At 47.8% G+C, this 60,830-nt stretch overlaps 3 protein-coding genes and 1 long non-coding RNA gene across 9 annotated transcripts; 2 read left to right on the forward strand and 2 right to left on the reverse strand.

The window, feature by feature from the left end:
• Positions 1–36,396: 36,396 nt before the first annotated feature.
• KIFC1 (kinesin family member C1) lies at positions 36,397–51,086 on the forward strand. 3 transcript variants are annotated; one of them, XM_004479791.2, is made up of 11 exons: positions 36,795–36,945; positions 42,775–42,915; positions 43,015–43,114; positions 43,648–43,701; positions 43,817–43,867; positions 44,082–44,482; positions 45,189–45,968; positions 46,598–46,888; positions 46,989–47,062; positions 47,205–47,280; positions 50,901–51,086. In XM_004479791.2, the coding sequence occupies exons 1-11, from the start codon at positions 36,934–36,936 to the stop codon at positions 50,943–50,945; spliced, it is 2,025 nt and encodes a 674-aa protein (XP_004479848.1). In that variant the 5' UTR covers positions 36,795–36,933; the 3' UTR covers positions 50,946–51,086. The 3 variants fall into 3 exon arrangements, with proteins under 3 accessions (XP_071074519.1, XP_004479848.1, XP_071074518.1); XM_071218417.1 differs by having other exon boundaries at positions 36,837–36,945; positions 42,778–42,915; XM_071218418.1 differs by lacking the exons at positions 36,795–36,945; positions 43,817–43,867 and adding an exon at positions 36,397–36,750.
• LOC131280361 (uncharacterized) lies at positions 43,359–45,249 on the reverse strand. Of its 2 annotated transcripts, none has more exons than XR_009187852.1 (2): positions 45,162–45,249; positions 43,359–43,501 (listed from the first exon to the last, which is right to left on the reverse strand). It is a non-coding gene; the product is annotated as an uncharacterized lncRNA (long non-coding RNA). The 2 variants fall into 2 exon arrangements; XR_009187853.2 differs by lacking the exon at positions 45,162–45,249 and adding an exon at positions 43,777–44,087.
• Positions 51,087–51,981: 895 nt separating the features above from the next.
• On the forward strand, positions 51,982–57,205 carry PHF1 (PHD finger protein 1). Its single transcript, XM_058306574.2, has 15 exons — positions 51,982–52,339; positions 53,026–53,199; positions 53,292–53,373; positions 53,481–53,576; positions 53,978–54,081; positions 54,190–54,338; positions 54,477–54,572; positions 54,781–54,849; positions 54,973–55,096; positions 55,197–55,264; positions 55,430–55,534; positions 55,664–55,850; positions 55,934–56,028; positions 56,312–56,392; positions 56,558–57,205. The coding sequence occupies exons 2-15, from the start codon at positions 53,041–53,043 to the stop codon at positions 56,844–56,846; spliced, it is 1,704 nt and encodes a 567-aa protein (XP_058162557.1). The 5' UTR covers positions 51,982–52,339; positions 53,026–53,040; the 3' UTR covers positions 56,847–57,205.
• Positions 57,206–57,316: 111 nt separating this feature from the next.
• Positions 57,317–58,953, reverse strand: CUTA (cutA divalent cation tolerance homolog). Of its 3 annotated transcripts, XM_004479786.5 has the most exons (7): positions 58,840–58,899; positions 58,706–58,757; positions 58,218–58,426; positions 57,987–58,046; positions 57,841–57,886; positions 57,688–57,737; positions 57,317–57,537 (listed from the first exon to the last, which is right to left on the reverse strand). In XM_004479786.5, the coding sequence occupies exons 2-7, from the start codon at positions 58,745–58,747 to the stop codon at positions 57,411–57,413; spliced, it is 534 nt and encodes a 177-aa protein (XP_004479843.1). In that variant the 5' UTR covers positions 58,748–58,757; positions 58,840–58,899; the 3' UTR covers positions 57,317–57,410. The 3 variants fall into 3 exon arrangements, with proteins under 3 accessions (XP_004479843.1, XP_004479845.1, XP_004479846.1); XM_004479788.5 differs by lacking the exon at positions 58,706–58,757 and having other exon boundaries at positions 58,840–58,953; XM_004479789.4 differs by lacking the exons at positions 57,688–57,737; positions 57,841–57,886 and having other exon boundaries at positions 58,706–58,845.
• Between the last annotated feature and the right edge of the window lie 1,877 nt (positions 58,954–60,830).

The raw sequence follows: 60,830 nt of genomic DNA on the forward strand, positions 1-60,830 counted from the left end.
CTTGTTACAAGGAATAAATCTCACTTGGCCATGGTGTATAATTCATTTGATATGCTGTTGGATTCTATTTGCAGGTATTTTATTGAGAATTTTTGCATCTATGTTCAGTAGAGAATTTGATCTGTAATTTTCTTTTCTTGTAGTATCTTTACCTGGCTTTGGTATTAGGGTTCTGTTGCCTTCATAAAATGTGTTGTGTGATTTCCTCTCCTCTTCAATTTTTTTGGAAGAGTTTAAACAGGATTGGTGTTAATTCTTCTCAAAATATTTGGTAAAATTAACTTGTGAAGTCATCTATCTGGTCCCGGATTTTTCTTTGTCAGGAAATTTTTGATGACTGAGTCAATCTCTTTAAATGTGATTAGTGTGCTGAGCTCTTGTATTTCTTCTTGCACAATATTGAATAACAGTGGTGACAGTGAGCATTCTTGGACAGGAAAGTTTTCAGTCTTCCACTCTAGCTCTAAGTTCTTCATATATGCACTTTACATATTGAGAAAGCTTCCTTCTGTTCCTATCTTTGGGAGTGTTTTTATCAAGAATGGGTGCTATATTTTGTCAAATGCCTTTACTGCATCAATCGAGAGGATCATGTGATTTTTCTTCTTCATTTTATCAATGTGGTTTATTATACTAATTGATTTTCTTGTGTTGAACCACCCTTGAATACCTGGGACAAAATCCATTTGATCATGCTCTGTAATCTTTTAATGTGCTTTTGGATTCGGTTTGCAAGTATTTTGTTGAGGATTTTTGCATCTATTATCCATAGGGATATTGGTCTGTAATGTTCTTTTTTTGTAGTATCTTCGCCTTGTTTTGTATTAGGATGATGTTGGTTTCATAGAATGAGTTTGGTAGTATTCTTTCCTGTTCAATTTTTTGGTAGAGCTTGAGCAAGATCAGTATTAGGTCATCCTTGAATGATTGGTAGAATTCACCTGTGACGCCATCTGGTCCTGGGTTTTTCATCTTTGTCTTCTATTTCTTCTAGGTTTAGAGTAGGTGGTTCATGTGTTTCTAGGAATTTGTCTGTCTTGTCTACTTCATTTAGTTTTTTTTAAGATTTATTTTTTAATTTATTTCTCACTCCACCCCACCCCTCCCAGTTGTCTGTTCTCTCTGTCCATTCACTGTGTGTTCTTCTGTGACTGCTTCTATTCTTATCAACAGCACTGGAAATCTGTGTCTCTTTTTGCTGTTTCATCTTGTTGCATCAGCTCTCTGTGTGTGTGCGGCGCCATTCCTGGGCAGGCTGCACTTTCTTTCGCGCTGGGCGGCTCTCCTTACGGGGTGCACTCCTTGCGCGTGGGGCTCCCCTACGCGGGGGACACCCCAGTGTGGCACAGCACTCCTTGCGTGCATCAGCACTGTGCATGGGCCAGCTGCACACAGGTCAAGGAGGCCCGGGGTTTGAACCGCGGACCTCCCATGTGGTAGGCGGACACACTATCCATTGGGACAAGTCTGCCTCCCATCGTTTAGTTTTTTGGCATACAGTGGTTCATAGTATCCTCTTTTGGTTTTACTTCTGTGGGGTCAGTGGTAATGTCCTCCCCTCTCATTTCTGATTTTACCTATTTGTGTCTTTATTTTTTTTAAAATATTTATTTTATTTATTTCTCTCCCCGTCCCCACCATTGTCTGCTCTTTGTGCCCACTCACTGTGTGTTCTTCTGTATCTGCTTGCGCCCTCAGTGCCACCAGGAATCTGTGTCTCTTTTTTGTTGTTGTTGCGTCATCTTGCTGCATCAGCTCTCCATGTGTGCGGCACCACTCCTGGGCAGGCTGTGCTTTTTTGATGTGGGACGGCTCTCCTTGCAGGGTGCACTCCTTTCACATGGGCACCCTCATGCAGGGGCACCCCTGTGTGGCAGGGCACTCCTTGCGCGTGGGCCAGCTCACCACACGGGTCAGGAGGCCCTGGGTGTTGAACCCTGGACCCTCCTTATGCAGGTGGACCCTCCGTATGGCAGGTGAGCCACATCCACTTACCCTGTGTCTTCTCTTTTTTTCTTTTTCAGTCTAGGTAAGAGTTTGTCTAATTTGTTAATCTTCTCAAAGAACCAACTTTTGGTTTTGTTGATCCTCTGTATTGATTTCTTGTTCTCAATCTCATTTGTTTCTGCTCTGATCTTTACTATTTCTTTACTTCAGCTTGCTTTGGTATTAGTTTGCTGTTCTTTTTCTAGTTCCACCAGGTGTGTAGTTAGATCTTCAATTTTAGCTCTTTCTTCTTTTTTTAAAGTAAGTATTGAGGGCTATTAATTTCCCTCTCAGCAATGCCTTTACGGTATCCCATAGCTTTTGGTATGTTGTGTTCTCATTTTCATCCGTTTCAAGATATTTTCTGAGTTCTCTTGCTTTTTCTTCTTTGACCACTGATTATTTAAGAATGTGCTGGTTAATCGCCATATATTTATGAATTTTCCCTTTTTCCATCCACTATTGGTTTTCAGCTTCATTCTATTATGATCAGAAAAAGTGTTTTGAATATTTTCAATCTTTTTAAATTTATTAAGTCTTGTCTTGTGACCCAACATTTCATCTATCCTGCAAATGGATCCATGGGCCCTTGAAAAGAATGAATATCCTGCTGTTTTGGGGTGCACTGCTCTATAAATGTCTATTAGATCTAGTTCACTTATCGTATTATTCAAGCTGTTTCTTTTTTTATCCTGGTCCAGATGTTCTATCCAAAACCGACAGTGGTGAAGTCTCCAACTATTACTGTAGAGAAATCTATTTCTCCCTTCACTTTTGCCAGTATATGATTTCTGTATCTTGGGGCACTCAAGTTAGGTGCATAAATATTTATTATAGTTATTTCTTCTTGGTGAATTGCCCCTTTTATTAATATATAATTTATTAATACATAATTTTCAGCCATTATATCCTCAAATACTCTTTCTGCCCCTTCCCCCTCTCCTGTCTGCTGGAATTTCCATGACTCATGTGTCTTTGCATTTCATGTTATCTTTCAAGTCCTTGAGCCCTTGCTCAATTTTTTTCCATTCTTTTCTCTCTCTTCAATTTCAGTTGTTCTGTTCTGTGTTCTGTATCACTTATTCTTTTTTCTATCATTTTGAGTCTGCTGTTGTATACCTCTAATGTGGGTTTTTTAAAAAATCTCATTTACCATGTCTTTCATTCCCATGAGCTCTGTTTTTTTTTCTATTCAGGTTTTCAAATTCTTCATTGTGCTCACTTAATGTCTTCCTGGTGTGCTTTATCTCTTTAGTCATATTCTCTTTCAATACATTAATTTGATTTTGAAAATTTGTATGAATCTCATATTAGTTGTCTCACATCCTGTGTCTCATCTGGGGCTTTGATACATTCCTTTGCTTGGACCATTTCTTCTATCTTAGTATGGCTTGTAATTTTTATGGATTCGAGGCATCTGATTAGGATGGTGAGTTTACACTGATGCTCAATTTCTCTCTTTCTCATAGGGATTTATTTGGGGGAGGCTGTGTGTTATTGTCATTCTTTGTTAGTTCGACCTGCTCTAGGTCTTTACAGTTGTCCCTGTTATTTGCTCAAAACCGGTTTCTGGACCCAGTAATGAATTGCAGGCCCGCCTCCAAGGGCCCTGGGGAGGGATGCTGGAAAGGCCGGAAAAAACCTCTTACTTACTTTTACTTTCCCCCCATGCACTTCCTCAGTCCACCAGCAGGTGGCGCTCTTCAGCAGCCCTCCCGGTTCAAACCCTTGTCCTAGTGTGTCCCTGCAGCAGGAGCCAGATCAAAGTGAGAGGAGCCTGCCTCTAACCAGAGCCTCACAATGCAGACTTACTCAGAGGCTGTTTCCTGCCTTTGCTGGCAGCACCTCTCTTTCCCCTCCTCTCTTCATGCCCAACAACCTGTCCTGTCAGTAGGGAGGTGACAGAGGGTCAGGGCGCCTCGGTCCCCTGCCGGCTCCCCGGGCAAACGGCGCGCCCACCCGGCCTGGAAGTGCCGCGGGACATGGCAGACCAGCTGGGGCCGAAAGGTGGGGCCCTACTGGAGAAATGGTAAACAGACGTAAAAGATCCCACATTCTGTGTGAGCAAAGTCCCAATGCGGGAAGTGTTTTGGCTCTGTCTTGGGGCGGTCCTGGATTTAAGGACTGGGGAATAGGCTAAAGGCCCCCCTGACTGAGGCGGGTCGCAGCGTACTGAAGTGGCCTCATCTAAAGTCCTACTTACACAGGTTTACACATCCCAGCGCCCACAGGATGGAGGGAGAGAGAGTGGGCCAGAGTGGACTTGCTCATACTCTACCAGGGAGCTATTGTGGTTAGTAATGGAAGAAACTGTAGCACTGAGGTGGAGAAAGTGGCCACGGCGGCTGCTGAGGGCAGGGAGAGGGAAGAAGAGGTGTGATGTGGGGGCATTTTCAGGACTTGGAGCTGTCCTGGGTGGTATGGAGGGACAGATGCTAGACATTCTACGTCCTGCCATGGCCCACTGGGTGGACTGGGGGAGAATGTAAACTACAATGTAAACTACTATCCATGTGGTACAGCAGTGCTCCAAAATGCATTCACCAAATGCAGTGAATGTGCCACGATGATGAAAGAGGTTGTCGATGTAGGAGGAGTGGGGTGAGGGGGGTGGGGGTATATGGGGACCTCTTATATTTTTTGAATGTAACATTTAAAATAAAGAGAGAAAAAATAAAATAAAATAGGGTTACAGCCACAGGAATGGATTAAATTTAAGAACATGACTTCCTGGAAGTCAAACCGCCATACTCGGGAATAGATAACAGATGTACAAATACCCAAAGTGATAAGGCTCGTCCCCTCCTCTTCCCTGTTCTCCGTCACCTGGTTCACTGCCAGGAGCCAAACCCGCTGACTGTTTCCTTGTCATCCTTCCAGTAGAGGCATCTGACTGTAAAGCTAACAATGCTTTCACAACAGAGTCCCTTGCTTGCTCACACCCTCTCCCATGCCCTGTACTCAGTTTTGTACTCATAGTTTTCATTTTAGTTTTTTAAAAAGGGCCACCAAAATTGTATAAGTTTCAGGACCCCCAAACCTCAATCTGCCATGCTTCCAGAGACAGTCTCTTCATGTACAAGCATGTATTTATTTACATTCTTTTTTTTTAAAGATTTATTTTTATTTATTTCTCTCCCCTTTCCCCCACCCCCCACTGTTGTCTGCTCTCTGTGTCCATTCACTGTGTGTTCTTCTGTGTCCACTCACATTCTTGTCAGTGGCACTGGGAATCTGTGTCTCTTTTTGTTGTGTCATCTTGCTGTGTGAGCTCTCTGTGAGTGCGGCACCACTCCTGGGCAGGTTGCAGTTTCTTTCACGCTGGGCGGCTCTCCTTAAGGGGCGCACTCGTTGCACATGGAGCTCCCCTACTCGGGGGACACCCCTGCGTGGCATGGGACTTCTTGTGTGCATCAGCACTGCACGTGGGCCAGCTCACCACACGGGCCAGCTCGCCACACGGGCCAGCTCGCCTTCACCAGGAGGCCCTGGGCATCGAACCCTGGACCTCCTCTGTGGTAGATGGGAGCCCAGTTGCTTGAGCCACATCTACTTCCCTCCTCTGCCCGTTTTCTATTGGTTGTTGGTCTTTTGCTTTTTCACTTGAAAGAGCTTCTTATATATTGGAGGGTGCTGCTTACTGTTTAGAAATAACTTTAGAAAAGTAAAAGCTAGGGAATAACAATGTATGAATGCCTTATTTTAAACCCAGTCTTCTCACACTCCAGGAAACAATTGTTGGTGAGGCAGGGAGCGAGTAGATCCCGTTTAACAGCCTCAGCTCTGGAAACAGGCTGTGTCGGTTCAACTCCCAGCTCTGCTTCTTGTCAGCTGGGTGACCTCGGGCAATTTTTAAAATTTTATTTGACTCAACGATCTGTAAAATAGGATAATAATAATCTCCACCTATAATATTGGAGTTAAAGTGCCTATGCCAGGTAAAAAAAATGGCTTGGAAGACCAAACCAAAAAATACTTGTCTGATTTTTAAATTTTTAAAAAATAAGCATGAGGACACAGAAATTGTTTTAGTAAATTTCTAAATTTAAAATTCAGTAAATTTCTAAATATAAAAGTTCTGCCTTACAAATTATGAACCACAATCCAGCTGACGAAGATAACTTCTTGACAAATTGCTCTGTATCAAACTACTCCAAAAGGTAGTGTCTTACAGAAAACAGACATCGGGGGGCGGGGGGAGGGGGAGAGAAATAAATAAAAAAATAATAAATCTTTAAAAACAACAACAACAACAAAAGGTAGTGTCTTAAAAGGCTACCTTAGTTCACCATTCGGGGGTTGGGCTCAGGTGTGTAGTTCTTTTTAAAGATTTATTTTATCCCACCCCCCCCTCCCCGCTCGTTGTTTGTGCTGTGTCTGCTCATCTTCTCTTTAGGAGACACTGGGAACCAAACCTGGGACTTTCCATGTGGGAGAGAGGAGCTCAATCACCTGAGCCACCTCAGCTCTCTGGTTTGTTGTGTCTCTCACTGCCTTTCATCTCTTTGTTGCGTTGTCTTGTTGCGTCAGCTCGCTGTGCCTGCCTGTTGAACCAGCTTACATTCTCCAGGAGGCACCTGGAACTAAACCCGGAACCTCCCGTGTGGAAGGCGGGAACCCAATGACTTGAGCGACATCTGCTTCTCCCTGTGTAGTTCTTTTAATCCCAGCAAGGCTCACTTACAAGCTTGCAATCAGCTGCTGGCCATCGAGGCAGTTCTGCTTCTGGAGGCTGAGTTTGGGCTGGGGTTAGAGAGTGTCCCTGGGCCACACGTCCCTCGTCATCTGGAAGACCAGCCTGGGAGTGTTTGCGTGGTTGCTGGCGGGGTCCCAAGACTGAGAGCGGAATTGTACAGGTGTCTTGAGGCTGGACTCAGCGCTCGCACCATGTTCCTTCTCCTACTGGCCAAAGCAAGTCCCAAGGCCAATTCAGATTCTAGGAAGACTGAATCTGAATTTTTTTTTTTTTTTGCACACGCTGTCAGTTCTGTCTTTTTAGGAGGCACGGGCACCCAATCACTTGAGCCACCTCTGCTCCACCTTCTCCACCTCTTGATGGGTGTAGCTCCAAAGACACATCGCAAAGGGCAGGGATGCTGAGAGTGGTGGAGAACTGCAGCCACTTTTACCACCCAATGCCCAGACAAATCCAAGGCTTGGGATGCAGAGCCCAGGTGAGGGGTACCCAGCACGGAAGATCTATAAAGGACCCACAGCCTAGCACCAGAGGAAGAGCCAGGCTGAACTTCTGCCACAGCCGCAGGAAGGCTAAACCACTTCCTGTCTGTGCCCCATAAGGAAAACATTTCCTCCCCTCGCCTCCCCTGCTTCCGGCTTGATGGGAAGGGGGAAGTCAGACCCTGGGGGGCAGGACGGAGGTGGCTGTGCTGCCACTGTGTCCCTCGGGCAGCTGTCTTATGTCAAGGCAGTCTGAGGGCGCGGAGAGAGGAAATTTAATTTTAACTGGAGTTTGGAGGAACTTTTATATCAGACATTGAGCAGCATGCTCTGGGTCCCGCCTGAGTTCTCACTCAGGGGCAGGGGTAGAAAGGGCACATCTGAACAAGTGCTGGGGGAAATGAGAAAGCTGTTACCTGATGACTCTCCTAGCCCCACATGTCAATGCACCGTCACAGAAGCAACATAATTACAGCTCGTGGTAGGGGGTGGGGAGGGAATAAGTAAGGTGGTGTGAGTTAGAGTGGGGACAGAGTAATTGCTTGGCAGAATGGCCTGGAATGGCCACTTGAGGCAGGAAAGTGCACGGAACCGGCATTTCAGGAGGGGGCGTGGCTAGCACGAAAGTCTCCAGGCAGGAAAGAAGTTACCGTGCTCTACCGCGTTGGCTTTCTTTTCTTTTCTTTTTTCTTTTCTTTTCTGCTCTTTTCTTTTACATATACTTTTAATTTTGAAATAATTTCAAACTTACAAGACAGTTGCAAAAATATTAATACAAAACCCATACAAATGGGAAGCAGATTTGTCTCAACTGATAGATAGTCCGTCTACCATACAGGAGGTCCAGGATTCAAACCCCGGGCCCCCTTGACCCGTGTGCAGCTGGCCCATGCGCAGTGCTGATGCGCGCAAGGAGTGCCCTGCCACGCAGGGGTGTCCCCTGCGTAGGGGAGCCCCATGTGCAAGGAGTGAGCGCCACAAGGAGAGCCACCCAGTGCAAAAAAAAGTACAGCCTGCCCAGGAATGGCACCGCCCACACGGAGAGCTGACACAACAAGATGACACAACAGATAGCAGGCAATGGGGGAAGGAGAGAGAAATAAAAAATAAATCTTTAAAAAAAACCAACCCATACAGAGAACTCCAACATACCCCCTCACAGAGACACTCAGATTCACCAACTTTTAGCATTTTGCTACATTTGTCATAACATTCTATCTATCCATCTATCAATCCATCCATCTATCCATCTACCTAGCTACTTATGTACCTACCTGTTTGTCTATGTATTTTCTAAACATTCGACAGTAGGTTGTATACATCATGCTCCTTGAACATCCAATGCTTCCATGTGCTTTTTCTAAGAACAAGGATATTCACTTATATAACCATTTAATGTACAGTTATCAAGTTCAAGAAATTTAACATTGATATCAGGTTTAAAGTCTACATTCCAATTTTTTTCATATGTCCCAAATATGTACTTTTGGGTATTCTCTCCTCCATTATTATATCTCGTTCAAGATAATGTACTGCATTTAACTGTCATTGCCTCTTTTTTTTTAAGATTTATTTTATTGATTTCTCCTCCCCTCTTTGTTGTTTGCACTCACTGTCTGCTCTGTGTCCATTCGTTGTCTGCCCCATTCATTGTCTACTCTGTTCATTGTCTGCTTTTCTTCCTTTAGGAGGCACCAGGAACCAACCCCGGGACATCCCATGTGGAGTGAGGTGCTTATTCATTGAGTCACTTCCACTCCCTGCTTGTTGTGCCTCTCATTGTGCTTCCTCGTTGTGTCTCTTCATTGCATCATCTTGTTGCCACAGCACTGTGTCAACTCGCTGTCTTACTCATCTTCTTTTAGGAGGCACTGGGAACTGAACCCAGGACCTTCCATATGGTAGGTGGATGCTCAACTGCTTGAGCCACATCTGCTTCCCACCATTGCCTTTTCAGTTGCTTTTTTTTTTAATTGTGCAAACATATATACAACATGAACTTTCCCCTTTCAACTGCTTCCAAGCTACCATTCAGTGGAATTAATCATAGGCACAATACTGTACTACCCTCACCACCATCCATTGCTAGAACTGCTCCATCACTCCAAACAGAAACTCTGCACCTATTATGCATTGACTCCCCATTCTCCCTCCCCTCCTGTCATAATTTCCAGGTTGCCATGACAAATACCACAGAATGGGTTGGCTTCACAACAGGAATTCATTGACATAGTTTCAGAAGTCAGAAGGCTTGCTTCCTCCTAGAGTTGGTAGATTTGTGGCTGGCCGGCAATCCTTGGGCTCCCTGGCTTTCCCATCCTATGGCAATGTCCTCTTCTTTCTCCTCCAGGTTCCTTTGGTCTCCAGCTCTAGCTCCTCCCCGTGCCTTTTTTCTGTACGGCCTCCAGTAATAGGATTAAGACACATTCTGATTTAGTTGGCCACACCTTAAGATGTCTTCAAAAGATCCTATTTACGATGGAATCATACCCACAGGAGTGGATTAAGATTAAGCGCACTCTTTTTTTATTCTGGAAAACTTAACTCAATCTGCCATCCCCCCAATCTCCCAGTGCCCCCCACCCCCACCCCATGTAACCTGTAGTCTACTTTCTCTGTTTATGAATTTGCATATACTACCTATTTAATGTAAGTGGAATAATTCGCTCTCTGTCCCTCTGTGTCTGATTTGTTTCACTTAGCATGATAGTTTCAAGGTGCATCCACGGTAGCCCATTTATCTATTATTTTTCTTTTGCAGCTTGAGCTTTTGGTAAACATCTAAGAAACCATTGCCCAAAACAATGTCCTTAAGGTGTTTTCCTAGGTTTTGTTCTAGGAGTTTTATAGTGTTAGTTCTTATGCTTATCTCTTTGATCCACTTGGAATTCATTTTTGTATATGATGTGAGGTGGTGGTCCACCTTAGTTCTTCTGCATATGGATATCCAGTTTTCCCAGCAATAGTTGTTGAAGAGGCTATTTTTTCCCCATTGAATGGACCTGGCATCCCTATTAAAAATCAATTGGTCAGAGGTCCCAGGTTCAATCCCTCATAACTCCTAAAAAAAAAAACAGGATTAATTTGAGCTTCTTTGGAGAACTGATGCCGCTCAAGTGGCTGAGCACCTGCTTCCTATGTGCAAGGTCCCAGGTTTGAGCCCCAGTACCTCCTAAAACTAAACATAAAAATGACAAATTCAACTTTCATTCTGGAATGGATATAGCTCAGTGGTTGAATGTCTGCTTCCCATGTTCCAGGTCCTGGGTTCAAACCCCAATACCTCCTTTAAAAAATTTTATTGGCTAAAAATGTGAAGATTTATTTCTGAACTTTCAACTCTATTTCAATACCACACTCCTGCGTGGCACGGCACTCCTTGTGCACGGCAGCACTGCACGTGGGCCAGCTCAGCACACAGGTCAGGAGGCCCTGGGTATCGAACCCTGGACCCTCTATATGGTAGGTGGACGCTCTATCAGTTGAGCCACAACCACTTCCCAGCAGTTGGAATTTTGACTGGGATTGTGTTGAATCTGTAAATTGCTTTGGGTTTATAACAATATTTCATCTTTGTGGTGGTTTGAAGCTCTATGTACCCCCAGAAAAATTTGTTCTTAAATTTATCCACTCCTGTGGGTGTGGGTGTATTGTAAGCAGGACCTTTAGATGAGGTTACTTCAGTTAAGGGTGACCCACATCACTGAGGATGGGCCTTAATCCTATTTCTGAAGTCCTTTAGAACTGGAACGAAGACAGAGAGAAAAAGCCATAGAAGCAAAAAGCTGAAGGCATTGGATCCCAGAAGAGAAGGGAGAGACCAGCAGAGGCCCCCATGTGCCTTGCCACGTGGCACAGGAGCAAGGATCACCAGCAGCCGGTCTTCCAGAAGAAGGCATTGCTTTGATGAGGCCATGATTTGCACAATTTCACAGCCCTGAAACTGTAAGATAATAAGTTCCCTTTGTTTAAGCAATACATTTCATGGTATTTGCTTGGAGCAGCCTAGGAAACTAAAACAGTCTTCAAATCCATATACATGGAATGTCCTTCCATTTATTTAGGTTTTCTTGAGTTTTTTTCAGCAATGTTTCATAGTTTTCTGTGTACCAGTCCTTACAATCTTGGCTAAGTTTATTCCTAGATATTTGATTCTTTGGGTTGCTACTACAAAAGCAATTTTTTTTCTTTTAAAGATTTATTTTATTCCTCTTCCCTTCCCCCGCATTGTCTGCTCTCTGAGTCCATTCACTGTGTGTTCTTCTGCATCCACTTGCATTATCAGGCAGCACTGGGAAACTGCATCTCTTTTTTGTTGTGTCATCTTGCTGCATCAGCTTGTGTGTGTGCGGTGCCGCTCCTGGGTGGGCCACGCTTTTTTTCATGTGGGGCAGCTCTCCTTGCGGGGTGCACACCTTGCACATGGGGCTCCCCTATTCAGGGGCACCCCTGCATGGCAGGGCACTCCTTGCACACAGCAGCACTGCGCATGGGCCAGCTCACCACATGGGTCAGGAGGTCCTGGGTATCGAACCCTGGACCCTCCATATGATAGACAGACACTCTATCAGTTGAGCCATGTCCACTTCCCTATAAAAGCAACTTTTAAAGTTTCCTCTTCATAGTGTTCATTACTAGTTGCTTTCATTTGCTAAAGGCCGCCAAGGCAATCTACCAGAAATGGGTTAGCTTTTATGATGGGGATTTATTCGTTTTAAAGCTTACAATTTGAGGCTGAGAAAAATGTCTAAATCGAGCCTTCATCAGAATACGCTTTTCCCCCCAAGAACCAGCTGCTGGTGGCCCTGGATCCTCTGTCATCTGTCAAGGCACATGGTGAGGCACGTGGTGACGTCTGACAGTCTCCGCCTTCTCTGGGCTTTGTTGCTTTTTGCTCTGTCTGTGGCTTCCTCTCAGCTTCTGGGCGTTTCTCTCTGTCTCTGCAGCCCCTCTTCCCATATTCAGCCATTTATACCGGACCCCAGTAAGAGGATTAAGGTCCGCCCCGAGTTATGCCAATCTAATCAACGGTTCCACTTACAGCAGGTTCACGCCCACAGGAGTGCAATAATTTAAGAACACAACTCTCTGGTGTCCATGAAAGACTCAAGCTACCATGTTAGTGTAAAGAAACACTACGGAGTTTTGCATGTTCATCATGTACCCTGCCACTTTGCTGAATTTGTTTTTAGGTCTATTATAATAGCTTTATGCACATTTTTCAGGATTTTCTATAAATAGGATCATGTCATCTACAAATAGGAAAAGGTTTACTTCTTCCCTTCCAATTTGGATGCCTTTTATTTCTTTTTCTTGCTGATTGACCTTGCTAGAATTTCTAGTATATTGTTTAAAAGCAATGGTGTCATTGGGCATTCTTGTCTATTTCTTGATCTTAGAGAGAAAGCTTTCAGTTTTCTACCATTGCGTATGTTAGCAGTGGGTTTTTTCATATAGACCCTTTATCATATCGAGGACATTTTCTTCTATTCGTAGTTTTCTATGTATTTTTATCAAGAAGGGGTGCTGGATTTTATCAAATGTACTTTCTGGGTCAATTGAGATGACTGTGTGGGTTTTCCTCCTTCAGTCTCAACGTGATACAGTACATTAATTGATTTTCTTACGTTGAGCTGCTTTTGCATACATGGGGTAAATCCCAACTGATCATGGTGTATAATTCTTTCAGTGTGTTGTTGGATCCAGTTCGCTAGTATTTTGTTGAGGATTTTTGCATCTCTATTCATAAGAAACATTTGACTGTAATTTTCTTCTCTTATGATAACTTTATCTGGCTTTAGAATAAGAGTGATGCTGGCTCACAGATTGAGTTAGGAAATATTCTCTCTTCTTCAGTTTTTTCAGAAGAGTTTGAGTAGGATTGGTGTTACTTCTTCTTGGAATACTTGGTAAAACTGACCAGTGAAGTCAGCTAGTGCTGGGCTTTTGTTTGTAGGGAGGTCTTTGATTACTAATTCAATCTCTTTACTTGTTATTGGTCTGTTGAGATCTTGTATTTCTTCTTGAGTCAATGTAGGTATCTGTCCCGAGTATGACGAGGAGCTATGTAAAATGACAGCTTCCCGCTGAACTGGGAATGAGTGCGTCAAACCAAAGAAGGACTCAGAAAAGTCCAGCTTGGTGGGTAGTGAGCATCTACTTAGGGGGCCCATGTGGATCCTCACCTGCAGCAGCGGGGGGAGAGACAGGATTTTCTGAGCTTGATTGTCCATGCTCACCACAAAACAAGAGGGGTCTTTCATAATGCATGTCTAGAGGCAGATGGAAAAGGCACAGGAGTTGCAGCAGGACTTCTAAAGAATGAACTTACATTATAAGCTGACTTTTCAGACCCCAGTACCTGAGGCTTGACTTTTTAACTATTTAGGAATGGAATGCAGCTGCTACTGGAAGCGGAAAGAACTGGAAAGGTTGGGGGGTGGGGGGAAATGCAAAGTCATATATGCCACGGTAGCTGAGTTTCTAAGAATTTGTCCAATTCATCTAATATTTTGGTATATAGCTGTTCATAGTTTCCTCTTATAATCATTTTTATTTGTGGGTCAGTAGTAATGTCCCCCTTTACTTTTCTGATTTTAGTTGTGTCCTCTTTTTTATTTCCTTTGTTTTTCTTTTTTTTAAAGATTTATTTATTTAATTCCCCTCCCCTCCCCCGGTTGTCTGTTTTTTCTGTGTCTTTTTGCTGCGTCTTGTTTTCTTTTGTCCGCTTCTGTTGTCGTCAGCGGCACGGGAAGTGTGGGCGGCGCCATTCCTGGGCAGGCTGCACTTTCTTTTCACGCTGGGCGGCTCTCCTTACGGGGCGCACTCCTTGTGCGTGGGGCTCCCCTACGCGGGGGACACCCCTGTGTAGCACGGCACTCCTTGCGTGCATCAGCACTGCGCATGGCCAGCTCCACATGGGTCAAGGAGGCCCGGGGCTTGAACCGGGGACCTCCCATGTGGTAGACGGACGCCCTAACCACTGGGCCAAAGTCCGTTTCCCTTTATTTCCTTTGTGAGTCTAGCTAAATGTTTATTGATTTTATTATCTTTTCAAAAAACCAATTTTTGATTTCGATTCTCTTTATTGTTTTTTTTTTCTATGTAATTGATTTCTCCTCTAATCCTTGATATTTCCCTCCTTCTGCTTGCTTTGGTTTCATTTGCTCTTATTTTTCTTACTATTCCAGGTGTGAAGTTAGGTCACTAATTTCAGATCTTTCTTTTTTTTAAATATATGCATGTAGAGCTCTAAATTTCCCTCTCAGCACTGCCTCACTCTACCCCATAATTTTTGGTATTTGTGCTTTCATTTTCATTGCCTCAAGGTATTTCCTAATGTCCCCTATTATTTCATCTTTGAGCCATTGGTTGTTTAAGAGTACATTGTTTTAGAAAGACATGGGACTTCCTCCTCCCCCAGAAAGAAACGACAGACAAAAATGGCCTGGTAAAAAAATGTTCTAGGGTTTAGGATACCAGGGGAAGCCTGGACACTATTCAGGAAAGAGGGACAAAGGAAAAGAATCTTGACTGCAAAACTGTGAGTTAAAGCAGCTGCAACGGCAGGCACCCTCCCCCACCTAGAGACAGCCTTAAATTCTCAAGCCTCAGGCTGGTGGATACAGACAAAGGGGGGCCGCAGAGATCCACCTCCCCAGGAAATGAGAGAGGGGCACAGCCTAGAGTGACTCAGCTTTTGAGCCACAGATTTGGTCTATTATGTCCCAGGAGCCCTTCCAGGCTGGGAGGGCTGTGCCATTGTGTGCCCTGGGGGCCAGCACAGGATTAATTAGATCTTAACATCTCAATCCCTCTCCCAACCCACCAGCATTGGTTGTTGAGGACACAGAAAGGAGTGGAATTATTTCCTACCCAGGAGAAGAGAGGGGGCTGCCAGCAAAGGTTGGAGAGGTGCCTCTGAGGAAGTTTGAATTATGAGGCTCTTAGCTCCCTGGAAGGATCCTCCAGCACGTGATCCAGCCCCTGTTGAAACACTCCCACCAGGCTCGGAACTGACGGGACTGCTGAAGAGCGCCTTCTACTGGCAGATCAGGACTACAGGGGAGGAAATTAATAGTAAATAAGGAAAAGAAGCGTTTTCAGTCCTTTCCAACCTTCTACCCCAAGGCACTAGGAAGTGGGTCTGCAACCCATTACTGGGTCCAGGACCCAGAATTGAGCAACTAACAGGAACAATCCTAAAGACCCAGAACAGGTTGAACCAAGAATCAAAGAACACCAGTAAGACAACCTCCCATCTCTAAATATCTATGAAAGAGAGAGAAATTGAACATCAGAGTAAACCCACCATCATAATCAGATGCCTAGGCATCAGCAAAAAACTACAACCACACTAAGAAAATGGAAGACATGGCCTAAACAAAGGAATATATCAAATCCCTAGATGAGACAAGGATTTGAGACAACTAATCAATGAGATTCACATGAATTTCCAAAATCAAATTGATGTGCTGAAAGACAATATGGTTAAACTGACATCAAGAAGACACTGAGCAAGCACAATGAAGAATTTGAAAACATGAATAGAAAAGTAACAGAGCTCATGGGTATGAAAGACATGATAGATGAAATTTTAAAAACACACTAGAGGCATACAACGGTGGACCTGAAATGATAGAAGAAAGAATAAGTGATAGAGAAGACAGAACAGCTGAGATAGAAAAGAGAAAAGAATTTTTAAAAATGAGCAGGGGCTCAGGAAGTTACACAATAACATGAAACACAACAACATATGTGTCATGGGAGTTCCAGAAGGAGAAGAGAAGGGAAAAGGGCAGAAAGAATATTTGAGGAAATAATGGCTGAAAATTCCCAGCTCTCATGAAAGAAATGAACTTACATGTCCAAGAAACACAGTGTACCCCAATCAGAATAAATGCAAATAGACCTGCTCTAAGATTATACTACTCAGTATTGTCGTCAAAGAAAAAGAGAAAATTCTGAGCGCAAGAAGGGAGAAGCAAACCATCACATACAAGGGATGCCCAGTAAGACTTAGTGTGGATTTCTCAACAGAAACCATAGAGGGAAGAAGACAGTAGTATGATATAATTAGGACACTGAAAGAGAAAAATTGCCAGCTGAGAATTCTTTATCCAACAAAACTGTCCTTCAAATATGAAGGTGAGTTTAAAATATTCACAAATAAACAGAAACTAAGAGAGTGAGTTAAAAAAAAAATCTGGCTTTGCAGGAAATATTAACAGGAGCCTTATAGCCCCAAAGAAAAGGGCAGAAGAGAGAAGTTGGAGGAGAAGGCAAGACTAGCAGAAAGGATAATCAAAAGAGTAAAAAGATGAAAGTAAGCTACGACATATGAAAAACAAAGAATAAAATGGTGGAAGTAAGCAATGAATTTACACCAATATCATTGAACGTGAATGGATTAAAATCCTCAATAAAAAGATATAGGCTGTCAATATAAAACCCAGAGCTATAAAACTGCTAGAACTTAAAGAACTTCAGTAGGTAGTGGTTTCTTGGACCTTACACCCAAAGCATATGCAACAAATGAAAAAATAGATAAATGATACCTCCTCAAAATTAGACACTTTCGACCTCACAGGACTTTGTCAAAAGGGGGAAAAGGCAGCCAGATCAATGGGAGAAAATATTTGGAAATCACATGTCCAATAAGGTCTTAATATCCATCCACCATATGTAGAAAGATGTTACAACTCAACAATAAAAAGACAAATGACCCAATTAAAAAATGGGTAAAAGACTTGAATAGACATTTGTCCAAAGAAGAAATACAAATGGCTAAAAAACGCACATGCAAAGATGCTCGAAATCACTAGCTATTAGGAACATGCAAATCAAAACTACAATGAGATACCATCTTACGCTCATAAGACTGGGTGGCTATCAAAAATACAGAAGACTACAAATGCTGGAGAGGATGTGGAGGAATGGGAACACTCATCCACTGTTGATGGGAATGCAGAAGGATCCAGCCATTCTGGAGGACAGTTTGGTGGTTTCTCAAAAAACTAGCTGTAGATTTGCCATATGACCCAGTGATTCCACTGCTGGTTATATACCCAGAAGAACTGAAAACAAGAACACAAACTGATATATGCACATCAATGTTCATAGCAGCATTATTCACTATTGCCAAAAGTTGGAATCAACCCAAATGCCCATCAACAGATGAATGGAATAACAAAATGTGGTATATACGTACAATAGAATACTATTCAGCTATAAGAAGGAATACAGTACAAACATATGGGATAACATGGATGAATCTTGAGGACCTTATGTTGAGTGAAGCTAGCCAGGCATTGAAGGACAAATACTACATGACCTCAATGATATGAAATAAGTAAACCAAGCTGTCTCAAAGGGCTAGAGACTGGATGATAGGCTTAAAGAAAGTTGGGGGGGAGAGGAAGGTTGTGAGCTGATGCCTATATGGGTGGAATCTATGATAATGTGGAGGTAAGTATTTGTACAGGGAAGGGATCAGATGGGAGCATAGGGATACCTTTGGGTAGGACTTTGCAGGCTTGAGGGGGGCTAGGGTTGGGAGGATGGGTCAGATGACCCAAGGAATTGGGGGGAGGGCTGGGGGGAAGAGTTGAACATGGGGGATTGTTGGGTATGTGGTTGAAACTATCATGTTGAGAAAACTCTTTAGAAAATACAATAAGGATGGATTACCTGTTGAAGGTGCTTAAGGGAGGGCATCTGGCACAGGGGCAAGCTTCTAGGGAGTGTGTGAGTGCTCATCTTGTCATTTTGTGTTATATCATTGGGTGGAGACCCATACAATGATTGTGAAGGTGTACCCACATCCTGGGGAGGTCTGATGTTCTCTAGCAGAGGGAATTGGTGTCTCTCGAGAGAATTGGTTGCTCTCAATGGGGCAGAACAGTCTAGTATGCCAAGCCCTCAGCATTGTTGAAAGTATCTGTGAATCTGGTCCTTCAAGCAGTGATGATTGATTGTCATGTGGGCCCTGAGGGGAGGGGGGAGAGAGGAATAGAATAGATGAAAGCAGGGTAACTGGGGGACAATGGAAGTGTTCCACAAGATAGTGCAATGATGGATGTAGGACATGTTAAATTACACCAAAATGTATAAAATCTATAGGCTAAAATATAAACCATAATGTAAAACAAAAGGTAACTAAAAATTTAGAAGATTGTACAGTCTAAAATATAAACCATAATGTAAACCAAATCGGAACCATGTTTGATAGCTGTGCTTCAATATCTGTACATCAGCTGCAGCAAAATACAACATGGACATGTAAAAAGATCATTGCTGGGGAAGGAGGAAAGGGTTTAATGTTGAATATATGGGAGTCCCCTATATTGTATATGTGACTTTACTGTGATTTAAAACTTTTTTGAAGACAAAATTAAAAATTAGAAGGAAAAAAAGAAGAAAGGATGTAGATACTGAGGAAGAAATGAAAGAAATTGCCTTGCCACTGTACATACAGGCCAACACCTATTACAGTGATGAAAGGCAAAATGTCAAAAACAATGTTTTACATTTTTCATTTTTTAATACCCCAGTTTATTTTTATTTTAGTTTTTTTTTAAATTAGTATGTATTCTATTTCTAATCTTTAAACCTACCACTACTATTTCATTTTCCTATTAATTGAATTTGGCAATATATTAGGCTTCATTTTTGAAGAAGTTTTGGGCTACAGAGGGGTTCAGCGATGGCAGGGGAGGGACGCTGGTGTGGGGTGTTATTGATGGGGGACACATGGTTGGGAGGGAGTTCTCCAGGGCATGTATTCAGGGTACATAAAAATGTACCCTATAGAGAAATGCAAATCAAAACTACAATGAGATATCATTTTACACCTGTAAGAATGGTCACTATTAAAAAGATAGAAAACTATAAGTGTTGGAGAGGATGTGGAGAAATTGGAACACATATTCACTGTTGGTGGGAGTGTAAAACGGCACAGCCACTGTGGAGAACTGTTTGGCAGTTCCTAAAGAAGTTGAATATAGAGTTGCCTTGTGACACAGCAATGCACTACTAGGTATATACCCAGAAGAACTGAGAACAGTGACACAAACAGATACCTGCACACAGATGTTCATAGCAGTGTTATTTACAATTGTCAAATGTTGGAAACAACCTAGGTGTCTATCAGTTGATGAATGGTTGAACGAACTGTGGTGTAGTCACATGATGGAATATTATGCAACTGTAAGAAGAAATGAAGTCATGAAGTATATGACAACATGGATGAGCCTGGAGGACATTATGTTGAGTGAAGCAAGTCAGACACAAAAGGACAAATACTGTATGTTGGTGCTACTATGAACTAAATGTATTGTGTAACATATTGTATGATTCCATTTATATAAAATGTACATATAAACCAATTTATAAAGATGGTTATTGTGGTTATGTAGAGCTGGGGTAGGATTGATACGGGGTGTGGAGTTTTTCTTTTTGGAGTAAAGAAATGGTTCTAAAATTTTATGTGGTGGTGAATGCACAACATTGTCATTATACTAAAAGCCATTAATTATACACTTTGGATAGATTGTATGCAATGTGAATATATCTCAAAAAAAAAAAGCTTAATAAATAAATAAATAAATGTCATAGTGGGTTATATCATTAGATGGAGACCCATATAATGAGAGTAAAGGTTTACCCACATCCTGGTGAGGACTGATGTTCTCAAATAAAGGAAATTGTATCTCTTGGGAGAAACTGTGGCTCCCAATGCATTAGGGCAGTCAAGCATGTCAAGCCCTCAACATTGTTGCAAGTATCTCTGAACATGGCCCTTCAAGCAATGAAGAGTGATTGTCACTGTGGGCCCTGAGGGGAGGGGGAAAGAGGTATTGAATAGCTGGAATCAGTGTAACTGTGAGGCAATGGAAGTGTTCCACAAGATTATGCAAGGATGGATATAGGACATGTTAAATCACACCAAAAATGTATAGGGGCCTATAGGTTAAAATGTAAATCATAATGTAAAACATAAGATAACTAAAAATTTAGAAAATTGTATAGTCTAAAATATAAACCATAATGTAAACCCAAGTGTAACCTTGTTTGAAAGCTATTGTCTCAATATCTGTACATCAGTTACAGTAAATATAGTATGAACATGTAAAAAGATTATTGCTAGGGAAGGGACAAAGTGTCTGATGTTGAATATGTGGGAGTACCGTATATTGTACATGTGAATTACTGTGGTCTAAAACTTTTGTGAAGACAAGCTTAATAATTTAAAAAGAAAAAGAAAAAGAAGATACGTAGACACTGAGGAAGAGATGGTAGAAGTTGCCTTGCCAATGTACATATCACTTATTGCAGTGATGGAAAGCAAAACATCAAAAACAAAGCTTTTTCATTTTTAAATTTTTGATATCCCAATTTATTTTTACTTTAATTTTTCTAAATTAGTATGTATTCGATATCTAACCTTTAAACCCATCACTATATTCCATTTTACTATTAATGAACCTGGCAATATATTGGGCTTCATTTTCAGGGAGGTTTTGGGCCACAGAGGGGTTCAATGGTGGCGGGGGAGGAATACTGGTGTGGGGTGTTATTGGTGGGGGGCGCATGGTTGGGAGGGAGTTCTCCAGGGCATATATACGGGGTGCATAAAAATGTTTGGATGTTTTCATAGTGGTTACAGTCGGGAACAACGGCTGGGGGAGTGCTGAGTTCCTGGCTGGGGAGCTCTGTCGCATTCCCTAATGGAACAGCAACAATCCCCCGAGTGCAATGGCTAAGGCCAATAAGGAAAGATGGTCCAAACAATGAGCCCTTGATGCTAATGACTATGCTTGTGAGCCTATGTGCCTGAAATAAGAACTAGGCCTAGAACTGCAGGGTGCCTAAGAGTTACCTCCTGGGAGCCTCCATGTTGCTCAAATGTGGCCAGTCTTGAAACCAAATGCAGCATGTTAATGCATTGCCTTATCCCCAGCATGGGACATGACTCCCAGGGATGAGCTTCCCTGGCACTAAGGGATTACTACCAGGTACCAGCTGATGATGTGGCTGGAGAACGACCTTGAATAAAAGGGTCAGCTCAGACCAGCGGAATATCTCAGCCTACATGTAATATCAGGAGTTAAAAATGCTTTTTGACCTTGAATAAAAGGGGGAAATGTAAAGGACAAATGAGTTTATATGGCTATGAGTCTCCAAAAAAGAGCCGGGAGGTCATCAGAGTGGTTGCCCTTATGCACACCTCAACAGAGTCCCAGAGACAGGTAAAATCGATACAACCCCAGGTATTGGTTCTTGTGAGGGCTACAGAGACCCACAGGTTCTATGGTCACAGCAGATGGAGTTCAGTGCCATGTCAGTTGGCCCTACTTTGGAGTTTGTGTTCCTGAGTGTGATGGAGTTGGACTCAGATGTGATCCTTGTTCACAAGCCTCTCCTGTCACTTTTACCAGATCTGTGGTTGGTGCTGGGGTTTAGTGTATACTCAGGAGACCTGAATCTCTGGACTGTCCATGTGATAGCCAGGCCCTGGGCCTCAACAGACTTGCAACTCCCATCCTCTGGTTTATTGGACTTACCCCAACCAGCTAACAGGGAGGTGAAGAAGGTCAACCACCACACCAGGGAGCCAAGAGTGCCTACAACTGTAAGTAGGAGAATTGCATCCATCATCCAAGTGGAATCTAAGCACCCTCTTGATACAGAGATAGAGTGGAATAGCCATCCCAGGGTCCACAGAATGGAGGAGTGGAGTATGGATTGAGGTGGACTTGCTAATGCTCTATTCTGGAATTGTGATTAGTGATGGAAGTAAATGTGGCATTGAGGTGGAGAAAGTGGCCATGATGGCTGCTGGGGGTGGGGAGTGGGAAGAAGAGATGTGATGTGGGGGCATTTTCAGGCCTTGGAGTTGTACTGGGTAGTACTGCAGGGACAGTTACTGGACATTATGTGTCCTCCCATGGCCCGTGGGGTGGATTGGGGGAGAGAGTAAGCTTAAATGTGGACCATTGACCATGTGGTGCAGCAATGCTCAGAGATGTGTTCACCGAGTGCAGTGAGTGTCCCATGATGTTAGAGGAAGTTGTTGTTTTGGGAGGAGTGGGGTGAGGGGGGTGGGGGGTATATGGGGACCTCATTTTTTTAAATGTAACATTAAAAAATAAGTAAATAAAGAAAAATAAATAAATAAAAATAAATAAAATAAAAGCCATTGATTATACACTTTGGATAGATTGTATGCAATGTGACTATATCTCAAAAAAAAAAGTTTAATAAATAAATAGTTGTGCAAGAATAGCTAGAAATGGCAGCTACATACAGCAGGGGAAATATAGAGAGACTGAGAGGTGAAGAACTTTCTTGTTTGTTTGTTTTTCATTTTTATTATTATTGAAAAAATTAAAATGCTCTAATAGTGATTGAAGTGATGAATGCACAACTATGTGATTATACCAAATACTATTGGTTGTACACTTTTAATGAATTGTATACTTTATTAATATGTATCAATAAAATGGATTTGTTTTAAAAAAAAGAATATAGGCTGGGATACAAACCAGCTGAAAGTGAAAGGTTGGAAAAAGATACTCCATGCAAATAAGTAATCAAAAAGCAGGGGTAACTACTAATATCAGACAAAATAGACTTTAAATGCAAAAGAGTTATAAGAAATACAGAAGGCCATTATATATTAGTAAAAGGGACAATTTACCAGCATGAAATAACAGTCTAAATAACACCTAACCAGGGTGCCTCAAAATACGTGAGGCAAACTCCAGCAAAACTGAAGGGAGAAATAGACGTCTCTACAATAATAATTGGAGACTTTAACACACCACTCATATTATTAGATAGAACAACTAGACAGAAGATCAACATGGAAACAGAGAACTTGATCAATATGATAAATGAGCAATACCTAACAGACATATACAGAATGTTGCAACCAAAATCAGCTGGTTATACATTCCTTTCACGTGCTCATGGATCTTTCACCAGGATAGAACACATGTTAGGTCACAAGGCAGGTCTCAATAAATATAAAAAGATGAAAACTTCTCAGATCATAATGGAATGAAACTGGAAATCAATAATAGATGGGAAAGGGGAAAATTGCAAATGTGTAGAGGCTAAACAACACACTCCTAAACAATCAGTGGGTCAAAGAAAAAATTGTAAGTGCAATCAGTAAATATATTGAGATGAATGAAAACAAGAACAGAACTTATAAAACTTATGGGATACAGCAAAGGCAGTGCTGAAACGGAAATTTATAACCCTAAATGCCTCTATTTAAAAAATGAAGAAAGAGTTAGCTAAAATTAAAGATCTAACTGAACAACTGGAGAAACTAGAAAAAGAATAGCAAACCATTCCTAAAGCAAGCAGAAGAAAAGAAATAATAGAGATTAGGACAGATAAATGAAATTAAGAACAAAAGAAAACAACAGAAAATCAATGAAACCAAAATCTGGTTCTTTGAGAAGATCAATAAAATTGACAAACCCGTAGCTAGCCTAACCACCACCTCTATGGCCAAATGGTTTTTGACAAACCTACCAAGTTCATGTTAAGGGGACAAAACAGTCTTTTCAACAAATGGGCTGAGTCTGTAAACTGTCTCACATCTCTTAAATTTATTCCTCATAGTCCTGGTTAAATGTGTGTCCTCTGGACATTCCTGAGGTGGTTGGGCAGGTCTTAGATGGTGAGCCCATTCTAGCATTCCAGTCTCTCTAAGCCTTTGGATCCCCTCATCTATAGCACACCAGGGTAAGTAGGGCATCTCAACCTCAGGCACTGTGGGCCAGCTTTTGGTCCACGTTTCAGTCAGCCACCCGAACAAACTGTTAGAGCCCTTTCTAATTCCTCAAGCCACAGCATTAAATCTAGAATCTCTGCGTAGTGGACCCATATCCATAAATTCAACCTGATCCAACTTTGTATTCCTTCCACCATTTTCCATGCCCTGAGTATTCATTCCCACATATTCCCCTGATTTCTGTCTCTGTAAATGGGAAAATTCATGCAGTTTTTTTGGAGTATAGCACTTTGCACTTTACCTTTGAGGACTTGTTATGACTTTAGTTGCAAGTCTGGAAGAGAAGCGGGGTGGCGGGAGTGGGTAAGGAGAACCTTTATAAGTGTCTTGCAAATGACATATACAGGTAATTATATATCCTGCCATAACCTACAGAATTGAGTGGGAGAGAGTATAAACTACAATGTAAACTGTAATCCATGCTTAGGGGCAATGCTCCAAATGTGTTCTTCAATTGCAATGAATGTACCACACTAATGAAAGAAGTTAATGTAGGGAAGGGTGGAAGGTGTGGGGAGTGGGGCAAATGGGAATCCCTTATATTTTTGTGTGAAACATTTTGTGTAATCTGAGTATCTTTTTTAAAAAATGAAAATATATATTTTAAAAAGTGTCTTGCAAGCCAATTACCTCAGGGCATTCTGTTGCAATTTCGTCTGGTGAGACAGGATTAATCTGTTCAGGTGGACTTGGATGGCAGGAGCCTCTGGGCAGGGTGGAGGTTGAGTGATTGTGTCTTCAGGGCAGGTAGGAGGTCGTGACTCCTTGGGGCAGGCTAGAGATTGAGTGGTGCAGGTTTGACATTGGGTAGTCTTCTCCTTAGGTCAAGGAGGAAAGCTGGTCGGCTATCTACTTGGGGAAGACTATTATAGGTTTATATGGCAAAGTTTCAGCAGAATTTAGGGTTTCAATGTCCACACTGTCATCATGATTAACCCAAATGTCTCCATCCCAATCCTCAGGATTCCACTCCTCCCAATTAATGCCCTCACTTTAACAACAGATACCCTGCAAGGTTGAGATTTCAGTTTCTGTTGTAACTCTGCTACTTGCACAATGAGACTCTGAATCTGATTTTCAGAGATCTCAAGTGTGCGACTGCATGAAACAAGATTTTCTTTCAGAGCACATGTAGAAGCTTTCACATCATTCATGTGGTGCTTGTTGCAAATTTGAAGTCTTCAGCCCATTCCTTTCTGTATCCAGCATATTTAGGAAAAGTCAGCCAACATCATTGTAACTTTTAAATCTATAAAACTCTGTTAAGGTGTTAAAAACACTCTCACCCAGATCCTTGCCTCTTATAAGCATGGAAGAAATCATATCCAATTTTGATATTTTGTGTATCTCTATTGCCAGCTCACACTGTGGACTGTCAATGGCCTCTTCATTATTGGAAAGAGTGTCATTAGTAACCTTGAATCTTATCAGAGTAGAGAGCCAATTGCAAGAATCCCAGAACCAATGCAGAAATCCCATTTTTGAGATTCTGTTTCTCAAGAACCACCCCACTCCTGGTACCAAGCTGCATTAGTCAGTGTTCTCTAGGGAAACAGAATCAACAGGAAATATCTGTAAATAGTAGGAGATTTTATAAAATTCTCTCACATGAACATGGGGATGCATAAGCCCAAATTCCATAGGGCAGGTTGCAAACCCGGGACTCTGATGAAGGTCCTTGTTGAGTTCTCCAGGAGACACACTAGTTTCCTGAAGTAGAGATGGAAATTCTCTCTCTGAATGCTGAAATCACTTCCCCTTTTAAGGCCTTCACCTGACTGTATGAGGGACGTCACTCATTGCTGACAGCGATCTTCTCCGTTGATTTTAGATGTAAGCAGCCATCTATGCAATCAACTCACTGATAATTAAAGTCCTCGAAATGCCCCTGTATGCAATTAGCCGAGTGCTTGCTTGTCCAAACAACTGGGCACCATTACCTGGCTGAGTTGACATACTAGCCTAACCATCACAAAACCATTGTTGTTGGAGAAGATATATTTTATATTTCAATATTTTAGAATTTATTGAGAATTCTTTTGTGACCTCTCTTGTGGTCTATCCTGGAGAATGATTCATGTACATTAAAGAAAAATGTATATTCTGCTGCTGTTGGGTAAAGTTTTATATGGGTCTGTTAGGTCTAGGTGGTTTATCATATTGTTCGAGTCTTCTATGCCCTTATTGATCTTCTGTCAGAATGTTCTCTCCCTTATTGAAAGTGGTGAATTCAGTTTCCTACTATTAATGTAAAACTGTCTATTTCTCCCTTCAGATCTGTCAATATTTGTTTCATATATTTTAGGCTCTTCTGTTTTATGCATATATATTTATAATTGTTATATCATCTTATTGAATGGTTCCCTTTATCAGTATATAGTGTCCTGCTTTGTCCCTTGTAACAGTTTATGACTTAAAGCTTATTTTATCTGATATCAGTAGAGCTATGACAGCTTTCTTTTGATTACTATGTGCATGGGGTATTTTTTTCCATCCTTTCATAGCATGGCTAAAGACTGACTTGGAAGAGCACGAGATTGTCACATCAATCAATGGAAAGGGCCTGTTGGGTTGTGAATCAATGGTCTCAAAGGCCCTGGGAGGAGTAGGCACAGTCTCCCCCTAGACAGCTGGGCATGGAGCCTTTGGAGCAAGTGCCCTGGGTGCCAGCAGAGGCTGTGGAGTGGTACCAACAGCAGTGGCACACAGGATGAAGGGTGCCTTCAACCAACTGCCCCCTTTGGGTGCTGCACCAGAGGCAGCACCACAGTTGGGACACAGACATTGGTGGGGAAGGGAGCCAACACAATGGTCCACATGGACAGTTGAGCCCAAGGGTCAGAGTGGAGCATAGGTTGTCCAGAGTCCTGATCCCCTGTATTTTCAGTGGGAGTGACAGTCCCCCAAACAGTGTGTCAGCACCTTTCTGATAACCCAGTCTTATGTGCCCTGATCCAGAGAAAGAATACCACTCTGGCTAGTGAGAACAATCCCATGGGAATGAATCCCATGTCAGCCCAGGCTGGTCCCAACTCTGCAAGGACTTGGGAAATTTCAAGGAAGAAACTCCAAAGTGCAAGGTCTCCTGAGGTGCAGAGGCAGGGGCCCAGGTCCCTTGAGTATGAAAGCCATAATATTCAGGTGTCTTTGGAAGGCCAGTGTGGGTGTCTAGAAGGAAGGTGGACTACATGCTGGAATTTAGAAGAGATGTCTGGGCTGGACTTAAGAGATCTGGAGTCATCAGCATACAAATGGCCATCAAATCCTGGGATTGGGTAAGATCAACCATGGAGAAAGGCCATGGAGAATAGACAGCAGAGTTTCTTATAGACCCAGGAAGCATCACAGAGGTAAAAGGCAGAAAGTGCTCCAGAACAAGAGTTTGTCCATCCTGCTGAGTCCAGTAAGAGGAGGCCTCAAACTGTCCACTGGCTTCATGACATGAACATGGTGGGCAGCCAATCCAGCTTTAGAAGAGTGCTGAGAAGAAAAACTCAGAGTGAACAGGAAATGGGGACATGGAGACAGAATACAGACACATCATTGCAGAAGTTTGCCTGTAAAGGAAAGGAGCCCCTCTTTTTGTTTAACACCTTACATTTCCCATCAGGGAAATTATAGTAAAATACTTAAATGACCAGTTATTTATTTCCAAAACTGGATATGAAAATTTCCATGATGAGAAATGACCCAAGGGTGATTCAGGTCCAGACCTTCGGTACAGATCATAGTGGTGGAATTTTGTGCTGCTCTTCGCGGTTAGAAACAGCATTCCTGTAGCAGTTTGAGAGGAAACACAGAGGATGCCTGACCTCTGAAAGTGCTGTCAAGCCTGATGTGGCACACGTTTCCTCAGCCCAAACCCTGCCGCCCCTCCCACTCCAAATTACGGCTTTTGACAGTGTTTGGATTGTTTGGGAAAACAGCAGCGAGAGGAAGAGTAAGACAGCAAAAAGGACTCCAGTCATCTTCTTGGAGTTACTGATAGGAGCTCTCTTAACTGTCTGAGAACTGGAAAGCCACTAGGGAAGTAATTATCACACGGACTAACAATCCCCGTTAGTCTTTGAGTAGAAAAGCACCAAGAGGAACTTGCCCATGTCTGCTGCCTGACCTTTGTGTCTTCAAAAGCATCTCAAATGATAACATTTGGGAGGGGAGATTTACTCTCTGGTCTCAGGGGAATCTTTTTAAAATAATTTTTTCATACCTTGGCAGTATAACCTTATTACATGGTGCTTGAAGTCATAGTAAAAAAAAAAACTTTTGCATTTTGTTATGTTCACCACTTTTTTCTTACGCATTTTTTCTAAATAGAATTTTGAATTTAGTATATATACCATATATTGGTCTTTTTTCACCTACCTTTACATCATAAACACTTTCCTTTGTGAAGGATCAAGATGTAGTCAGACATTTTAGAAAGAAAATGTACTGTAGTACTATTTTATTTTACACAGGGAAGGAAATCTTGATTTGATATCTAGACGTCTAACTTGGCAAGATAATACACAGATGTGATTCATTAGAAAAAGATCAGTGCTGCCATAAACAGTGGATTGTCAATATTAGGTGGATGTATGAATCCAGCTTCATATACCACATACAGTTTTAACTTGAAGTGAACAAAAACAATTTGCTATAACAAACATTCTGACAAATGTAGTTTTCTATAACAAATAAAGCCTTAAGTTTTGAGTTACAATATTTGAAGTTAGAAGAAGTCTGTCACAGAGGCTGCTTCACTTTATCACACTTTAAAAAATGGAATAGTAGTTTTTATTAGAGACAGAGCATGCATAAAATTAATCTTAAGAAACATCTTCCTCTTGGCCAAGTCTCAGTCCATTGTGGTCTGGAGACCACCATGATACATACAACTTATATGTATACCCATGTATATGTATATATCTATTCCCACTAAAGAACTCATGTGAACTAAGTTCTTTTCTTGTAATGTTTTCCATTAGATATCATGACTTGTGACTGATTTGAAGTAAGGCTGAATTAAAAAGTCTCTTAAAATGTACAATAGGGAAGTGGATGTGGCTCAAGTGATTGAGCTTCCGTCTACCACATGGGAGGTCCCAGGTTCGGTTCCCAGGATGCAATGGGCAGGTGCAGCAAGCTGACGCAACAAAGAGACACAGAGCAAAGACAATGAGAGACACAGCAAATCAAGGAGCTGAGGTGGTGCAAGCTATTGAGCGCCTCTTTCCCACATTGGAGGTCCCAGGATCAGTTCCCAATGCCCTCTAAAGAAAAGATGAGCAGGCACTGAGCACAAAAACAGGTGGGGGGTGGTGTAAATAAAATAAACCTTAAAATGTATAATAATTTTTATGCCATACTTTGGGGTATTGAATCATGCCCCCACAAAAGACACATTTAAATCAATCTGTGTTCCTGTGGGTGTGAGCCTGTTTGGAAACAGGACCTTTGAAGACCTTGCTACTAGTTAAGGTGTGCCCTTATTTGTGAATAGGGTCTTTGAAAACCCTATTGAGATGAAGCCAGATTGAATCAGGGTGGCCCTTACTTCGCATGGCTGGAGTCTTTATGAGGCAGAGGAAATTTCGACATTGTCAGTCTGTAAAGCCAGGAGTTAGTACAAGCCAGTTCTCAGTAGAAGCCAGAAGTCAGGAGATGCCAGAGAATGAGGCCAATGACCATGCGGCAGGAGACAGAGGTGCAAGCCAAGTACCCCAAGGATTGCTAGCAGCTAGCACCAGAACACGACAGACTCTGGGAGAAGGCTAGCCCTGCCGAGACCTTGACTTTGGACTTCTAGCGTCCAAAACCACGAGACAATAAATTCCTGTTGTCTAAGCCAACCCACAGTGTGGCATTTGTCATAGCGGCTCTGGCAAACTAAGAAACACATCTGTTACTCTAGTCTTCAAAATCATTATTTTCATTGGCTGCATCATATTCCACATGTTCTCAAACACCTTTCATAGAGCCCATCTCAGTTAACAATGGGACCCTGAAAGGTGTGACTATGTATCAACGTCTGTCTGTCTCCCCATTTGACTGTAAGTTCCCTGAGGGCAGGGCTATGTCAGTTTTTTGCTCATGATTGAATCATCATCAGCAGTACACATAGAAGATGCCCTGCCTCGAATAAATAAAATTATATATGTGTATGTATGGTAATATACGTGGTATATATGTATGCATCTTAGTGTAATATAGTTTTGTCTTCTATTTAACAATCATCCATTGGTGGAAATCTTTATTGTTTCCAGTACTTTACTTTTATAAAGTTTTGTGCACATTTCTGATTATTTCCTTAGACTAAATTCTTAAATTGTAATGCTACATCAAGAGGTGTGGTATTTTGGTATTTCTTGAACTTCCAGGAAAGGAAGTAACAATTCATACTCCCAGCAGCAACATATGGGAATACCAATTTGATAGGAGAAAATTATTTCATCCTTCTTGTTTTATTTACTACGTAAAATATTCATATGTTTCCAAATGTAAAAGTCTCTCCCCCATCCAGCCCCCGGCACACCTGGTCATCATGACATCTTGTTCTCAGCTTCCTACTCAGCCTAGAGGACACAGAGGCTCTTTCTCCATGCTTTTTTCCTGGGAGGACAAAAGGCTCATGGTGCACCTCAAGTTGAATGGTAGCGATGTTCTACAAGGACTACTTAAGTCCTGGTGGATGGCAAGACCCCCATTACGGTCACTGGATTTGGGGCAAGTAACCTCAAGAAGGGTTCCTCCTCTGCTCGTTACCAGGCGGTGAGTGTGTGAGAGCCCCTGGAGAGCTCCTTTGTACCCTTTCCCTAAAGCCCGTAAACAAGTACCACCTGGGAGGAGCCTGAGCCTTCCTCTCCAGAACCCATCGCAAGACTCATCCCCTACATAACTGACCAGGATGTGGGTCTCCAGCTCACAGCACTGGCAGCTCTGCCTTGGCTGTATTATCAAATGGAGCTCTGGACAAGGGGAGAGCAACTTGGGGCGGGGGGGGGGGGGCTCAGCCACCTCTGGGTGGAGCTCCCCTCGGACCCTCGCTTCGAGGAGCTCAGCTCCTGGGCTGCACCCACATGTGTGCGTGCCTGTCAGGATGGTCTCGCTGTTCACACCGAGACGAGAACCTCCCCTGGAGATCCCTCTCCACCTCCCCACTTGTGAGAAAGGTGTTCTGAGCACCTGTCCTTCTACCAGTTTGTCTGTCCCCTTCCCTCCACTCCCCCACACTAGAAGCTCTGGGAGGGAAAAGTTTATTATTTATTTATTTTTAAAAGTTGTACGCAAGGTGCTTTTCCAGAGATGCTTTGAGATCACCTCTGACACTCACAGAATTCTTTTGAAAAAGTTTATTTTTGTCTCCATCAGTGTAGCCCAAAGCCTAGCACGGTGCATGGCAAAGTGAGCACTTAAGAACTGCTGAATGGGGCAGCGGCCTTGGCCCAGTGGGTAGGGCGTCCGTCTACCACATGGGAGGTCCACGGTTCAAACCCCGGGCCTCCCTGACCCGTGTGGAGCTGGCCCATGCGCAGTGCTGATGCGCGCAAGGAGTGCCCTGCCACGCAGGGGTATCCCCCGCGTAGGGGAGTCCCACGCACAAGGAGTGCGCCCCGTAAGGAGAGCCACCCAGCGCGAAAGAAAGTGCAGCCTGCCCAGGAATGGCGCCGCCCACACGGAGAGCTGACACAACAAGATGACGCAACAAAAAGAGACACAGATTCCCGTGCCGCTGACAACAACAGAAGCGGACAAAGAAGACGCAGCAAAATAGACACAGAGAACAGACAACCAGGGTGGGGGGGGGAGGGGAGGGGAGAGAAATAAATAAATAAATCTTAAAAAAAAAAAAAAGAACTGCTGAATGAATTGTATTTAAAAATTGAATGACCTAGTAATGTGCTCTTCTCTATAACAATTTTATTGATTTGAGTCACGCTTTTGAACTGTACAGTTCAGTGGTATTAATTACATTCACAGTGTTGTGAAACCATCACCACTATCGAATTTTAGAATATTTCATCATCCCCAAAAGGAATCCATACCCGTCAGCAGTTAACATCCATCCCCCCTTTCCCTAGTCCCTGGCAACCACTAGCCGTTCTTTCTCTATGGAGTTGCCTTTTCTGGACATTCCTTATGGAGTCACGCAGTACGTGGTCTTGTGTGTGTGGCTCGTTTCACTTAGCATAATGTTTTTACAGTTCACCCATGTTGCAGCAGGCATCAGAACTTCTTTCCTTCTTATTCCTGAATGATACTCCAGTATATGTATTTACTACATTTTGCTCACCTAAAGTGTGTTTTGTATCTACATGTGTGTTTCTTTTCTTGTTTGTCTTGTCTTTGCCTTAGGAATTCCAACTATGCAACATATGCATAGGAAAAAGGCTGGAAGGCAAAACACCAAAATCCAAAACATTAACAATGCTTATCTGTGGGTAACAGAATGATGAATTTTTTTCTCTTTTCTATAGTGAAACAGTACCACTTTAGAAAAATTTTTAAAAATAAAAACAAAACTAAAAAAAAAGTACCACTTTAGAAAAGGAAAAATATATATACAATGAATGTTATTTAAAAAACCCTACAGTTGTAGAATAACCAGACATGCACCTCCTGAAGAAATACAATTGGAATTCCAGGGGAGAAGGGAGCACATTAAATGGCAGCACAATAAAAAAGTTACAATAAATCCAATCCAGAATGGCACGGTAAATTGCGTAATTTATTCTAGAAATAAAGGTCTTTTTTAATAAGTCTGTGTGTTGTGGGCATGGACGGGTGCGGGCTGACAAAGGGAGATGAAGAGACAGACCACCAAGTGTAATCTGTGGATCTTGCTCAGATCCAGATTGTAAAACCCACTGCAAAAAGACAGTTTGGGGATCATCAGGGAAACTGAACCCAGAATAGTTATTAGGTGATACTTTTTTTTTGTCTTTATTTTTTTAATATTACATTAAAAAAATATGAGGTCCCCATATACCCCCCACCCCCCTTAGCCCACTCCTACCCCCATAGCAACAATCTCGTCCATCACCATGAGACATTCACTGCATTTGTTGAATGCATCTCTGAGCACCGCTGCACCTATTAGGTGATACTGAGGAATTACTGTTCATTTTTCTGGATAGAATATGGTACCATGATTGTTACGATAAGATAGACATAGGTAAACATACTGAAATATTTTCCAGGGAAATTACATGATTTCTGGGATTTGCTCTAAACTACCCCACACACACCACCATTTTTTAAGTTCTATGAGCTAAAAAAGGTTCATTTATTTATTTAAAGATTTTTTTTTCCCCAGTTGTCTGCTCTCTGTGTCCATTCGCTGTGTGTTCTTCTGTGACTGCTGCTATCCTCATCAGCGGCAAGGGAATCTGTGTTTCTTTTTGTTGCATCATCTTGCTGTGTCAGCTCTCGGTGTGTGCAGCGCCATTCCTGGGCAGGCTGCACTATCTTCCATGCTGGGCAACTCTCCTTACGGGGTGCACTCCCTGTGCGTGGGGATCCCCTACGCGGGGGACACCCCTGCATGGCAGGGCACTCCTTGCGCGCATCAGCACTGCGCATGGGCCAGCTCCACACGGGTCAAGGAGGCCCGGGCTTTGAACCGCAGACCTCCCATGTGGTAGACGGATGCCCTAACCACTGGGCCAAGTCCGCTTCCCTAAGAAAGGTTTAAATGTGCAAATGTTTGTTTTTGTGAATTTCAGAATGGGGCCATGGACATGACTCAGGACTCAGGTGCCCTGGCTCATGGCAGGTAAGTCAGGCTGGAGCAGCAAGGTGCCAGCCCTTGTGGCTCTTGAGTCCTAAACTGGAAGGAGTGCCAAATGGGACAGGGTTTTCCTACTCTGAAGACTGAGACAACTGAGAGTCAAGTCCACGATAATCCTCGTCTGGGAAGAGGTAGCAGAGGCAGAGGGGTTATCTGCAAGGCTCTGGGCCTACGGGACACACCTTCTGGGAAAGCAGACACCAGAAGTGGCTGGGGTGGGAGCGGTGATGGAGGGTTGAAGTCTTTTAGACTCAGTCAAAGTGACTTCACGGTGCACCATGGGCACCCCTGCCATCTGGGGAGAGGCCTGCAGAGGGTTGGGCCAGAGAAAGGGAATCCTCCAGAAAAGCCAGAAAGAGAAGCGGTGGGGAGAAGGCGACAGAGGATCGAGGTAGATGATTTCCAATGTGAAAAATCCTCTCCAGCTTGCAGGTGTGTCCAGGAGGGGGAAGAGACCCACCAAAGGCGGTGCTGCTCAGCTGACTCCTGGGATAGGCAAATGGGAGATCCTCTCATGGGACTAGGCATCAGAGATCCCGACTACCTCCCCCACGCACCAAGGCCGTGATCTTGGGAAGAATCGACACCTTCACAGTATCAAGCCTCCTCTGTAAGTACATGGAATAGCTTTCCATTTATTTAGAGCAGAGGTTCTTAACAAGGGGTCTGTGAGCTTGCATTGAAATTCAAAAAAACGTTATTCTCGTAGGGACGGGTTGGTGTGGGTGTGAAATATTTATTAAATAACACACAGTATAGTGTGGACTTAGTAAGGGGTCCGTGGTTTTCACCTGACTGGCAAAGGGGTCTGTGGAACAAAAAAGGTTCAGAATCCCTGCTTTAGAGTCTCTTTAACATCTTCCAATAAAGCTTCATCATTTTCTCCACAAAGGGACTGCACATCTATTGATTTCTACCTATGGACTTTATATTTTTGTTGCTATTGCAAATGGTATATTTTTACTAAAATTTTTATTGGGATATAAAATATACAAATCAATGTACAGCTTGATTAACTTTTACATATGTATACTCATGCAACTATATAGTATATTTTTTATATTTTCTAACTGATGGTTGCTGATGTTAGAAATGCAATTGATTTTGGTTTTTTTCCATATTGATTTTATACCCAACAACCTTATTAGATGCACTTCTTAATTCTGTCTGAATCTCCTTTTGAGGTTGCTACACAGGCAATAATTTCATCTTCAAATACTGACATTCTTGTTTCTTTCCAATACTTACATATTTGTTGCTGTTTATTGGACTGGCTAAGACTTCCACTGTAGTATGACTATATATATACTTCCATTGTTGTACTGACCATAGTTGAGAAGAATCATCATTGCCTGGTTCCTTAAGAGGAATGCTTTTAACATGTGACCATTATTGCGACGTTTGCTGTAGGATTTTTGCCTTTTATCAGGTTCTAAGTTTTTTAACCTTAGTATCAACAGATATTAATTATTTGAATGGTTTTTCTACATCAATTGAGATGAATAATTTTTCCCCTTTCATCTACTAATGGGTCCATATTTCTTCTAACCTGACATTTGTTTAACTTTGACAAAGATGTATTTTGCTACATATTTCTTCCCACCTTTCCCTTCTCAGGTTTCCCTTTTACCCACCCATTAAGTGTTGATCTCGTTTCCTCCTTTGCTCCTCTTCTCATTCTCTTACCTTCAAAGGTCTGGTTTTTGTAGGCTTCCTAGAATACCATAGGTTGGGGGATGACAACTGGGTTTTCAGACAGGGTAACTCTTCTTGCACAGTCTGCTTTCCTTCCACAAGCAGGCTGGCATCCAGTTAAAGCATTTTAGAAGACAGGAGGCCTGGGTGCTAGCCCTGTCAGTCTCCCACTGTGCACTAAGAGCCTGAGCAGATCCCTTAGTTCCCCCTTCTTCCAGTCTCATAAATGGAACCCCCGTGCTGCCTGCCCCGAGGATTGGTTGGAAGCGCAGATGAATAAAGGTTACTTTGCAAAGTAAGCACACTATTCGCAAGAGGTTGTTTTTGCTACTGATTGTTAAAGGCAGTGTGGGATAACAGAAATCGCTCGGATTTTGAAGCTAATAGACTCTAGATCACTCCCAACCAGCAACATGACCTAGAACTTGTCACGCAGCCTTTCCAAACCTGTCTTCTTCATTCTATCATACGGATAAGATATGCAAAACACTTGGCACCCAGTAAGAGCTCAGTAAATGTTACCGATTATTAAACGAAATAACACTCGTGTAGATAGTCTGAGAGACATAAAAATGGTCCATGAATGGAAGCAGTGAACCTTCCCTGGGCTCGAGGCTTTGAAGGCCTTAAACCAGTTCCCCAGTACGAGGAACAGCAACCTGCCACACGGGAGGCGCGATGAGGAGGGGGGCTGCAGAGAAAAATCCTCTCTGAGCCTCTGCCTCGCATCCCACCGCTGGGCTTCCAAGGACTGCCTGTTCCTACCGAGGGTCCCAAAACTTGGGGAGAAATACCAGAATGGCCAGGAAATGGACCGGCCTGGCCACTCTCACGTTCTCGTACTGGCTAGCCTCTACTTCCGGAACCTGCCCAAGCCCACGGCGGAAGCCGCGCGCGCCAAGGACAAGAGCCAGTTCCGGCCGGCGCGCGCGCCCGGCTGCGCGCTCTAGGAGGCGCTCGCCCCGCGGCTCCGCGCTTGCGCACGCGTCACTCCGTTCCCCCGGCCTCCCCGCCCCTCCTTCTCCTCGGTCGCCCCCACTCTCGGGCAGTTGAGCTCGAGCGGCGTCTTCCCTGCGTTTCCTGACGCCGCCTGCAGCAGCTGGGAGCCGAGCGGGAGTCCAGCGCGACCGGGGCTGGCGGGGCAGTAGGGCAGGCGAGGGAGAAGGGACCCGGAAGTGGGCTGCGATGCCTGCCTCCCGGGCGCCGGCGAAACCGGAAGCGGAGGGCGGCGGCCTGGGCCGGCGAGGCGCGCTGCGATTGGCTCTCGGCTGGGGCGGCGGCGACGATTGGCCTCCGCGCGCCGAGCGAGGTAAGAATGGGTGGCGGCCGTTTGAATTCAAAAGTGGCGGGTGTGGCGCGCGACCCGGGCAGCCGGACCCCGCAGCGCGCGTGGTCTGCGTCGCGAGCGAGCGAGGGCACCTGGGCTCCGGGAGCCCCAGCGCCCTGCGCCCCAACATTACGCTCCCCTGCTCTGTGTGGGACGGAGCTGGCCATGGACCAGCAGGTGAGTAGGGGCCAGCGCGAGGCTGCGGCCAGAGGGCCGGGATCGCGCGCGCCCCCCCACCCGAGACGATGACTGCGGGGCGGCCCCGATGCCCCCGGCCACCTTCGTTCGTGCCTGTCTGGAGGGCAAAGCCTGTGCGCCCTGACGGCATGGAAGGGGGCGGGGACGGGGCATGGAGATGACAGGGAGTAGCCTCTGGAGGTCGGAGGGGCGTCTGTCTGGCCGCCCCCAGCCTCAGGTTGCTGGAGTCCCCATGTCCTTCCTCACTTTCGTGTTTCCATTTCGAACTTTCAGGCTAGTCTGAACGTTACCTCCTCTCCATTCCTTCCCACGATGGCACTGATTGAGCTTGAGAGGAGCGTTCTGAGATGGCCTACCTAGAGCCTCTGGGAAATGATGCCTCAGGCCAAATCTGTGCTGACGTCCCTTTATGCTCCAGTCTCACTGCTGCTTCCTCAAAGTGTAGGAAGGAGAGAGAGGGGATGTGGGTAATCTGGGCAGAAGGACTCTTCTTTCTCTCTCCCCCCCAAGTTTTGCCCATCCCTGCCCAAAAGGAACTTTGTTTCTTCTGTTGTTACCCTGCTACACCCAATGTCATCTGCAGCCTCCCCTCCCTGGTGCTCAGTGAGCATGCACTTTCCTCTAGTGGCAAAAAAGTGCTCAAGCCTGAATCCTCTGTTCATTAGTATTTCACCTCCTTTATCCAAAGTCAAGTTTCAACTTAAAGAGATTTTCTCTGTTCCCTGGCATCCACAGAGCAGAGCAGTGGGCTGTGATGTGAAAAATGGTAGACGCCTTCTCAGATTTGTCAAATATTTATGGAGCACTCACCATATGCCAGGCACAGTTCTAGATACTCTGGATGCAGCAGTGAAAAAGACAGACAGAAATCCCTGCCACTATGGAGCTGACATTCTGTAGAGAGACAGACAGTAAACACAATAAGTAAATTTTTTTAGAAGGTTATTTATTTACTCCCCACCTCCCCTCATTGTTTGCGCTCTCTGTCTGCTTGTGTGGTTGTCTTCTTTTTAGGAGGCACCGGGAACCGAACCTAGGGTCTCCCATGTAGGAGGGAGGTGCCCAATCACTTGAGTCACCTCTGCTTCCTGCTTGTTGTTTCTCTCATTGTGTTTCCTTGTTGCATCATCTTGTTGCGTCAGCTCACAGTGCTGGCCTGTTGTGTTGGCTCGCAGTTTTGCTTGTCTTTAGGAGGCACAGGGAACCAAACCAGGACCTCCCCTGTGGTAGGCGGGAACGCAACTGCTTGGACCACAACCACTTCCCCCAGTAATTAAATTTTATAACTCTATTAGAAGGTGATATGGAGAAAAAGAGGAGAAGTGGAGGCCATCTGACAAACTGGAGTATAAAATAGGGCGGTCTTAGCCCCATTGAGAAGTTGAGTAAAGACCTGAAGGAGGTGAAGGAGCTAGGCAAGTGGGTATTGAGGAAAAATCATAGAACTCGGCCAGTGTGGCTGGAATGGAGTGAGCAAGGGGGAAAGCTGTGGGAAAGGAAGTCAGGTAATGAGGAGTGGGGTTGTTGATCGTGATGCTTCTTGTAGACTATTGTAAGGACTTTGATTTGACTGAATGAGAAGGGGAGTCATTGGATAGTTTTTTAAAAGTAGAGACATAATTCGACATTTTAAGGCAAGGATAGAAACGAGAACTGTTTAGAGTACAGCAGTTTCTCAACCTTGGCGCTACCGACATTTTGTCCTGAGGGTTGTCTTGTCCATTGTAGGATGTTTCGCGGCGTCCCTGGCCTCCCGTCACTACAGGCTAATAGCACTCCCCCTCTTCAGTCATGATAGCCTCACATGTCTCCTGGGGACTCCAGTGGTTCTTAACTAGGGGCAATTTGAGATGTCCAGAAATCTAGGTGAGAGATGATGGTGACTTGGATCAGGGTGGCAGCGGTGGAAGTAGTAAGAAGTAGTCAGATTCTGGACATATTTTGAAGGTAGAGTCGGCCAAGCTTTCTGACAGATGAGATGTGTGTAAGAGAAAGGGAGGCTCTGGTTTTTTGATTGAGCAACTGAAGATGGAGTACTGTCCACCAAGATAGACAGTAGGGGAGCAGGTTTAAAGAGGGGACTGCACATGAGGAGGTCAGTACGAATGTGTTCATTACACTTCCAGTAGAGACAGTGAGGAAGTATTTCAGTGTTTGCTCAGGAGCCACGGGTCTGGGCTCTAGATAATATGGAAGTTGTCAGCTTATCAGTGGTATGTAAAACATGAGTGTGGCTGATGAGTGGGAAACAGACCGCTGTTAAAATCTGGGGAGCTGAGGAAAACCTACCAGTGAGGTGGGAAAACAAAGTGAGGTGAGGGTGGTATGCCAGGAGCTAAATGAAGAAAGTGTAGTAGGGAGGAGGGAGTCATCAGTTGTGTCAAATGCTGCTGATGGGTCAAGAAACATAAAGATGAAGAATTAATTTAGCAACATGAGGCACTGGTGACCTTGAGGAGAGCAGTTTTGCTGGAAAAGTACATTGTAATGGGTTTAGGGGAGAAACTGGAGACAGTGAATACTATATAGACAACACTTTGGGGGAGTTTTGCTGCAAAGAGCGGCAAAGAAATAGGGTGATGGTTGTCAGGAAAAGCACTGTCAAGAGGTTTTTTTTAGGTTGGAAAATAGAAGCATGTATTGAATACTGACAGAAATGATCCATTACCGAGCCAGAAGCCGACGGTGCAGAGAGAAAGGAGGCTCGCTGGAGCCATGATCCGGAGCCGGTGGGGGGATGGCATCTGGTGCGCACGTGGAGAGGTCGCCTGCAGTGAAGTGGACGTGGCAGGCGTTGGACTGGTGTCTTTTTTTAAATAGGGGCTTAGGGCTTATGTTTTTCATTGTGGAGAAGTGAGGCATTGTGTGGAGCTTTATAGCTGGGAGAAAAGCAATGCACCCTCTGGCGTGGTCCCGAGTAAACACGCCTTTGAGGTGGTGTCGCTGAAACCACCTGGATTCAGAGGCTGCAGACCTTTAGTAGGTGTTCTGAGGTCAGGAAGGCGGGAGCAAGGGCGCGGGTTAGGAAAAAAATCAGTGTTTGACCTTGGAGCACTAGAAGAAAATTTGTTTTTCATACTACATTTGGTTCAACTAAATTAAAATAAGCTTTCTTAGTGCATGTTTCTGCAGGTGACAGAAAACAACGCTACCTTCCCGCCTCCTTGTTATTTGTATAGAAGCCAGTGGTTTGGCTTCATCCCATTTTATTTACATGGACCCCCACTGAGGGACATTTAATTTCATTCCTTCAAACATCTATATTGAGTCCTACTATGTAGCAGACATACTAGGCCCTCTGGGTATGTAGTTGTGAATAAAACAGATTTGCTCTTACAGCATTCCCTAATGGAGGGGCAGACCATAGAGAAATAGCAGTAAGCTAAAAAAAATTTAAAAACCAGGGTGAATTAGTAGGGAGTGTAAGGTTGTTTCAAAGTTTTCTCAGGAATAATGTTCCATGAACATCCTTGAAAATATCTCACTGTATCCCTGGTAGCTCAAACTTCTCTTCCCAAAACTGAACTTAGCGCCTCTTAAAAATCCTTCAGGTGTACAGGATCGCTCCTAATTATTTCTTACAACTGTACTGAATCTATAATGATCTTAAAATAAAAAGTTTAATTAAGTCAAAGCCCAGGCCTTCCTCTTGTGATCTTGAGTAATGGACCCTCCTTCCCGGCAGGCAAGCCAGCTCTGTTAGGTCACTTCTTGGTGTCTTGAAACTCATCCCCTCCCCTTCATCCCGCTGCCCGACCTCATTTAGGCGCACCGAGTCCCCTCAGATGGATTTCTGCTTCATCCCCAAGCTCCTAGGACAGCCCCCCTCAACTGCGTGCCCTGAAAATTAAGCTCTGACGCCCTAAGGCATTTCATATCGAATGAATTAACTTCTCTTATGCCTCTAGAATGGTAGAAGCTGTGCACATCTATTGAGAAAATAGACCGTTTTTTTCCGTAGGGTTTATTCTCTTGCAGGACCCGAGTTGGGAAAGGCTGCCTTAGAAAGGAAACCCTGGGCAGGCAGGAACCCTGTCACGTTCCTCCTCTAGCCCAGTGCCTCGAGCAGGTCTGGCACAGGGCAGGCGTCTGATAAGTCACTGTGGAATGAACGAATGATGTAGTGTCCGTCGGCACCCCCTCCCCTTCTCTCTGTCTCCATTCATTTCTCACATTGCTCACAGTTGGCTTTTTTAATACCAATCTGATGTCATTCTCCTGATGAGAAATAAAAGTCCGTCCTGCCTTCAGTAAACCCCAGGCTCCTTATCATGGCACACCGACCACCCCAGGCTTTTCCCTTCTGCCTTGCTCCTCTCCCCTCTTCCTCTACATCCTCTGTTTCCAGCTGGAAGGAACAGCCTGTTGTTCCTGGCGTGCACTCCTCCTTGCTCTCTGCCTGGTTGCTCCTGGGCCCCAAGCCCGTCAAGCCTACAACACCCTGTAGAAGTTCTCCAGCTTGCGCCCTCTCTGAGCTCCTTTATGAGAGCAGCAGGGAAGTTTAGCCCCTACTTTCAGTGCTTCTCTTCCCTACTGTCCTACGAGCACCCTGAGGGCAGGGGCGGTGTCTTTCCTCAAAGTTACTCCACAACTCAGATTGCTCCCTCACCTGTTACTGGTGCTCAGTAAATACTAGCAAATGAAGAACGCTAAGGGCAGGGAGAGCCTGGCCTGGGCATTGCATATAGTAACTACCTAGAGTGAAAATCAGAAGTCCAGCCATACGTGGTGCTTTCCTGATGATGGGAGGGGAGCACGGTGACCATCGTCCCTGATTCCCAGGGAATGTCCTGGTTTTAGCACTGAAGGTCTGGGGTCCTGAGAGCCCCCTCAGTACAGGATGGTTGGTCACCCAGATGGGGGGAACCTTGGGGTGGGCACTGAATTGAGCTGCTTAAAGGAGAGGCTCTGTCTCTTTGTTTTCCCACTGTCCCCCACTTCATACTTATACTTGGGTGGTCTTCAACATTTGTCATGCTACCTGCAGCCCTCCCCCTGCAAATCACCCTTCTTACACCTCATTATTATTTTTGGTAATAGAGTCTTTTGTATATTTCTCGCATACCTGGTCAGACACTTTAGCTGGCTCTCCACAGCGGGAAGGGAGAAAGCCCAAACTCCTCCTTAGCCTCGCTTCAAAGCCCTGTGAGGCAGTGTCATCTAGCAGCTCAAAATGTGGCCTCTGGAACCGGACTGTCTAGATTCTAACCCTGCTCTGGCTTTTACTAGCTGATGACCTTAAATAAGTTATTTTACCTTTCCGTGCCTTTATTCCCTCATTTGTAAAATGGGATGACTAATAGAGCCTAGAGAGCTGCTGTGCAGGTTAAGTATGTTGATGCAAGTAAAGAAAGCATTTGAGACAGTGCCCAATAAATGTTGGCTGCTTTTCCCAACCAGTGTTCAGCTCTGTCTTCCACTATTTCCCTGAGAGCTTGTGACTCTTCAGCTCTAGCTAAACTGGTCTTTTGATTCCCAGCTGTACCACGTGCATGTTTTGAGTTTTTCCCTTCTGAAAGGAGTGCCCATTCCTCTCTGCTTAAGTACCATCCTTAACTTTAGCTGAAGTCTAAGTTCCTTCAGCTTTCCCTTAGAGATTGCTCCCACTTTTACGTAATGTCCCACTTCTACCGTGCTTTTTGGCTGGCACATCATCTGTAGGTCCCAGCTTTTGGCATGAGAGGTGTTTGGTGAATGCTTGGTGGTGGTGATGTTGAGAATTGAAGCTGGGCGGGCGGGGAGAGGCGAAGAAGGAAAATCCTTGGGACATCTATGGTCTAAGTGCCTTAAGGGTCTCTCTTTTCCCAGCAGAGATCCCCACTGTTGGAGGTGAAAGGGAACGTAGAGCTGAAGATACCCCTGGTCAAGGCTCCTTCTCGGCTGCCTCTTCCAGGAAGGAGGGTCAAGAGGGGGCCTGACCAGATGGAGGATGCTTTGGAGCCTGAGAAGGTGAGCTGGGTTTGGAGAGCCATGCTTGTGTGAGAGAGGGGTGTGTGCATACACCAATCAGAGAGGGTGGCTATGGACCGTGTCCTTGTCTTTCCCCAGAAACGGACGCGAGGCCTGGGGACAACGACCAAGATCGCCACATCCCACCCCAGAGCACCACCCCTCAGGACAGTGCCACAGGCACAAGGCCAGGCTGCAGGTGGGCACTAGGAGCAGACACAGCCAAGGAAGCCTGGTTCTCTTCTCCCCCTCTCCTCCCCCTCCCCCTCTTCTGTTCTCTTCTCTTCTCCTTTATTTTGAATAGGTAATATATTTCACCTAGTTCAAAATTCACAAGACACAAAGGTTGTGATGCAGTGAAAAGTATCCCTCTTACCCCTGTCCTCAATCACCCTCTTCCTCTCCCCAGAGGCACCTGTGTCCTTCCAGGGATATTCTCTGGGTAGTCAACAGTGTGGGCATATTCTCCCACCTTTTTATTTACACAGAGGAGCGTACTCAATACATAGTTCTGCCACCACCACTGCCTCCTTTTTTTCTTATTATGGTCCAACTTGTTTCTTGGCTTGTTGAGTAATTTCTGGTCCTAGGTCCAGAGGGATATCATTAGAAGCTGGCCAGACTTAGGGGAAGAGGGGAGTTATCTTATTTCTGAGCCTCAGGAAAAGCAGTGCCCCTGCCATCTTGAGAAAATGATCATGCTACTTTTCCCTCTCTCCCATCTCCTGACAGCCCAGAAAGTTCCCAAGAAAACAGGACCCCGGTATTCCACAGCTCCTGCTGCAGGTAACAGGGCTTAAAGGCGGGGGCTGAGAAGGGATTTGGGTTAGGTGCGAGGGGAGAATCATGGCAGACACTCACTGGTCCTCTAATTCCCCGTGTCAACTCTCCAAATCTCTAGTGTCGAAGAGCCAGAAGCCGGTCCCTCCTGTCCCTGCCCAGAAGCCTAGCAGTAGGTGGCAAACATAACCCCTGGGTGAGAGGCTGGCCCCTGGGAGAGGGAAGAGGAGGTGCTGAGTAGCCAGGAAAGTCCACTGGCTCTCTTTCCTGTCTGGAGTGGAAGGAGACGGTGTAGCCTCAGGTGTGCAGGCCCTGGAGGGCTAGAAGAGAGGAGGGGTGGAGAGCTGAGACCTCCCTGACCTGTGCTCTTTCCGTGCCTGTCTTAGCATCAGCCGCTCTTCCTACAGCGGGGGGGAAGAAGCCCACCAAACGTCCGGCCTGGGACCTAAAGGGTCAGTTATGTGACCTAAACGCAGAGCTGAAACGCTGCCATGAGAAGACCCAGACACTGGACCAGGAGAACCAGCGGCTGCGGGACCAGCTCAGAGAGGCCCAGCAACAGGCCAAGGCCTTGGGGGCCGAGCGCAGGACCCTGGAAGGGGAGCTGGCCGCGGTGCGGGCCCAGGCTGAGCAGGGCCGACAGGAGCTGGGGAGCCTGAGTGCCCGTGTCCTGGAGCTGGAAGAGCGGCTGGGCACGCAGGAGGGCTTCGTGCAGGAGCTCCAGAAAGAGCAGCTGGAACTGCAGGAGGAGCGGAGGGGCCTGGCCGCCCGCCTGCAGGAGCAGGAGGTAAGAGCCGGATTCTCACCCAATGCCAGCCCTCCCTTCCCGGCAGAGGTGGTGTGCCACGCCCGCCCACACTCCCCTGAAGTCTCCTGGGCACCAACTTCCTGCCCCCCATCTCCAGCACTCCTCCTCTGTCCTCCACCCATCTCCTCTTTTGCCCACTCCTATCTCTCGCTTTCCTCCCCACTTCTCCCTGTCCTTGACTCAGTTTCCATAGCTGCCCCCAATCCCAGATCTGTGTCTCCCCCAGTCCTCTCCCTTTCTTCCTTTAACTCCTCATCCTGGTCAAAAAAAACCCATGACACTCTGTCTCCCTTCGTGCCATGCCCATTTGTCCCCTTTGGCGAGCACCAACTAAATTGAATTACTTGCAGTCCCGCCAATGACTGAGCTCTCACTTCTGGGCATTTTGCATGTGCACTTCCCTCTGTCTGGAATGTTGTTTATGTCCTCCATCCTTCCCTGTGTTCGCTCCTATACTTTTGGGTCTTGACTTAGATATCCCCTTCCTTATGCCCCCCCGGGTATCCCCTTAGCACTCTATCCTGGTACCATGATTCCGTTTTCTTCTCTCTCTTTCCTCACCAGTCTGAGCTCCTTGGAGGCAGGAACCCACCTCTTCCCTCTGCCCTCCACCCCGTCTTGGCCCCTTGATGTGTTCTTGTTCTTGGTTGCATCTTACCCTTCCCATCTGTTCTCTTCTGGGCAGAGGAGGCTGCAGGCTTCAGAAGCGGCTCTGTCAGGCAGCCGAGCGGAGGTGGCATCTCTGCGGCAGGAGGCCGCAGCCCAGGCGCTCTTACTGGCCGAGCGGGGAGAGCGTCTCCATGGGCTGGAGATGGAGCGCCGGCGACTGCACAACCAGCTGCAGGAGCTCAAGGGCAACATCCGTGTCTTCTGCAGGGTCCGCCCTGTCCTTCCGGGGGAGCCCACCCCACCCCCTGGCCTCCTCCTGTTTCCCTCTGGCCCTAGTGGACCCTCGGATCCTCCAACCCGCCTCAGCCTCTCCCGGTCTGACGAGCGGCGTGGGACCCTGAGTGGGGCACCAGCACCCACCACTCGCCATGACTTCTCCTTTGACCGGGTGTTCCTGCCAGGGAGTGGGCAGGACGAGGTGTTTGAGGAGATCGCCATGCTTGTGCAGTCAGCCCTGGACGGCTATCCAGTGTGCATCTTTGCCTATGGCCAGACTGGCAGTGGCAAGACCTTCACAATGGAGGGTGGGCCTGGGGGCACCCCCCAGGCGGAGGGGCTGATCCCCCGGGCCGTGCGGCACCTCTTCTCTGTGGCCCAGGAGCTGGGAGGCCAGGGCTGGACCTACAGCTTTGTGGCAAGCTACGTAGAGATCTATAATGAGACCGTCCGAGACCTGCTGGCCACGGGGGCCCGGAAGGGCCAGGGGGGAGACTGTGAGATTCGCCGGGCAGGGCCAGGGAGTGAGGAGCTGACCGTCACCAATGCCCGTTATGTCCCCGTCTCCTGTGAGAGAGAGGTAAGGACCCATGGGCACTGGGCCTGGGAGAGGGGGCAGAGTGGACAGAGTGACACAGGTGGAGGTGGGTGGAGAAGGGAGCAGGAGCAAGTCGAAGGAAGGAGGGTGCACTTGTGAGACCAGGTCGCCACGTCCAGGGCTGGCGGGTGTAGGGAGACCCGCCTCCACACCCAGCGGCAGAGGGCGAGGCTTCTGCCCGGCTGGGGGGTCGCGGTGGCCCGGGCCCCTGCCTGTCGCCTCTCAGGTCTCGTTTCTGACTTCTCGTGCTCTAGTCACTCTAGCCGTGCTGGCCTCCTGGCTGTTCTTACCTGCTGGTCACACACCCTTCTCGGGCCTTTACCCTGGCGGTCTCCGTTGCCTGGATGTTCCTCCCCTGGCCTGACTCACTCCCTCACTGCGCTAAGACCTTCTTAGAAGACAGGCCGCTCCACCCCACCCTCACGCGCTCTCTATGCCCTGTTTTATTTTACTCCTTGGCACTCTCAGACATACCCGGTGCTTTACTCATTTGTCTCTTCACCCACTGGAAAGCTCCGAGAGGGCAGGGCCGGCCCTCCTTTGCTGTCATGCCTGGCAGCGCTGGGGACTGACTTCCGGCCTGCCTGCTCCCCTGGCTGCTGCCCCTGCAGGTCGAGGCTCTGCTCCACCTGGCCCGCCAGAACCGGGCCGTGGCCCGCACAGCCCAGAACGAGCGGTCTTCACGCAGCCACAGCGTGTTCCAGCTGCAGATCTCGGGGGAGCACACGGGCCGGGGCCTGCAGTGCGGGGCCCCCCTCAGCCTGGTGGACCTGGCCGGGAGCGAGCGGCTAGACCCTGGCCTAGCCCTCGGCCCAGGGGAGCGGGAACGGCTCCGGGAGACCCAGGCCATTAACAGCAGCCTGTCCACGCTGGGGCTGGTCATCATGGCCCTGAGCAACAAGGTAGGAGTGGCCGGCAGCGGGAGGTGGGTCTAGGGCAAGCTTGGGGCTGGCCGTGCTGAGCCCTCCCGACCCTGACCGCCTGTCCCCGGCACTCATCCAGGAGTCCCACGTGCCCTACCGAAACAGCAAGCTCACCTACCTGCTGCAGAACTCGCTGGGCGGCAGCGCCAAGATGTGAGTGAAAGGGAGGCGGAAGGGTTGGGGTCGGAGCCAGGATGGGCTGGGGTCGGGGTGGGAAAGGGCCAACAGTGGGGACCTGGTCCAGGCTCTGACAGCCACTGGGGCTGACGTTCCGCTCCCTCTCCTCTTTCCACAGGCTCATGTTTGTCAATATTTCCCCCCTAGAAGAGAACATCTCTGAGACCCTCAACTCCCTGCGCTTTGCCTCCAAGGTGCGATGACCCCCAAGCCGTCAGGACCCCTGGATAGTTGTAGGCCTCTCCACCCCCACCCTCTTCTGTCCTTTGAGGCCAGGGGCATGTTCACCCAGAAGGGATTTGCATTTGCTGCACTCAGGCATCTGGGGTACTACCCATCTGCATCTATTTTTAACTATTGGCTTTGGGCCTTTTTTTTTTTTTGGAGATTTATTTTATTTTATTCATTTCTCTCCCCTTCCCCTCCTCTCCTCCCCCCCCCCCCAGTTGTCTGCTCTTTGTCCATTCACTGTGTGTTCTTCTGCATCCACTTGCATTATCAGGCGGCACTGGGAAACTGTCTCTTTCTTTCGTTGCATCATCTTGCTGCGTCAGCTCTCCGTGTGTGTGGCACCACTCCTGGTCAGGCTACACTTTTTTCACGTGGGGTGGCTCTCCTTGTGGGGTGCACTCCTTGTGCGTGGGGCACCCCTACACAGGGGACACCCCTGCGTGGCAGGGCACTCCTTGCATGCGGCAGCACTGCGCCTGGGCCAGCTCATCACATGGGTCAGGAGGCCCTGGGGATCGAACCCCGGACCCTCCATATGGTAGACGGAAGTTCTTATCAGTTGAGCCATGTCCACTTCCCTGGGCCTTTTTATAAGTTTTTTTAAGGCTATTAAAAGGTTAAAACTATATAGAAAGCTATTCACAGCCAAATGAAGTCTTGCTCTTGCCTCTATCCTCATCCTCCCCACTTGGCCTGTGTAGGTAATAGTTTTTATCATTTTCCTATTTATCTCTTCCAGTGTTTCTTTTTGCAAATTCAAGCTATATACATATCCTTATCCCCCTCACATAAAATCCCTCTCTCTTCTCTATGGTTCCACACCTTGTTTTGCTTAACAATGTAACCCCAAGATTACTCCCTGCCAGCAACAGCAGAGAGAAATCACCCCCCTCTTCCATTCTTTTTAGGTCTCCCTAGCACTCTACTGTGCAGGTGCACCGAAGTTTATCCACCAGTTCCCTCTGCTGGACGCTGGGATCCGATCTACTCCTCTTACAAACAAGGCCACGTTAACTCGCCTTGTACATATGTCACTTGTATTTGTTTAGTTACGTCTAGGGGTAAATTCCTAACAGTGGGACTACTGGATCAAAGGAGACTTGAGTTTTCCGTACTCTTCCAAGTAGTGTGAATTGACCCCAAAATCCCTGAGGGTCAGCCGTTAACCATGAGTTCTTGAGGAGATGAGAACACCTCCTCCTGAGTTAAGCCGAGTTGGAAAGTTTCACTGTTGGCCTCTGGGGAGTAGATTTTTCTTCTGGCTTACACTTTTCCTGAGGGGAGAGCCCTGTGATGGGTCCTGGCTTTATCTGAGGTCTCTGAACAGGCCTGCCCTTCCCCTGTGCTCAGGCTTCCCCCAGTGCTGCCATCAGGGGTTGGTGGCCGCTGTGGAGCAGCCAGTGGCCTCAGCACCCGCACACTGCCCTGGTCTGCTTTGACTGTGTATCTTACAAGTTCATTTGAAATAGGGTTTGTATGTTATCTTAACTTTTTTAAAAAGTTACATCAGCATCAACACCCAACAACATGAACTTTTAAATATCCTCTAATACCCAGTTCATGTTAAATTTCATCCAGTTGTCTCAGAAATACAGCATATGTTTCTGAAATATTTCTTTGCTTCTTTTTTTTTTTTTTAACATTTTCATTTTTGAGGTACTGGGGGCCAGGGATTGAACTTGGGTGGGAAGCTGGTGCTCAGCCACTCAGCCACATCGGCTTCCCTGAGTTGCTTCTTTGGTTTGTTTTTTCAGGAGGCACCGGGAACCAAACCCGGGACCTCTTGTGGGAGGCAGGCAGTAAACCTCTTGAGCAACATCCTCTGCTCCCAGGATCCATTTCCTTTAATGTAGAGCACCCCTTTACCCCTTTTTGTCATTTATTTGTTGAAGAAATAGGGCCATTTGTCTTATAGTATATACCGTATTCTGGATTTGGGCTGATAGCTTCCTCTGTTCATCATATTGTTTATCTGGTAGTTTGATTAGATTTAAATCAGGTTTAAATTTCTTGGTAAGAAAACTTACTAGATGTTGCAATACACTTTTTTTTTTTTAAGATTTACTTATGTATTTATTCCCCGTTGTCTGCTATCTGTGTCCATTCGCTGTGTGTTCTGTGTCTGCTTGTATTCTCATTAGGCAATCCTGGGAACTTCAGGGTGGGAGAGAGGCGATTCTCCTGTGCCACCTCAGTAACCTGGCCTGCTACGTCTTCTTAGTGTCTCTCTGTGTCTCTTGTTGCATCATCCTGCTGCACCACCTATCAGCATCAGCTGGCACTCCTGCACTCCTGCATGGGGCGGCATTCCTGCACAGGGCAGCACTCCCACGTGGGCCGGCACTCCGTGTGGGCCAGTTTGGCTAGCAGGCCAGCTTGCCCCCACCAGGAGGCCCTGGGCATCAAACCCTGGACCTCCCATATGGTAAACGGGAGCCCAACTGCTTGAGCCACATCCATTTCCTGCAATACACTTCTTACTGCATCGTACCAGGGTATAATCTAGTCCCACTTTTAATGATAAAAATTTGATCGCTGTGTTTGGGTGTTGTTAGCCTGATCCATCCATTTGCTGACTCCCTATAGACCAGGGCTTCTTAACCTTTTTGTTCCACGGGACCCCTTTGCCAGCCAGGTGAGAACTATGGACCCCTTACTAAGTCCGCACTATCCTGTGTATTATTTAATTAATATATCACACCTGCACCAACATGTCCCAGGAATATTTGGATTTTTTTAATTTAAATTCAAGCTCACAGATCCTTTCTTAAGAACCCCTGCCATAGACTATTCACTTAATGAGTTTATTGAACGATGATCCTGCCTAAATCCATTATTTCTTTGGGGAGTTTTTAAATGCTGATTTTCTAAATCTTTCAGTCATTTTGCACTTGTTTATTCTCCTAAATAATTTCCCCTCCTTTGGTATTCCCAAGATTCAGTCCATATAGGAAGGCAGGGTAGGTACTAGATTCTTTATCAATTTTCAGTATGATGAACTGATATCCCAACAACTGCTAGAAGTGACTAGTGTTTATTTGGGGGTATTTGCAGTCTCTTTTTTCTGATGCTCATATTGTCCCATTGTGGCCAGTTGGAGCCTCTTCAAGTTGGCTCCTGTGTCCTTTAGACAGGATTCCCATAGGCTTTGTACCAGGCTCATCTTGTACATTTCCTACCCCAGACTTGAAATTATCCTTCCCAAGGAGCCCTGGTTGCTAAACGGGTCTTATTTTTATCTAGCTTATTGGGTATTCAGTCAGATTCGGCGTTTAGTCCATATTGGTGGAAATGGAACTCCTCCCTCTGCGCCTGTATCTTGGTGTGCGGCTATCCCTTCTCCTGCCATACCACCTCCCCCAGGACTAGTGTGCCTGGGGGGCATAGGAGAACTAACCAAAAGTGGGGCCCGCCCGAGCCTGTCTTCAGAGTCCCTATTTCAGTATTCCCGGAGGACCATCCCACATCGGGGATCTGGGGAGATCTCCGGAAAACTATTCCTTTGGTTACTCTGCAGAAATTTTTTTTTTCCATTTCATCCTGCAAATTTTTAAATCCTGTGTCTCTACCCCTTTGCCCTCAGGTAAACCAGTGCGTTATTGGTACTGCCCAAGCCAACAGGAAATGAAGATGGATCCAGTTCCTGTGTGTGTGTGTTTGGGGGGAGGGGGATTGCTGAGGGATGCTTGGGGGTGGGGGGAGGCTATGCACCTGGGCCTATGAAATAAAGAACAGGGTTTTTAAAAAAATAAAATCCTATAAGCAGTTGCTCTAGGAAGGAACAATTTTTTCTATCTCAGGATGGGAGCCGTGGCTCTGTCCCCTCTCCTCGCCCGTGTTTTTCACAGCCCTCAGGCCTTCCGGTTCTGGGCCGCGGTCTAGACCACCTCCCCCACCTAACGTCCCCCCCCACCCCAGCCCCCGGCGTCCGCAAAAAAGTGCCACTAAGCTTTGCGGCCTCCACGGCACCCGCTACGTCTCGCCTTCACACCCCACCCCCGGCTGGGGCGCTCCTTGGCTGGCTGTGGGATGACGGGGACCCGAGCCCCCAGAAACCGCTGGCCCGCTCCTCCCGCCTTTCCCGGCCTTCCCGTTCGAACCGCCAGGGTCCGGCCCCGCCGCCGCCGATTGGCTGGCCCTCGGTGACGTCACCGCCCCGAGCCCTAGCCCTAGTCCGTGCACCCGGCCTCGGAGGCCCGGCTGGAAGTGCACGGGAAGCGGGAGCGCGCCGACTCCCTCGCGCCAACCGCCAACGGCCGCCGCCCGCCCGGGGGGGCTGGCCCCGTCTTCCCAGGTGCCGCGCGCGGGAGGGGCCACGCATGCGCAAGAGCGCGGCGGTGGGGGAGGAGCCAACTTGCCACGGGGAGGGCGGGGCCGGGGCGAGGGCGGGAGGAGGGGCCCTCGAGGGACGAGGGCGTGGCGGGGGCAGCGGGAAGGGTGAATGGAGGGCGGGGCGCGAGCGGGGGCCCGGGGGCGGGACTTGAGGTGACCACCGCGGGGGGGGGGGGGCGGCTAACGGATGTGGCATGGGGCGGGGGGCCAGGCCCGGGGCGGGCGGCCGGGAGGGGGGATTCCCTCCTGCCCCGAGGGCGGGTCTCCCGTCTGAGGAAGGGGCTGTGGGGATTCCCTCTCCCTCCGAGTTCGCCCGCCCGCCCCGGCCGCGGAGGGCGCGCCGCGCGCTCGGCGCCCGCCAGGCCTGTTGGAGGTGAGGGAGGTGGGGTGAGGTGGTGCCCGCCCCCCCCCGGCTCCTCCTCCCCCCCGGCCCTCCCCTCCCACCACCCTCCCCCCAAGTCTGTCCGTCCCTCCCCTCCCTCCCCCCGCCGCCTCCTCCTGCCGCTGCCGCTGCTTTGGCTGCTGCGTCATACGCCCCAGAGCCGCCGGGACGGAGGGGCTGGGCCTGGGGACCCCCGGCCTCTGCTTGCACGCCCCCCGACGCCCGAACGTGCCCTCCCCGCGCGGGGGGCTCGCCTCGGCCTCCCACGGCTGTCCCTGCCCGGCTCCCGGCGGCCCCAGCTGTCACCGGTAAGGAGGCGGCGGGAGACGCCGGCGGGGGTGCAGGGCGCCGGGGGTCGGCGCGCGGGGCGGGCGGGAGAGCCCTCGCCGCCCGAGCGTCGGGCCCGGTCGGCCGGTCCAAGTCGCCTCGCGGACGCGCCCGTCGTGGGGAGTAGAGACTGGGCTGGGACACGCCCCCCTCCCGGGGCACTCAGGGAAGTTATTTAACCCGGGGGGGGGCAGGGAACCCCGAATTTGAGGGTGACCTGACATAACCCGACACTAGGATGATTGTTCTGAATGAGACACGCGGGCCTGGGGAAGCAGCCGTTTCTGAGAGACTCTGGAAAACATCTCCAGAAAAGCTCCCAAACACATCTCTGGGCCACAGAGCACCCCGATTATGAACCTCCACACAGCAGGGCAGTGTGACAGTGGAAGCCGAGTGGTCACCTTTGCTCCTGCAACCATCATTTCTCCTAAAATCTCAAGGCCTGGGTATAATATCCCAGGGGAGCTCAGGAAACTAGAGAATTAGGGGGTGGGGGCGGGATGTTAGGGAGAGGAGAGTCAGGCACCAGAGTTGGGAGAGCTGGAGTCAAGCTGGTGAAAGGGGCTGATGGCTTTATATCCAGGTGTGCACGGGATTGGGAGACTTGGGGGTACAGCTGCTGCATGCCTCCACTCTCATAACCTCCCATCCCATTTCTGGCTAGGCCCCCCAGGATGCAATGGCGCAGCCCCCCCGGCTGAGCCGCTCTGGTGCCCCCCCACTTTGGGACCCAGCTTCCCCTGCTCCCACCTCAGGCCCCAGGCCCCGGCTTTGGGAAGGTCAAGATGTGCTGGCCAGATGGACTGATGGGCTGCTTTACTTGGGGACTATCAAGAAGGTAAGATCTTTGACCGCTGACCTGTCACCTTCTTCCTAGTCCCTTTATCTAATTCTGGCTCCCATGTCCTCCTCTGTGCTCACCCATTCCAGGTGGACAGTGCTCGGGAGGTGTGTCTGGTCCAGTTTGAGGATGATTCCCAGTTTCTGGTTTTATGGAAAGACATTAGTCCTGGTGAGAACCTAGAGGCCTGAGAGTGTGTATCCCACTGAAAACAGAAACCTGGCTTGGGGGGCAAAGGGGAGCTTACGGGCAGGCCCCGACACTGTGTTCCCGCACAGCCGCCCTCCCTGGGGAGGAACTCCTCTGCTGTGTCTGTCGCTCTGAGACTGTGGTCCCTGGGAACCGGCTGGTCAGCTGTGAGAAGTGTCGCCACGGTGAGCGGTGTGGGCCTTCCAGGCCGCCCCTGGCCTTTCCCTCCAGCGCCTGTCCCCACGCCCCCTTGTCCTGGCCTGGCTCCCCAGGCCACCACTCTGGCCAGTCTCCTCGACCCTGTAACTTCACCGCTTCCCGGTGCATGGGAAGGGGTGGGGTGGGAGCTTTGCAGGCGGGGTATGACTCAAATACACCTTTTAGCCATGTGACCTTGGGCAAGACCCCCTCTGGAACTCTACAGGCATCAGCTCCCTCACCTGTAAAATAAGGATAATGCATCCCATCCCAGCAGGTTCACGGGCAAGGATTGAGTGAGATGGATAAGCCTAGTCCTGTCCTAGTGCTTAGCACACACAGGTATGCATGCAATAAGTGGTCCCCTATCGACGTTATCGTTATTCAGCTTATCACCAGGACTGCCACGTTCCGAGGGCCCCAGCCCCTGGAGAAGGAGAGGGCACGGCTCCCTGGGTCTGCCGCCAGTGCGTCTTTGCCATCGCCACCAAGGTAAGGGCAACTTCCCGTTCCCCTCCGGAATCGGCCTTCCGGCCTGCCCCCCGCCCAGCCTCTCCTTTCCCACCCCTCCGAGGCTGCCTGCCCGTTTTCTCTCGGCAGAGGGGGGGTGCCCTGAAGAAGGGCCCCTATGCCCGGGCCATGCTGGGCATGAAGCTTTCGCTGCCATATGGACTGAAGGGGCTGGACTGGGACGCTGGACATCTGAGCAACCGGCAGCAGAGTTACTGTTACTGTGGTGGCCCCGGGGAGTGAGTAGGGGGCTATGGAATGAGCAGCACGGGGGGGGGGCTGATCCGAGAATGGAGGAGAGCAAATGGCTGAAGACGCACAGGGAGTGTGGTAGTTATGGGGCATGTCCGTAGGCCAATATCCTGTTCCCCTCTCAGGTGGAACCTGAAAATGCTGCAATGTCGGAGCTGCCTGCAGTGGTTCCACGAGGCCTGTACCCAGTGTCTGAGCAAGCCCCTCCTCTACGGGGACAGGTGAGACCAGGGCAGACCCTCCAGGAGCCCAGCCTGCCTGCCTTGCTGCATTTCACCCTCCCAGCATCTCCGTGCCCTCCTCCCTCCCATCCTTTCCCCACCACTGCACTGTCCCTCACCTGTTCGCCCCATCCTTGCTTGTAAGTTCTGTATATAGGATGATATCGTTATCCCAACTTAAAATGTGTTCTCTCTTGCCCACATCCAGGTTCTACGAGTTTGAATGCTGTGTGTGTCGGGGGGGCCCTGAGAAGGTCAGGAGGCTACAGCTTCGTTGGTGAGCTGGGTTGGGTATGACCTCAATATAACCTTTCTCAGCACCCCGAATATTTCACCTTACACGTCCCCACTTCCTATGCCAGGACGTTTCTGTGACCTTGACCACCCCATGTTTTTCCAGGGTGGACGTGGCCCATCTTGTTTTATATCACCTCAGTGTTTGCTGTAAGAAGAAATACTTTGATTTTGATCGTGAAATCCTCCCTTTCACCTCTGAAAATTGGGACAGTTTGCTCCTGGGGGAGGTAAGGGGTGGTGAAGCTTTGGGGTTTGGGGTGGGAGAAGGAGATGTGAAGGAAGGAAGGTCTTTGCTTCTCTCATCCCATTTTGCTTCCCCTTCTCCAGCTGTCAGACACCCCCAAGGGAGAACGCTCTTCCAAGCTCCTTTCTGCTCTCAACAGCCACAAGGACCGGTGAGTTGGACAGAGGGAGAGGCAAGAGGAAGAAATGGCTGCGGCAGCCTGGGAGGGGAGGGGCTGCAGACCACCTGGAGGTCATCTTTGAAAAGGACTGAACATCACAGTAAGAGGGGCCCTTTTCTGTAGCACTGATCCTCTGTCATTTCTCTCCTCACCCAGTTTCATTTCAGGGAGAGAGATTAAGAAAAGGAAATGTTTGTTTGGTCTCCATGCTCGGACCCCTCCCCCTGTGGAGCCCCCTACTGGAGATGGAGCCCCCACCAGGTCACTGGTCCAGGGGGGATGGGGGGAGTTCTCAGGGAATTAGACTGGGGGTATGTGTACATAGAGGAGGGGGGGGGGGTCTTTGGGGTGTCCGGGAGGGGGCTGGGGGGATAAGGAGGCCTCTTACAGCTTCCCTTCAGGGCAGGGCCCTGGGGGAGGGGTCGCACGTCCCCTGGGGAAGCGCCGGAGGCCGGAGCCAGAGACCCTGAGGAGGCAGAAGGGGAAGGTGGAGGAGCTGGGGCCACCCTCTGCAGTGCACAATCAGCCCGAGCCCCAGGAGCAGAGGGAGCGGGCTCGTCTGCAGAGAGCACTGCAGGTACGGGGGGCCCCCTAAGGGCTGCATGGTGGGGTGTGGGAAGGAATCAAGGACTATCGGTCAGTCCATGCTCCTTCCTCTAGGCCTCAGTGTCTCCACCACCCTCCAGTCCTAGCCAGAGTTACCAGGGCAGCAGCGGCTACAACTTCCGGCCCACAGATGCCCGCTGCCTGCCCAGGTGAGTGCTCCCCTGTCCCCCAACCAGGTATGCTTCCTTGGAACCTCTTCTCCAGTTTAGATCCTCTGGATTTTGTCACCTACACCATATTCTCTGAAATGCTTTCCACTTTCAATCTTGGCCACCCATTGTCTTGCCTAGAGAGTTTTCTAGAACCAGTGTCTGATACCCAGTACTTTGGGGATGGGGTCCCCTGGGGTTAGTGTTGGAGCTCTGCCTTTCCCAGGGGGAGAGGGTCCTCTTCCTTTGCTTCAGGTCCTGACATTCCCCTCCCCAACCCCAGCAGCCCCATCCGGATGTTTGCTTCCTTCCACCCCTCTGCCAGCACCGCAGGGACCTCTGGGGAAGGAGAACCCCCAGACAGGTGAGATTCGACACACCTTTTCCTGTGGCACTCCCTCTTCCCCTTTATGCTCTCAAGTTTCTCATTCTCTAGCCATTTCTTCCTTCTCTGATTGACATTTTGTCTCCGTTTCTGGTCCGTCCTTGTCTGCATCTATCTGGGCTCACAAATGCCTTCTCTCCTCAGGTCACCCCTGGAACTTCACATTGGTTTCCCCAAAGACACCCCTAAGAGTGCCCCCCACTCAATGACTGCCTCGTCCTCCTCAGTCCCAGCTTCCTCCCCAGGTCTTCCTAGGCGCGCAGCACCCCCTTCTCCTTTGTGCCGTAGTTTGTCTCCTGGGCCTGGGGGAGGAGCCCGAGGTGGAGCTGGCTACCTGTCCAGAGGGGACCCAGTCCGAGTCCTTGCTCGGAGGGTCCGGCCTGACGGCTCCGTGCAGTACCTGGTTGAGTGGGGAGGAGGGGGCATCTTCTGAACAGCCTTGCGTCTGCCCACCTCCCCATTCACACACACCGGCACTTTCATACCCTGACCTCTGACCTCACCTGCAGCTGGGATGTACCTGGGGAGGTAGGGGGGTAGTTCTTCCTGCTGCCCAGGCTGGAATCCGGGTAGGGGATGGAAAAGAGGCTCTCTCTTCTCACACCCCTTCATGATTCCTGACCCCCCACCCCCACCCCCACCCCACCCTTCTTCCCATTTCCTTTGATGTTATTTTGTTACAGCTTTTTAAATATTTTTAAAAATTATTTAACCCCTGGAGATGGAGACTGAGGAGGGGGGTGATAAGGAATCCCAGACTCTGTATGATCGAAATAAAGAGAAATAAATAAATTTTGCAGCCCTGAATCATTCCTGAAAGAGGGAAGGAGCTCAGAAACTAGAAGCATTTCTAATGTTCCCCAGATTCACATAAGTAACAAGGAAAAAGGCAAAAGGCAGGGAGAACCAAAGATAGGATTTATTGGAGACCCAATCATCACCTGGCAGTCAGAGGGCAACGAAGTATCTGAGGGCATCACACCAGGGACAGGGCTGATCATGGTAGAGCTGTGCTGGAGTCAGAAACGGACTCTGTAACCTGGCGTACCCAGTGCAGGTACGGGGAGTTCCCCTGCTCCACAGGCAATGCGATCACCTCAGCCACTTCATAAGGGTGCACAGAACTGCAAAAAAGATGGGGGGGGGGTGCTGCTGGTGTCACTCAAAGGTTTACCCCGAGGAGCCCACCCCCTCAGGCACTAGCTCTTGACTACCCAGCAAGCCTCACCCTTCTCCCACATACAGGCCCTCACCCCATCTATCAAAGGTCTCACCGAACAAAATCTGTCAAAGCTGGGACCAAGGAACTTTGAGTTTTAATCATCTACGGGGCAAAGACAAATATGGTTGAGTCAAGAAGTTGGGGTGGTCTCAGGCTGAGGAGTAGGGGGTCAAAGGGAGGTCTGGGGATGGGGGATGCTTCTCACCATCAGCACCTCACTGTCCTCCTCAATCTTTCCTTTCCACTCATAGCTGAAAAGGTCAGAAAGGAAGTGTGGGGACCAAAGATTCCGTCAGGAAAAAGGCTCCCAGACAATCCCGAGTTAGGTTTACCCTCTCAACTATGACTCACATGGATGTAATCTGAGGGATGAGGTTCACGCAGGCTGCGAGGCGCTTCTCCACCACAGCCCTGAGGTGAAGAGACAGCCCCCTCAGTGTCCCTTCACCTAACATTTTGCACTAGCCGCCCAAAGAGAGGCTCCAAAGCTAGAGGGAGGAAGCAACGGGAGGGCGCGCTTCGCTCCCCTCCCCCAACTCTCCCTCTGATACTCCTTCCCCGCTCTCCAGCGAAGTCCCCCACCTGGCGATCTCCTTGGCGACCTTCTCGTTGGGGCAGGTGACAAAGGCTGCAGAGACCGAGCCGGGGACGTAGGCGGAGCCCGAGGCCGGCGGTGACTGTGGTGGGGGGTTTCCAGAGGCCATGGAGAGCAGCGCTCGGGGTAGCAACAGAAGGCGGGAGGCCACAGGCAACAGTGCCGGCATCCAAAGAAGCGACAGGAGCAGAGCGGCCTGAGGGCAGGGGCGAATTCGGTCTCTTTCCCCACCCCACCCTCAGCAAATGCCCCAGGAACTTGCACCCCGGTAACCCTTCGCTTGGAGAGACGCTTAGGCTCTGCCTTCTTTCCCGTGCATCCCGAAAGAAAATGTCCCTGAAGCTGAGAAAAACTTGAAAAAGTAAGGCAAAGACTCGGTTTTCGCTCCTTCCGCAGCCGCCAATCTCCGGGATTTGGGGTGCAGGGGGTGTTTTAGAGGCTTTGAGGACCGGAAGAGGCGGGGTCGGGCACTCACCCCTCCGCCGAGCAGGACTGCGGGAGCCCGCCCCCACCTCATGCAGCCTCTGCTGGTAGAGTGGGGTTGAATATCAAAGGCGGCACGCTAAACGGAGAAAGAACCCCAAACTCAGGAAACAGGGCTCTTCTTACCTGGGCTGCAGCCACGTGACAAAATAGTGCACACCGCGTGACAGTACAAGCCCGACCCCCCGAACCTCCACGGCCAGCCAATCCTGGACGTCACCCGGCCCAGTTTGCCCCGCCCCTGACGGGGGCGGAGCAAAGAGGGATTTGACCAATCGACAGCCGGGTCTGCAGACGTGCATGGAAAGGACACGCCCGCTTCCGCTTAAACCGGAAACGGCCGATTGCTGGCGGAGTTGAGGCGATGCGGCGGTCCCCTGTCACGTGGCGGGGTCGGTCCTTTAGGAGGTGGTACCTCAAGTGAGCTAAGTGAAGAGGCCAATCGCAACCTAGCCCCTTAGGCCTCGTGACTAGAGAGTTGGTGCTCAGAAAGCGGGGACGGAGACCCCGCAGACCCAATGCGTCAGGTTGGGGAGTGGGGAATCATGCTTAAAAGCCCAGATGTACCTAGTAACAATCCCAACACTTCCTAAACCTTAAGGAGTGGGCGGGATCTGAGAAGACCGAACCTCAGGGCGTGAAGAGAGCGCCCCTTGCCCTTTTAGTTCTGACTGAGAAGTGCCAGGGCTTGAGAAGGAACAACGATGAACTGAGGAGTGACCCGCTGGCCCTGGGGTGGAGGTCCGCGGCGGGGGGGCGAGGGCGGGGGGGACGGTAAGGCAACACCGGGCAATGGCAAGGCAATGACTAGCTGAGAAAAGATGGGTTTTTAAATAACAGAGGGAGACCATGCAAATGGAATGGAAGATCCTGGGGCTGAGGGCCCAAAGCTGGAGACAGATGGTTGATGGGAGGAAAAGAGGGCTGCAGGTTGGGGGTACGAAGAGGACAACAGGAAGTAGCCATGGCCCTTTTGTCCCCAAGTTCCTGCCTTTTCCATTCTCTAGGTTAGGTCCACTTCTCAGCCTTGGGTCTCCTTCACTTATCCCATCCCCCTAGGAGCCAGGACCTGCCCTACATTCCCTCCCTGGGGCCCAACCACATCCAGTGACCCAAAAATGGAGAGGGGCCAATGAGAGGTGAGAATGGGGGGAGGAGGCAGCAGAAAAAAGGGCTCTTGCCACTCCCCCAACCCTGTATTCTCCCTCCCAACCCTGGTCGGGGGTCACTGGTTTAGTACGTGGGGATGACAGGGAGTTTCCCAGGACCCTGTCAGAATTCTCCCACACCTCTCTCTCTAGGTCTGGGGTCCTTGAGATCCCTGTCTTTGGATTTGGAATTTGTCTCTGACATGGATCTCTCTGGGGTCTTGTCAGCATTTAGGTTGGGGCCCTTCTCAAGACTGAGTTTCCTTTTTGTTTTTGTTTGTTTGTGGGTTTCTATGTTTCTGGGTCCGTGGTCTCTCCCTCCGAGGTTTTTCAAACTCCTCTTTATGACTTTGGGGTCTTTGAGTTTTCCGTCTCTGAGCTGGCTGACGCAGCCTCTCTCCCTCGGTCCCTGGGCCTGGAGTTTGTCTCTGAGTTATCAGTCTCTGAGCCTGCAGTTTCTTGTGACTGATATCAAAGTCTGGGGGTCTCTGAGATCCCTCTGTGGGTGTGAGCTCCAAGCGTAAATTCTGGGTTTGGTTTCTTTTTGGATCTGGGGTCTCAGGTCTTTCACTTCGAGTCTGCATCTCAGGGCTTGGTCCCTGAAATCCCCATCTCAGGGTCTGGAGCCTAAGATTTCTATGGCTACTGGAGTACCCATTTGAGACTGGATTCTTGGATTTTGATATCTTGTCTTTGGGGGACTGTACGGTCTCTTTCTGAGATCAGGGTCTCTTTTCCTCTAAATTTTGGGACTGTGCCTCAGAGTAAACGGGGGGGGGGGGGGGGAGGGGGGGCGAACGGGGGAGGGGGGTGTTAAGGCCTTAGATCCCGCCCCTCTCAATGCGAGCTGTCTTTCTTTGTGGGTCTGGGGTCTCTCGTCTCAGGGTCTGGGGTCTGCGTCGTTAGACCCGCTCTCCCTCTCTGGCATGTTTTCAAGTCAGGGGTCTCTTTCTCCGGGTCTCCCTGAGG

Source organism: Dasypus novemcinctus, chromosome 11, assembly GCF_030445035.2.
Source record: "Dasypus novemcinctus isolate mDasNov1 chromosome 11, mDasNov1.1.hap2, whole genome shotgun sequence".
NCBI classification, from domain to species: Eukaryota; Metazoa; Chordata; class Mammalia; order Cingulata; family Dasypodidae; genus Dasypus; species Dasypus novemcinctus.

Excerpts from the sequence above, each read along its gene's own strand:
- PHF1 (XM_058306574.2), top strand. The coding sequence starts at position 53,041 with ATGGCGCAGCCCCCCCGGCTGAGCCGCTCTGGTGCCCCCCCACTTTGG. Across the intron at positions 55,097-55,196 it reads ACAGTTTGCTCCTGGGGGAG|CTGTCAGACACCCCCAAGGG; the intron begins GTAAGGGGTGGT and ends CCCCTTCTCCAG. Across the intron at positions 56,393-56,557 it reads GAAGGAGAACCCCCAGACAG|GTCACCCCTGGAACTTCACA; the intron begins GTGAGATTCGAC and ends TTCTCTCCTCAG.
- CUTA (XM_004479786.5), bottom strand. The coding sequence starts at position 58,747 with ATGAGGTGGGGGCGGGCTCCCGCAGTCCTGCTCGGCGGAGGG. Across the intron at positions 58,427-58,705 it reads CAGTCCTGCTCGGCGGAGGG|GCCGCTCTGCTCCTGTCGCT; the intron begins GTGAGTGCCCGA and ends CCCTGCCCTCAG. Across the intron at positions 58,047-58,217 it reads GTCGCCAAGGAGATCGCCAG|GGCTGTGGTGGAGAAGCGCC; the intron begins GTGGGGGACTTC and ends TCTTCACCTCAG.
- KIFC1 (XM_004479791.2), top strand. Across the intron at positions 43,115-43,647 it reads GGCACAAGGCCAGGCTGCAG|CCCAGAAAGTTCCCAAGAAA; the intron begins GTGGGCACTAGG and ends ATCTCCTGACAG. Across the intron at positions 45,969-46,597 it reads CCGTCTCCTGTGAGAGAGAG|GTCGAGGCTCTGCTCCACCT; the intron begins GTAAGGACCCAT and ends CTGCCCCTGCAG.